This window comes from Choristoneura fumiferana, chromosome 5 (assembly GCF_025370935.1).
Source record: "Choristoneura fumiferana chromosome 5, NRCan_CFum_1, whole genome shotgun sequence".
In the NCBI taxonomy this organism is placed as follows: domain Eukaryota; kingdom Metazoa; phylum Arthropoda; class Insecta; order Lepidoptera; family Tortricidae; genus Choristoneura; species Choristoneura fumiferana.
Genome location: NC_133476.1, coordinates 6,038,547 through 6,110,635, shown reverse-complemented (window position 1 = coordinate 6,110,635; position 72,089 = coordinate 6,038,547). Strand labels below are relative to the sequence as shown.

At 39.3% G+C, this 72,089-nt stretch overlaps 2 protein-coding genes across 9 annotated transcripts in view; both read left to right on the top strand.

The window, feature by feature from the left end:
• Nucleotides 1-8,154, top strand: part of LOC141427991 (pre-piRNA 3'-exonuclease trimmer-like) — a 15,706-nt gene extending 7,552 nt beyond the window's left edge. For 2 of the 3 annotated variants that reach the window (XM_074087634.1, XM_074087636.1), the window contains exons 8-11: nt 1,894-1,980; nt 5,623-5,711; nt 7,037-7,135; nt 7,948-8,154. In XM_074087634.1, coding sequence (XP_073943735.1) covers nt 1,894-1,980; nt 5,623-5,711; nt 7,037-7,135; nt 7,948-8,008 — 336 coding nt within the window. In that variant the 3' untranslated portion in view covers nt 8,009-8,154. Of the gene's footprint in view, nt 1-1,893; nt 1,981-5,622; nt 5,712-7,036; nt 7,136-7,568; nt 7,590-7,947 lie in introns of those variants that run through there. The other variant, XM_074087635.1, reaches the window with a different exon arrangement.
• A 29,638-nt stretch (nt 8,155-37,792) lies between these two features.
• On the top strand, nt 37,793-70,512 carry SERCA (ATPase sarcoplasmic/endoplasmic reticulum Ca2+ transporting SERCA). Of its 6 annotated transcripts, none has more exons than XM_074087631.1 (12): nt 37,793-37,944; nt 49,671-49,814; nt 60,158-60,175; nt 61,131-61,213; nt 61,298-62,988; nt 63,080-63,269; nt 63,374-63,521; nt 64,328-64,586; nt 65,118-65,262; nt 65,698-65,907; nt 66,651-66,768; nt 69,860-70,512. In XM_074087631.1, the coding sequence occupies exons 2-12, from the start codon at nt 49,697-49,699 to the stop codon at nt 69,886-69,888; spliced, it is 3,009 nt and encodes a 1,002-aa protein (XP_073943732.1). In that variant the 5' UTR covers nt 37,793-37,944; nt 49,671-49,696; the 3' UTR covers nt 69,889-70,512. The 6 variants fall into 6 exon arrangements, with proteins under 6 accessions (XP_073943732.1, XP_073943734.1, XP_073943728.1 ...); XM_074087633.1 differs by having other exon boundaries at nt 69,635-70,512; XM_074087627.1 differs by lacking the exon at nt 69,860-70,512 and having other exon boundaries at nt 66,651-68,872.
• Nucleotides 70,513-72,089: the final 1,577 nt, after the last annotated feature.

Sequence of the window (72,089 nt, the reverse complement as noted above, 5' to 3'; positions counted from 1 at the left end):
GCGGCACATTGAGCGTTTCTGTACCGAGACGCTTACAGCACAGTGCAATGTTAGCATTGAGAATGAACTCGCGGAGCTCGAAACGGGTTAACTTTTTTTGTCGTGTTTGTGATAGTTGGGTTTGCTAGCTCTCTCATTCGGAGATGAGATCTACAGGATTATTGTCTAACGCGATGACGTTCACAATTACAATTCACCATTTTGTTCTACCCTCGTCTTTTACCGTGTGACAGAAAGAGAAGTGGTGAAAACAATTGCAAACGGTCCAAGTTAGGCACGGAATGCCGAGGACCTGGGTTCGATTCCCAGCGCTGGTCTTATTTTTCTGGTTTTTCTGTGCATCTATATTTCAGTTTGTATTTTTGATATAGGTTTTACGGGATGACCGTAAAAGTAACAAAAAATTTGGAATTGAAAAAATACAAAAAGATTCCAAAAAACCAATCTTAATTTGATTGCTTAATAACGATATCTCTTGTCCGGGTGAGCGGTTAGTTCCGATGGAGTGCCGAAAAGTTTCTCGATGAGGGCTACGGCATAGATGTCGCTAGTGTCGCTGCTTAAGTGGCTAAATAAGAAACAACACAAGCTGAGATATGAGGTGCATAGGAGAAATTCGTGTCTGTATCGTTGTCCAGCGGTGGTGTAGCGGTATAGCTGGGTTCGATTCCCAGCGCTGGTCTTATTTTTCTGGTTTTTCTGTGCATCTTTATTTCAGTTTGTATTTTCGATATGTTTAATATGTATTTATCTATATAATATAAGTGAGTCAATCAACTTTTTCTTGTTTGTTATTCTGTCCCGTTGTCCAAGAGACAACAGTGACAGTTTCTTAAGAAACTGCTTTGATATTATATGCGACTAATATGCTTAGGAGATAGTCTATAAAATAATGAGCTTGTAATTATTACAAAAATTTATACTCGATGAATTTTAACCACAGAAAACATATAGAAACTCGTGGTTTTAAAGGGGTCCAGGGGCGTAACCATGGCAACGAGGTACAAGAAAAAGTTGATCGACCCAAGCATGTTTATCAGTTGCCTAGTATCCATAGTACAAGCTTTGCTTAGTTTGGGACTAGGTCAATTGGGATGTCCCAATTTTTGACAACATATAATAAATCGAAAACCATTTGGAGAAATAGGCTTTGTGAAGCATTTTCAGAAATCAGATTCCAAAAATGTGTTAAACTGAATTAAATAAACAAAATTTAAATAATGACCCTCATTTGACCCCTGCAGTGTCCCGTCACAAAGGCAGTTATTAAGCAGGTCTACACTCCGAATTTACAGTTTGAAATGTTGCTGTCCTGCTTATAATAAAAAAGAGCGACAAAGATAGATCTTTAATCACATGATGCGAAATGTATACGAGTATTTCCAATGTATTGTAAATACAAAAGAATTAAAATATCAAATTTTAATAAAAATATCTGTTTACTATCACACCATTAAACAAACATAGGAATAATCGAAGCTAAAAGAAGAGAAATAAACAAAACTATTTGTCATGGTTCATTTAGGACCCTAAGCCGTGCTTGAATTATTGTCAAATTGTAATGCCACAGATTATGTTATGTACGACCTGAATTTTTCTAGGCAATGGAACGTGGCTGTCTCACTGTGACGTCATCCAGCGTATTTCGTAAAAAAAATATATAAAAAATTAAATACTCATCCAAATTCAAAATCAATGAAAATGGTATCTTAAAATATCTTATTCTTTCCAAAAATAAAATAAAAACTATAGGTTATTTTTTTCTGGTGCATCCCAATTGGTGTCAAGTGTCCCATGATATATTTATTTATTATGAGATTTATTTATATGAGATATATCTTGTTATCGTTTTGCGCTGTTTGAGTAGCGGTTTAACGCAGTGTTTTATTTCAGGATCTTGCCGACGAGGACCCTCCACGCCAACGGCCGGAGTTACTGCACGTCAGGTCACTGCAGGAACGCGTGCTTAACGTTGAAAAGGTACTGAATTCACCTACATAACTACACGTACAGTCGCGAACAGAGGCCGTATTGTCTAAAGCAGCGTTTCTACCAATAATGTGCGAGGGATGTGTTTTTATTAACCAATAGAAACGATTCATTTACCTATCCTCGCACAGCACATCTCTGGTGGAAACAGCTGAGCGGAGCGAGGCGAGGTAAATGAAGCGTTTCTATTGGTTAATGAATAGCACATTCCTCGCACATTATTAGTGGAAACGCTGCTTGACGCACGGGCTCTTGCCATCGCTTTCACCATCTCTTTCTGTCATCGTCTTACACCGTTAGATAGAAAGTGACAATACGGCCTCAGGGATCGTTGAGCCACTTCATACTGTTCGTAATTTAGCCATGTAATGCTATTCTGCTTCATTAATGATAACAGTTGGGATGTCAAATAAATAAAATTAAAAAAAATGGACGAAATACATTATGGCCATGACATATTTTTCTGTGAAACTATTAATTATACAAACTCAACCGTGGTATCTAAAACAATGTTTATGATCTCGATGATGCCAATGTGCGGTCCTCTGTCAATGTGTGCTCGAACAGACAGTAATAGTTAGTACGTCTAAGTCGCACGGTCGTCTTATATCAAAGAACAAAGAAAATATTTAGTATTGGCAATAACATCGTCATATTTGTGCAGAAATCTGGCTTTGCTTATACATTGCATAACGAGCTAAACACAATGCTATTTCGGTCCAAATCGTAAACACACGGCCCATCCGCGTTGTCTCGCTCGGGGCCAGATTTAGACGCCACATGCTATGGAACACTGTTATGGTACTAATTGTCATCTCAAAGGTTTACGAGAAATAATTGTCACTTACTTACAAAGTGACAATAATTTGTTACTGGACAGTATTTCTGGACATTGAATTGGGCAGCTTTTACTCGTTATGTTTTGTCTGAAAACTTGAAAATAATAGGGGTATCTGTTACTGGCCTTTAGTAGTAAGTAGGAATGTAAACTATTTCTCTTTTTATTACCAAAGCAAATGATCGATAAAAAATAATGGCACGAAGCTACCATTTGTTCAAGGTCTTGTTTGTAGAAGCTTTTTGCTATGTTATGTTTGGCCTGTCCATTATTTCATTAATATGCTCCCTATGAACTTGTCACACACAGCATCCTCTAACAAATCCAGTCAGCTCATAGATTTCATTTCGTTTTATGTGAGCTGACTGGATCTGCCTTTAATCCTCTCCTTTTGTGTATATTCGACAATTACGTTCTGCAAAACTCCTCGCGTGTCTGCTTCCTGAGCGTCTCCATTGCCTATGCAACGTAAAAAAATCTTTACATTATTACATTTATTACGCCCTGCACCCAGTTCGGACTTTAAGCGCAAACATAAATAGCCCTAGTCGCACCTGTTCTTTGTACATGCTAAGAACATCGAAACCCTGTGTTTGTGACACAGCAGTCAGGTAAAGTAGCTTTTGGCGGGGCGCCAGCACACACGCGCCGCCACGCACACGCGCGCACGCGTATCCTCGGTCGCCAGTTAAAACTGATTGATAATGACCAACTGTCAGAAGCGGAAAACTTTATTTTCGCCTGCGGACACTTTTTTTTAATCAGCCACTCGGTGTTTGATTTCTCAAATGTACGGGGAGTCATTTTTCATGCCACTGTCAAGGTTGATTTAAGGTTAGGATATAAATACGATTTCATCCAAGAGCGAGTGTCGCCCGGCGCTATATATCATTGCGCGATAGTTGTTTATGTCAGGGCGGGCTATAGATAGAAATTACAATAGCTTTATTATGCCAGTTGCTATTGCACCATCACGAGGCTTATGCTCTGTACTTTAGTAACACTAAACTCGTGGAGATGTTATGTTATGACTTCCCGTTCGATGATTGACGTGCAGATTTATGCCAATGCTGACAGTAATAGATAATAACGGCAATGTGTTGACAAACGTTTAATGTGGACTTACATATATGTGGAGAATATGTTCCTTACTGCACGGTGTACACAAATGACAAAAATGCGAAGACAACAAAGTAGTTACAACATACCGTCAGCCAAATATGTGGTTTACCACCCTAAGGTTGATAATCGTTTGCATTTCATAAAACAATAATGCCAATAGACGTGTCTGTCAACTTGAAAGTTCGACTTTAGCAACATATTCATTTGATAGGAACTTGTTTAAAAATAGATAGACCACTTATTTAACTGATGATACCTACAAAGGCGACCTTGTCACACAGAGATTTATTTTTTTCTTTGGGTGTTTTGAACCCTTCGTTTGACTCGAAACCCTCAAAACGTCGGGAACTGTAGAGTTACTAAACACTATCTTGTCATATCAAATTAGTTTAATTCCAATAAAATTATTGAGCCAAATGGTTTAAAACGCACTAGAGGTGGGTAAATCCGGATCTGAAGATTCAAAAGAGTCAGATCCTCAAGCGGATCCGAATCCCTTAATGACTCCTTTCAAATCTTATTGACTCCGGAGTTACTAACTCCGACTGGATCGAGCGGCTCGCCTCGCTCGTGATCGCCGTCACGCTCACTCACACTGACTCGCTCCGTCCGCCGGCTTTCGCTCTCGCTCGGCTCGGATCGGATCGGCAGGGCTAAATTTATTGTATTTTGACTTGACTATTATACTCATAATGGTCAGAAATTGCTTTAAACTCTTAAAAGATTGAAAAATTACAAAAAAAAAAACCAAAAAGTAATTATATGTATAAGGATGATTTAATTATGAATATCAGTTATTAGGCGCCTCTGTGTATAAAATTATCAATATTTGCTTGTGACGAAGACATTAATCTTTCTTTAATATCGTACAAAATAAACATAAAAAGCCTATAATATGCATATTCATATTCGCATTCGCGAATGTGAGAATGAGAATTAGGACATTCGTTACGTCACTAACAGGCGGGTTTTAAGTGCTGTGAGGGGCACGGTCGTGCCCCCTGATATTACAAACGCAAGGATTATTCGCAGTGGTTCCTTTAGCAGTACAGCAAATTTTCTTGTATGAAGAGAAATTAACTAAAGGAACTACTGTGAGTAATCCAAACGCAATGCTCCATCAAAGTTTATACATTTATTAACAAATAAAGTCCATTATATAGGTTAGCTCTCTGTGCGATGCTTTAAAGCTTCTAACCTAACCCATTGGGCTACGGACAAAGTAGTCGACAGACGCTGTGAAATCATCAGTGCTACGTTTTTACGGTCATTACTTCTTGTTTAGTGGTGTTTAAGGTGATTAACTGATTTGTCTGAGAGCAATAACCAACCTATATCTTGAACATAATTTTTATCGTATGCGTTCAGGTGTTGGCAAAATTACCTTTACATCATCTGCGTCCTGCGGAACTTTCCATTTTCCCGGGAAAAGTAGCCTATATTATTCACTGAAAATGTAGCTTTCTATCTTATCGTACAAAGAACATTTTTTCTTCCTTCGTTACCAGTTACGAAAGGTTGATTACGTACACGGCCAAAGGGTTTTTAAAATCGGTTAAGTTCGAGTAGTTTTAGTTTATCTATTAAAAACCAAACAGAGTCATATCTTCTCTTTCTAATAAATAGTTATTAGTTTATACTGAACCTTTTCTAATATCGCAATATTCTCGCAGATCGCTTCACTGCTGGCGGGGCTCGGTTCCATCGATGTCAAGCCGTACGACAGCCGGTCGGCTCTCGTGGCTGTTGGCACGCAACACACGTAAGTTTAACAAAAGAAATATGGTACTCAAGAGTCGCTTTATTGTCCATGTGTTAAATCTCTTTTTAGGGTTCCGTAGCCAAAATGGGAAAAACGGAACCCTTATAGTTTCGTCATGTCTGTCTGTCTGTCTGTCCGTCCGCGGCTTTGCTCGGGGACTATCAATGCTAGAACGCTGTAATTTTGTACGAATATATTATGCAAACTATGTCGACAAAATGGTACCTACAATAAAAAAATCAAAAAAAAATTTTTTTAGATTACCTCCCGTAGACGTAAAGTGGGGGTGATTGTTTTTTTCTCATCCAACCTTGTAGTGTGGGGTATCGTTAGATAGGTATTGTAAAACCATTAGGGGGTCGCTAAAACGATTTTTCGATTCAGTGATTTGTTTGCAAAATATTCAACTTTAAAGTCCAAATTTTCATTAAAATCGACGTACCCCCCCCCCCTCTTAAATCTAAAACAGGGGGTAAAAAAATTGAAAAAATTCAGGATGGTAGTAAGTATATCAAACTTACAAGGAAAACTATAACGGTTAAGTTTTTTGAGAATTATTAGTCGTTTAAGAGTAATTAGCATTCTAAGGGTTAAAATATACCTAAAATATTCCGTACAAAATACGAAAACCTAAGAAAAATATTACTTAATTGCTACGGAACCCTATTTTGGGCGTGTCCGACACGCTCTTGGCTGGTTTTTATTAGGGTAATCATCACAATTAGTTTGATACTTAACTCGGCACTCTGGGCAGGGCAACTTAGCAGTGCGATGCGAGGGTGAAGTCCATCCGTACCACTACCATGAGTTTACAGTGACCGTACTCGATAGCGACGGCGTAAATTATTTGTATGGAGAATTGTGCAGCGCCTCTACAAATAATTTACGCCATCGCTATGGAGTACGGTCACTGTTAACTCATGGTAGTGGTACAGACCTGTAGTATACGCCGGAACTCGGCTACCAATGAAACGCTTTTTCTCATAAACGAGTAGAAGTATCAAGTTAAAATAAACATCAAATTCATACGGTACCTTCGCTCACAAAAAGTTCGCTCACAAAACTATAGACAAAACAATATAATTAAATTAAATAAAAAAATCAGCATCCAGTATCAAATTATGCTAACTCTTTAAGTATAATAGGAAATTCCTCATTTGATATTTTTCCTTGTATGTTTTTATGGTTGCATAATTCTACAATAGTTTCGTTAAAATTCTCTGTTATTGCAGCTCACCATTGCATGATCTAAACTCTAGATTTTAGAGTAACTAAGTGTTGTTTAACATTAAATAACCTTACTTAAAAAATATTTTGTCTTCCAGGGTTGACAAGATCCTGAAGCAGTATCGAGACAGCAGAGAGTATAAGATATCAATGTACAACGTATATAGACATTCCATGCAGGCTCGGATGGCAGTGTGGTAAGTTCATCACCCAGAAACAAAGCTGATTCAAGGAAGGGCTTTTTAATTATTCATCATCATCCTATCAGCCTTAGGACGTCCGCTGTTGGACATAGGTCTCCCCATTATACCCTCAGTTGCTCCGGTTGGAAGTGGCCCTCATTCACTGTGAATTCGCGGTTTTATCTCGTAATCTCCATCCATCCATCTCTTTCGCTCGTTAATTATTCAAATTGATTTAATTTCGTTATTGTTAATTATTCAAATTGATTTAATTGTAAAGCGTGTAAAGCGCTACAAAGAGGGCGCTACCACAGATGCTCCATCAAGAGACATGAGAAAGTGGCGCATAAATTGAATTAATGAGACCGAGCGCTGTCTGAATGTAACAGTGAGAGCGTCGAATAAATTGATGCTGGAATCCTTTTCAAATTCAAATTATTTATTTCAGACGGAGTCCATAAGGTAAGTTAGGTAATAGTCTTACAGCTATTGTTAGAACACAGGATTATTAGTTACATTATACAATTTTTACTTTATGAACTTATAAATGCTGCCCCTGGAAGGCAGATGAATGGAATTCCAGTGCTTAGCCATTGAAGAGCAGGCTTTTTCTTCGCCCAAAGACAGCCTCGCAGTGCAGCAGAGCAACGCCGCCAGCATCTTGGGTACAATGCCCCGCGCTGCGCTACCTTTGGAAGAGGAAGCCCGTTTTAGTTCATTTTATTTGTTTTTATTTTTATGTACAAACTCAATGTACAATAAAAAACACCAAGTTATATCTATACATCAAATTTCGTGCTTCTGAAAAATTTCTTTTTTTTTTTCAGGGGCAGTGCGATTATTACTGGCAGTCTGCTGCTGTATGTCCTGCATAAAAGCGTCAAGTGACCAGTCTACCTCAAGTATTAAATAAGTTTCTTATATCAGTTCAAATTAAGTGTAATTCAATTTTACTTTACTATCTTTATACCTGTTTGTTATTTAGTTAATAAGACTAATGTGATCAAAGAGCATAATAAACGCATTTGTTTAAACTTAACGTTTGCTTCAACCCTTAACTTGACAAAATTTCATTATTCCTCATCAAAGCCCGGAATTTTCGCGGCATTTTTGATCTGTCATAGTGACTTCTCACTTATCGACTTCCGATATTCAATAACGATATATCGATACCAACATGATGAAAAACATTAAAGTAGAGGTAAACAACAGACGTTTTTATCGTTAAAAAGCGATCTCTTCCAATAGGGAATATTACGCAAAGCTCTGCGCAGGGAGCGACACCAGCACAAACCGCCTTGATAACGTTCTCTTTATAGTTTGTGGCCATGACATATTTATTAGTAACAAAATAAAATGATATTACATTATTACATCAATAGTAACGATAGAGCTACATATAAAAAAAAATTATGGCACCCTACGGACGTTTTTTAAGACATTCAGAAAACTGTATACGGTTTGTGCTAGTGCTGCATTCTGACGGCAGAACATTGCAGTAATATACTATTAACTTTTAAGCAATTGAAAATGTGAAATAGAAATCAATATACATTATGCAATGAAAACGGTGAATAGTAAACACTTTTCTAATTTAATATTCAAAGTCTGTTGCAGTGTTAATAAATGTTCATTGGTAGAGTCGATAAGTTAGAAGTCACTGTGACAGATCAAAAATGTCGCGAAAATTCCAGGCAATTTTTGCAGGTAGTAAGGACCTTGTGCAAGGTCCGCCCGGATTGCTACCATCATCTTGCTCGCTTATCATGCCGTGAAGCAGCAGTGCTTGCACTGTTGTGTTTCGGTCAAAGTCAAAATATCTTTATTCAGTTTAGGCTATAACAAGCACTTATGAATGTCAAAAAAAATCTACCACCGGTTCGGAAAAACCTCTGCTGAGAAGAATCCGGCAAGAAACTCAACTCAACGAGGTATATATTTTTTTTTAAAACAGATTTACAATATTATTAAATTATATGTATACATCACAAGTATTTAACACACAACTTTATTTTTAACACAGTAGGTTCGCTATTTGAAGGGATCGCTAATGCGGATCGGAATTATTTCCAAATATCCCAATAAGTCCAATGACACACTTAGCTAATCATTATACTTTATAATGTCACGATATAATCATTAACTTTATAATACGGGTGTGGAGAGTAGGACAGCCGGTGAAATTACTGGCACTTGAGGTATCCCATCTTAGGCCTCTAGGTTGCCAACGCATCTGCAATCCTCCTGGTGTAGCAGGTGTCTATGGGCGGTGGTGATCTCTTACCATCAGGAGACCCACTTGCTCGTTTTCCATCCAGTCGAATAAAAAAAGGCTCTGTTCCTCATCAACACTCTTTAGTTCTAAAAACTGTTCTAAAGACTAGTCATAAATCATAACATCAGATAAGACCATCGATTTTTCATCCCCGAAAACTCCGCATACCAAATTTCATCCAAATCGTTGGAGCCGTTTCCGAGATCTACGAAATATGTACAAGAATTGCTCGGTTAAAGGTATTAGAATAGATATGTATTTTAGTGCCTGTTGCCAATTAAAAAGGCAAACAATCAACACACAATATGTACAATATGTTTTTGAATGAAATAGGCGCCTGAAGTAAAATTCATAGCAATGATGAATTTCCATTGTGCGAAAAAATTGGCATGTTTGTATTCCACTCCCATTATACTTCAGCACTCTTGCGAATAGACTAAACATTCATTATCGAAGTTATGATGCGTTCGGGAGTGTTTCACCTAATTAATGACTTTGAAGCTGCTAATATTGTGTTCGAGCACTTCCGTAGTACGTTTATAGTAGACGTGAGTTGGCAGCGATGTAGCTATTGATACTTAGATACAGCATACCAGTAATAAGAAATCATTTATTGTAGTACCTACATATAGAATAGATAATGAAATGATGGTGCAGAAAATATCACATTGACGGCGCATCGCATTCTAGAATGTAATCTACAATTTTAAAGGAAAGGCACCTTAACTTTACATTCCTATGAAGTACCTACAAGTCTTTAAAAACCGGCCAATTGCGAGTTGAACTCGCACACCAAGGGTTCTGTGCAAATTTTGATATAGATAAGTATTAAGTATAGTAAAAAAAAACAATAAAAATTAAAGAGAGAACATACAAAAAACCTCCTCCCTTTTTGAAGTCGGTTGAAAATCAAGTCTAGTAGTCTTGAACTCTGTTAAATACCTAATAGAATACCAAATTTACAAGTCAGGACCCATTACTATAATAATAGCGATAAGTACTATGTCTTCGGAACAAAATGTTGTAAAAATTAAAAACCCGACAGCGTAAAAAACTTAAAACAGAATTATCCCTTTATTCAATATTTTTTAAACAAAAAACACGTTATTTATCTACTCTTGAATTCTACACAACGAGAATTACCCCAATCGATGGGGAGGTTGACATTTTTTTTCGCCCCCTTTTTAAATATTATGTATATGGCTTTGGGTGAAAATTTGAAGACTGTAGCTCCAACTGTGAGGCTTTAAAACGGACGGACTGACGTACACATAAACGACAGCAATAGGGTGCCATTTGCCATCCTTCAGCTACAGAACCCTAAAAAAAATTATAAACTTCCTCATATCCGTCTTATAAAATACTTATTAGATCGTAAAAGCTGTCATTTCTCTACCTACAAAAAAATAAAAATGCCGTCGGTATCGATCGAGAAATAATGACTCGCACAATACGCAGGCATGCGTAGTTATACGTATACATTCTGTTAATGTACGGGGCTATTTTAAAAAATCACGATTACGTGCGCTGTCGTTCGGTATTCCAGGAAATGAGGAAATTGTGATGTTTTGTACAAGTCCGATGTAAATCAGTATAACTCACGCATGTCAAAATGTTTGTCCGGCCAGCGCGAAAGCCCAGCACTGCTAAACGTTAGCTGTAAATGTGCGGGGTTAATTCGCGTTTGCGACGTAAATTGCATTTACAGCACGCGTACGGGTTAAATGCGGATCTGGCTTGGAAATTAATTAATATATCAAGTTTTATTTGTTTATTCCTCCTCAGTGTACGTGCTGCACGTACAGTCGAGGTCAAAGATATCTTTATTACACTTAAGTACTTGCCGCTGTCACTTCATGTTTAAACTTTTGTTTAAAATTGTCAGAAGGCTTACAGTAACAAAGTATTAAAGTATAAAGATGTCTTTGACCTCGACTGTACCTACTTACACGTATGTAGGTATAATGTAGGTACATACATTGTGCCGTTACAATGAGGGTTTTTCGACAGGCGAAATATCGCTAGATGGCGTTAGTATCGTGAGGTCCGTTTGACGTTTGTGACACGCTTGTGATTGGATAAATATCTAAATGAGCGAATCGCAAGCAAGACTGAAACGTTTGACGTTTGTGACACGCTTGTGATTGGATAAATATCTAAATGAGCGAATCGCAAGCAAGACTGAAACGTTTGACGTTTGTGACACGCTTGTGATTATAAATATCTAAATGAGCGAATCGCAAGCAAGACTGAAACGTTTGACGTTTGTGACACGCTTGTGATTGGATAAATATCTAAATGAGCGAATCGCAAGCAAGACTGAAACGTTTGACGTTTGTGACACGCTTGTGATTGGATAAATATCTAAATGAGCGAATCGCAAGCAAGACTGAAACGTTTGACGTTTGTGACACGCTTGTGATTGGATAAATATCTAAATGAGCGAATCGCAAGCAAGACTGAAAAGTCAAACGGACCTCACGATACTAACGCCATCTAGCGATATTTCGCCTGTCGAAAAACCCTCATTGTAATTTACATCACTGCTGCGGAAAAAAAGAGAATTATGTAGGGTTAGAAGCCGGATTCGTGGTGTCCTAGTGGTTTGCCCCTTGACCTCCCAAGCAGTGGATCGTGGATTCAATCCGGGCTTGCACCTATGAATTTTTCGAAATTCATGTGCAGAATTAGATTTAAAATTTACCACGAGGTTTAGAGTAAAGGAAAAGAGCGCGAGGAAACCTGCGAAGCAAATCAATGGTATTTATGAAGTTTCTAATCCATGCTGGGCCTGAGCTACGGCCAGCCGTGGGACGTAGGTATACATATATGCTGGGATGATAGGGTTAGAAAGTTAATATATTTCGTTCATTCATCGAAGTCGAGTTAAATCGTAAATACAACACAAGACATAAACACAAAGTAAAGGGAGGCGTCCACGCAACCTTTTCACCCTGGTGAACAAAACTTGCAAGCGGGTAATGCACCTACCGCTAGGGTTGCTGCGTTGATAAACGAGTTCCTCGCACGGATCCGGGAGGCCGACGTATTTGCAGATAGCTGGCCAACCCTCCTATGCATTCAGCCGATTTTTAAATAGTTGTAAGACTCTAGTGTAAGTTTTTTTTTATTTTATTTTGTAATTTATTATTTTTCATTTGTATTTTTTAGTTATAAGTTAACTCGCTTGTGGACGTTTTGATCTTCACTGTAAGTCCACAAGATAATCTTTTTTAAATAAATAAATAAGAGAAGGAAGCAATCAGCCGAAATCAATGCAGTACAAAAACATGCCTAAAATTGTGGAACTGTTTTATTATTAATGCTTAGGTTTACGTACCATGGCGTGACACGCACTTACTTACCTAATAATTACATTTGTTCGGTTCTCGAAAATGTACCTTCTTTGTAACTGCTACTTACACTGTCGGATGTGGACAATATAGCACTTGTCGACCGCGAGTGTCTGATCTGGTACAGTCAAGGGCAAAGATATCGACAGAGCCAAAGTTGAAGTTGAAGCCTTAATGTTAAGTGTAAAAAGTCGTGTATACATATTTTTGTAACTTTGGCCGTGTCGATATCTTTGCCCTTGACTGTACCTATAATCACTTCATTTCTGTGTGTAACTCTGTGTTCGAGTAACGGTCCTACGGACGGCTACACTTGAGTATGGTGCGGCTGTTTTGAAACGCTTTTGCGAACCGTACGCAATAAATTAAACAGGTCGTTAAAAACTTTGTAATTGAGTGAGACCGCGCGGAGTCCACGACAATGTGTGCTTATTTATTCCTTCATTATGCATTATTATAAAGCTCGCCCACGATACCTAAAGTTTAAAGTCTGCGATAGAGACTGCCCAGATTCCCGACCCTGACCCGAGGAAGTGGGTGAACTTCGGATAAAACAGAGCACTATGTTTACCCACTTATTAATATTAATATGTAATATATAATATGTTATTGTTGACCTATCTTAACCGGTTATGTTCTGCCGTGGTGAATGGGGATGCCGCGCTTCGATTCCATAAAAATTTGATGTTTTCTTATCTTCAACTAAATAGATGAGAGATGGTTGGAAATTTTCTGTAAATTTTTACTCGAAAATTGTTCAAAGTTTATTCCACCTTGTATTTATGCACATGGGCACCAACAGGACGGATATGGACTACTGCGAAGAACATTTGATTCAATAAATTTATTTATCTCACCTGGAACCTCTATTACACAATCTAACGCGAAACTAAACCGAAACAGTTCGTCAGATAAAAATCGGATTTAAAAAATCGAACCCCTGGGGGTTGCTTAAGCTCTTATAGACTTCTGTTAACTGTTACGTATTGTTTACTCAAGTATATTTGCCTTTGCCAGAATAGGAATTTGCACGTAAGCATTTAAAAAAATCATAACCATTGGGACATAATAAAAATAATTAGGTACTACGTCTGACACGGCTTTCAGAAAGCGACCGATGAGTGGTTACCTCAGTTGCCGCCTCGTTTCTGCATCAGAAGTTCATTTGTAGACGATTGCATTTGTAGATCGTTGAGTGTCGTGTCGGGTAATTAAAGCGCGTTGACATGTTTTACTAGGTTACTATTCATTTACAACAGGTCCATCTGGATCGCTACTTAAGCTCGGTATGAACGAAAGAACTGTTGCGCAGTGAAGTATCGCCTGACCTTGGAATAACGTCATATAAATGCAAAGAGCTCTTTGCGGGATACATACAGAATAACGACTTTTGCACGTCTGCTCTACCTCAATGGAAGAGCAGCCTAACTCCCCGGTCTCAGTCGACGGTGTATGGCGAGAATTTTCTATGTTCATTACGCTACGCGGCAAAGACACTCGCTCCACTATAATTACCTGGCAGTACATGCAATGAACAGAGAACACGACGCCGGTCGTGCCTAGTCATAGATAAGCTTGAGTCGAGAGCCCGTTCTAAACTAAAGGCCGCGCACCGCCTGCGCCTGTCCTTCCCTTGTAACCGAGACCTATTGTTCGTTACACGTCTATCCGACTGAAAAATCTACTCTATTTAATTTCTTTGGCAGCTGCCCCGTCAAGTATATTTTCATTTGGTCCCGCGTGGGCCGCACCGCTCCGATAGCAGGTGACTGACGTTGATTTTTATTGCGTGCACGATCCAATATCGTATTGTTTTATTGGCATTTGGCATGTAAAATAGAATTTCTTAACCGTTACGCGGCTTGTCAGATGCCATCGGAAGGATTTAGAATCTTTAAAAGCTTAAAACAATGGACTGTCTAGCGCGCGCGGTTTGAAGTTACTTAAGCCGGGTTGAGCTCTATGATGAGATTCTGTTCTTAGTCTAATATCGTTACTGGGTTTACGGCTATTTAGAGGAGCGATACGACAGCTTGACTGTTTAATGCATTCCACGGACCGCTCTGCATCAGGTGCATAGCAACATGCAGTCACAGAAGTGCGTAGCATAGTTAGGAACATACACATCAGAGTTGTTCTGTAACTATGTACCAAAGAGATACAGCTACGTTTCAAAAATCGACTAACTTTATAGGTGCTTTCTATGGCATTATTACAGAACTGATACCATTTTAGTTTTCTGCACCTCACAATTTGAAAGTTCAAACGAAAATTCTGAGATTATGATTTTTGAATATGGTAAAACGCGCTGCTCTACGCCTCGTGGATGCATGCGCATTCCAAATAAATAGACCGCATCGCACGGCCTCGAACTCTCGAAACAGCGTCATTGCAAGTAATTTACATAAGCCATACGTAACGATCGATCTTATGGAAAACTCGTAATATAAATGTGACGCAGGCGCAGGCGAGCGGGCGCTCGCTGGTATTTGCGGCGGGCACGCAGCCGCGCGTGTCAGCCGCGCTTCCGACCGTCGCTACGTCGCCGACGCTGATGTAAAGACATAAATCAACTACGTTACACTAACATCTAGCTAGAATCTAGAAAAGTAGAGTGAATATTTTAAGAGTTACCTACGAATTTGTTTATATGTATAACGGCTTGTTGAATGAGCTTTTGTTATTTTTCAGAGGAATTTACAAACAAAAGAATAATTGTGTAACATACACAATTACTATATTCTATAATAATCTAATTCTATAATATTTTAACGAGAATATTTGTCGCCGAAGGACGAGTAGCCGAAATAAACACTAACAAGAATACATTATTGGAATGATTTGGCGATGGTCCTACATTATCAGACGACCCCGTCTTTTCCTGTCTAAGTCTAAATCTGGCCTTAGTTTCGACGAGGGCCGATAGCGAAGGTTAGGACATTGGCAGCCAAAATCCTGTATTGAATCGAATCTCATCAATTCACGTGTAATAGCGATCTGTTGGCGATATTTTCCGCGTCGTTGCTGCCAAACAATGAGAGAACATTTCACGAAACCAGCATGCGTCCGTTGCGACAACTTCAAGAGACGCTCTGAAATATATAGCTGCCAGGTGCCGTTGTGGACTTTCAGGGACAATGCTGGCATAAAATAGCGACATGTATCATAAAATACCACCAGTCAATCTTGTCTGACTTGGGATTAAAAATACTGCTGGCTAGCCCGGTTGACAATCCGGAGTGAGCATGACGTCAGAATCCTAGGCGTAAATCCAAAAACAAAAACAAAAAATCACGCGCAAGATTGAGATATCTTCATCGTGAGACAGTCAAAATATTCAAATTATAAAACTTAAATATTCTATTAAAATGCCTGTGAGTCGAAACAAATTAGTAATATGGTCACCATTTTTTTTTTTAATTGGAGGATTACCTAGTAGGATGGAAGCTGTAGCCAATATTTTCACTTTCTTTAAAGCCGCTTAGATGTACAGTTGACCAAGAAATTCCTTTACTACACGTACCCTAAGGTTAAATGTCGGTTAAAACAAAGTTATTTATGTACCTCAGCTCATCATCAATGTCACAGTAAACGTAGTATTTTTTTATGATAAAGGAAGTATTAAAAATAGTAGGGCACTTAGGTACTTTGACTTCTACCTATTACCTACCTACTTACTATATTTAGATACCTACGTAGTTAATGTGTAGCACACTAAAACTACGAACTAGAAAGTAAGTTATTAAGTATAACTACGAAATTAAGGCAAAGTAGGTAATGATTAATTGTGTCACATTTAATAAATATAAAAAAATATATAACAAAAAAATGAAGCGATTACAAAAAACCATGAAAATATTTTTCTACCAGCCTGAAGTCGGTCGGTGCCTCAGCACGAACCAGCAGGAGTGGACCTATAGTCATCTACCTCACCTACGCACTATATGTTAAGCTTCAATCACTCCTGCTGACTCGTGCTGGCTGAGGCACCGACCGACTTCAGACTGTTAGAAAATTATTTTCATGGTTTTTTGTAATCGGTTCAATTTTTTGTTACAAATTTTTTTGCACGCTTGTAAATAATCTAAGATACAATAGTTTAATATCAACTGCTCGTCACCCTTTACGAAAGATTGGTTTTTCCGATGCAGAGACGTTCATTATTGAGGAGTCCTGGTGCTCTACCACCTATTTTACGAGCCGTAGGTTTTCGGTTTTTCTCCATACATCAAAAACCGGTTTTGAATTCCCTATTACGAGGAGCATAAATTGCGTAGCAACTGTGTCAAAGTATTTAAAATTCAACCCGTGAAATACTTTATATTGAGTAGTAACTCCGATGCTCAACTGTGGTCTTCATCATCAGTTCCACTTCACCAAATGATGATTTTCCAGAGCAAATGCACGAGTTACTACTAAATATATCCAATTTACTATAGGTGTCCCTACCAATGTGAAGAATTCCCTCGATTTCCTTAAGATCCAATCATCAGATCCTGATTTGGTGCTTATGGGACCTAATTGAAGACATTCCTAGACGAAGGCAAAAAAAACTTTCAAATCGGTTCATAAATGACGGAGTTCTGAGGTAACAAACATAAAAAAATACAACCGAATAATAACCTCTTCCTTTTTTGAAGTCGGTTAAAAATGATTCATCTCAACTTTTTTTTATACTAACTGTTGCCCAAGACTTCGTCTACAAAGAATTCGCATATATCGTACGCCCTCGGAAATAACTCATTTTTCGGGATAAAAAAGTATCCTATTATTTAGCCTAGCATAGGTACATAAGTAAGGGAAACGACAGTACATAAATTAAATTCCTATTAAGTCCCACACACATCAGTAGATATCTACCCTTAATTAATTTCTATATAGCGTCTACCAGAAGCGTGGTGAAACAGCCCCTATAAGTATTGCAAATATGATTGCATCCGAAGACATACGTAACTCACGCTTCTCTTACCTACTCCCCTGAGGCCTAGTAGTTGTCTAATACACTTGAAACTTGGAACCACAATCTTCTTCACTAAAGAGAGTAGAAAGAGATGGTGTATGCGATGCCCAATGTCAGAGCGTTAGGCTGCGGCTCCACTGTGGCGGAGACGAGCGGACGGGAGAATAGACGTGTAGGGACTAGGGATCGACCAATCCTTAGACGTCTGATGATAATGAGGCGGAAACGAGGTGTGGATTCAACTAATATGGTTGTCTCTCCGCTCCGCTCGTCTCCGCCTCAGCGGAGCCGCCAGTCTTAGACAACATATACAGCCACAGGTTGCCTAACAAAAATGTCGACTTCGCGCTACTGCAGGGCTACTACGAAACTCGAAGTTCGTGTCGTGCGGTCCCTCTCGCTCTCGTAAATAGTGTAAGTGTCAGGGACCGCACGACACGAACTTCGAGTTTCGAGTTTCGTAGTAGTCCTGCTGCTGTCTACTGTACTTGACTGGCAAAAGGGCGCGTACACATGTTCTAAGCCCGCACTTGTCGCTAATGACATATTCCCGGCGATGACGCGCCGCGTCAAGGCCACAGCAGCGCCTCTATTTCCACGCGGGCTATTCCTGAAAGCTAACATTGTTTTATTTCAGTCCCAGCACTGTCCACCGGTACCGGGAAGTGCGTGTCTATTAGCGGCCTTACATGTTTGGAGCGAGTTTATGGAGGTAAAAATAAGCAGCTCGCATTTAGAACGGCGGGACTGGATACTACGACGGAGTAAACGCTGTCACTGTTGCATTAACGCAATTTTAAATAATACCTTACATATTTAATTCATCATGCTAAGTAGGCCCGAGCCTGGAAGAACAATACGTACAGTCAACCAATTTCATTGCTGCTGGACCACCATGGAACATTATCATAGTAAATAATTTTATTTTCTATAGCAATGAGTATCGATTCTGTGATGGCCTAGGAATCAAATTCGTTGACTGTGAGCCCGTCGTATCGCCTAACGTCGTTTGTCATAATGATCGATTGTCCTAACACCTGAAACTGAAAATATTTCAGAACACACCGCAGCGTTGGTTACTTAGAATAGATTAGGTTATGTTTATTTTATAAATTTCCTGAAAAGAAGGTGGTTTCAGTGTAATTGACAATTAGGCCATTCGAGAATAGAGCAAACATTAGATACATTAGGACAAACAATCATTCGACGATACGATATAAACCCATTTTTAGGGTTCCGTAACCAAAATGGCAAAAACGGAAACCTTATATCTATAAGATGTTCGCCATGTCTGTCTGTTTGTTGTCTGTCTGTCCGTCCGTCTGCGGCTTTGTTTAGAGACTATATATTTGTAGCAATTATGCCAACAAAATGGTAAGAAAAAAAAACATTTTTTTAGGGTACTATAGGTGAAAATCTTAAGTAAATGACCTGTTTTATGTAGTAGTAACGTGTCCGTATAAACAAACTGATGTTCCAAGTTCGAAAAATGCCTTAAGCTCCATATCAATTCTGTGCACTACTACATAGTGCAGTACTACAGTATCGGACATAAGTATCTATCATAAGACGTATAACAGGGGTGATTTTTTATTCGTCTTACCCTGTTGTGTGGGGTATCGTTTCGTTGCAAAGGTTTTTTAAAATCATGGCGGGGTTGTGAGGACAAAATTTTCATTAAAACTGAGCGTCCCCCCGTTTATAAGGATAATTACATAAACGGCTAAGTTTGCTTGAGAATTATTAGGACCTAGTTGAAGAAAATAGCAGCCTAAGGTATATATTTTGTGTATATACCTAAACTTGGAATATTCCGTACAAGATGCAAAATCCTTGGAAAAATATTAAGTAACTACTTTATACCTACCTACTTATAATTTTTTCGTAATTACTACGGAACCCTAACTTCGGCTTGTCTGACACGCTCTTGGCCGGTTTTTTTTTATATGAACCTAAGATTATCTTTCACATATTCCATTTGTCTTTTTTTAGTGTACCTACTTTTTGCTATGCCGAATTTTATGCAATTAATTTACTATTCTACCCTATTTGTCTCATTTCTAGCTCTGATGCCTCGTAACACTAGTATTGTACGAATGTCTTCAAATAAATTCTATTATGAGTTTAACACGGGCAAGTGTTGATTGCTGGCCTCAAGATCGGGAGCGATTCGGTGTAGTAATGAAGGCAATAAATCCCCCATTGAGAGTGCATGCTATATTAATAGCCAGGTGGCGGTCACCTAGGACCTTGGCGGTGGGTGCCAGCCCGCCGAGACGTTTATACGACGCGGCTACGACACCTAAAGTCATTAAAACTTTTTTTTTCAATGATTAATCTTTCGCATGCGGACGGTCTAGAGAAATAAAGGAAACCCAGACCTTTCAGTCCAAAATTGAATGCTATCTTTTTGTATTATTATCCTAATCCGCGTTATTAATATTATTTGAAACAAAGCAGCAGGGCTACTACGAAACTCGAAGTTGGTGTCGTTTAAGAGAGCGAGAGGGACGGTACGATACGAACTTCGAGTTTCGAGGTTTGTAGTAACCCTGCAGGCTAGAACGCAGGTTTTTTTTTACATTCCACGTTCGAAAGTACAAAAGGATAGGCTTAAATTTTGCACTGATCAGTACTAAAGCATAATATGAAAAGCCAATGAATAATTGAGAATACTTGATTGATTCGGGCCTTACTTTTTGAAGGTTCATATCAATGTTCTATATAAGTATTTTATTTATTTTAGAAACATGGTAAAATTGAGCACAGGTCGAGTATCAAAAAATAAGCCCGTCAAAAAAGTACCTACTTACAAACAGTTCCTCTCTCTGACCTCTTCGTCTACAATGTAGACTCTACATAGTTTGTAATAAAAAGTCATTGCGAAAACAAGTCAGCATCAAAGGGTTTAACCTTAATTGATTAATCGTTGAGTGTAAATATTCCCAAGAAATAATGACTACGAATACTGGGACAACGCGAGCCGGGCAGAATGCAATCGACTCTAGCTTTACGATGAACGTCCGCTTACAATATAATGGCTGATCGCATAAATCACGGAGCACTACTTACATGAAATATTAACAATATAATTAAACCGCTGTAATTTTCAAGCTTGTTGAGTGAAACATTTTTTTTTTAGACAACAAACAGTCGCATAGATAAACATAGCCTTTAAGACGTGCTAAGGTGTAGTATAGACGAAGTGCCATTATGATGATAAAGTATGCATCGGTAAATGTGGCAAGACCAAAAAGTTGCACACCTTAACGCAGGTAGTTAGAATTACCATTAACTTTTTCAATTGTGAAGTGTGTAGTCTTTTTCGCGTCACAATGGAGAAAATTAATAGTAATTTTAACTACATGTGATAATTCATCCATTAGAACTGTTTTTTCAATGTATAGATAGTGATAATTATTGTAATTGTTTCATTAGAAACTAGAAATTGGAAAATTGTTCAGAACTGCGTGCGATTTCTCAACATTACGACAAATAACATGGTTTTTAAATGAAGATAGTTTCTATGAGCTATAATATCAATGTGAGATATATCTTTCTTGTGATCATTAAAACAACGGTTGAAATAAGAGCATAATATTAAGTGCGGGAAAACGGAACTGAAAAGGATTGTTAAACATTGTTGTTGAAGCTTCCTAAGAAATTATTCCACAGACACATTGAGCATAGTATTATATCCAAGCCTTACTGTTGTATCTTCTACTTGTTTCTGTCGCGCCTACTTATTTGGAGAGCGAAGGTCAGACTTGACATCTGGGCAAGAAGATTGAGCTAGCGATGACTATGGCAAATTGCAGATTAATGCAAGCAAGCAAGATTAGATAAAACATACCTAAATTAGATTTAGTAACGTCTCGAGTGGGTGTGCAATTGTAAAACAGGACTTCCCTACAAAGGGGGCACGCAAGATCTAAAAATTTTAATGGCAGATATTTTGAAGCAAATCTCGTTCCTATTTTAGTTCCGCTGACAAATTTACGGCGTAAGTCATCTGTTTGTCAATACTTTGTATCATTAGTACCATTCACAATAAAATATTATACCACTTCCCTGCTAAAGACGATTATTATAAGAACACATTGTAAATTTATATTTTATTAGTTGTTGTCATATCGTATGTTATTTTATAGCGGTGCGATAACAAATGAAAGCTTAATTTTTTGACACTCAAACACTAGGTAAATTAAAAACAAAGTTCTGACAAAACGGTCATCAGTTTTGGTTTTGGGAGAAGCCTAGGCAGAGATTGGGGTATTGGACAAGGATGAAAAGGAGTCTTCTAGTAAAAGGACACCTTAACAGGCTAGCCAAGAAAATAGCAAAGCTATTGCCCACATTGGGAGGGTGCGAAGTACTAGGTGGGGGTAATGGAATCTATCGCAGCGCTCATGGTGGCCAAAAGAAGAAATAGTTCTGGCTCTGTCATCTGTCATACATACTCATATGAATCTGTCATTAACAAAGCAATTTGTATAGACTTTAATTACCTAATTTTAGTAATAGATGTTTGTGTTATGATGCGAGCTTGAATTATTGAACACTGTCCCTGTTTTGTTCTTAATTCCTCTACATCTCGGACATGTCCAGCAACAATTTTCCTTATGAAACGGTTTGTGGCTGAAATTTTATATTGAGTGATACTCACAAAACCGGTCTTCAAAATGATACTCATTTTGATCTGAAAACTATTTTTAATTTATTACTAGCGATATAAGAACAATTATATAATATAACTATTATTCAAAGAAACCAATAAGATAGCTTTATCTTTTCGTTTTACAGTAAAAGTACAACTAAACATGAAGTAAACAAACCCTGACATAACGAAAATAAAACACACTTTTTGAATAAATTTTACTTACCTCATTTAATTTTAATGACCAAAAATGAATTCACAACCTTTTGTCCACCAAAATACCGGTATCACAGTAATTTTGTATTATAAATTAATACATTATAGGTTTGATTTTTGTCACAATGTCGCGATGAAATTTCAAAACGTCAGAGCATCAGAGCCAAAAAAGTTGCGGCCGCTAGGTGGCGCTGATGTCGTGCACAGAGCCATGCGGCAGAGTTAGCAAATACTGCTGCGGCTTTCTCTAGGCGAAGCTAATTCATTCATAATTAAGCTAGGGTAGATAGGGATAATTATTGTAACTAATTCACATGTACTGTACCGTATTTGGGTGAAGACCAAAAAGTTGTACACTTTAACGCAGGTAGTTAAAATTACTATTATTTTTTTCCATTGTGACATGAATATTATCCAAACAAATGTATGATTAATTTTCGTTATGTATGAGTACTACCTACAAAATCGGCCTGCACTTCCTTACCATTGCTGACAAACTGAATATAAATAAATATACGCCGCAAGCACGCATCTGATGTAAAATGTTTTAGCAATCTAATTTTATGCCCAAGGCAACCGTATATAATGTAATATCTGCATAATATTCGGTTATTTCTGCATTATATGAGCTGCAGCCAGGGATTGGCGGCGATTACTCGTACGCGGCGCTCCGAGCCAAGGTGGAGGGTACAATTCTCATAAACCTCTATTCCTTCATACCTACTCGTATATTCTGGCTGCATATATATTCTACACCTATCCACATCAATATTTATAATAAATATTAACGATGGTATTGATACGGAAGCTCTTGATAGTTGTTCTGTTTTTACGACCGTCATAATCACAAGTCATAATTAGCTGACATGTGAGTTTAACAGCGCGGTTTTCACAGACTATTTTGCATAGACAATCATTTTAAAAGCGTGCTCAGAAGTTTTTTCTTTTTGCGATTTACCAGCAGAAAAGGCTTCTTTATTACTACTATCAAAATTGAGTAAGTAGGTAATTAACTTTCTGTATTATGGAGGTGTATGTCCATGAAATATGGTGTCAATTTGATTATAATAAATGTTTTTTTTAGCAAAAGAGACATTGCGGGGCCTAGACGAGACAGTGTTGTTACTCTGTTTTCTAACATAGTAATCAATTTATTAACTGCCTACACTTCCTGTACCTACACCAAGATTTATATTTTCCGTTTAGCGATATTAATCAGCACATATAAACAAACATAAGCCAGGAAATTATTAATTAGTAAAGTTTTCAGTTTAGCAAATCAAACGAATATAAAACTGACGCACGTTAATCATTTTAAAATAAGGCCGCTGGTTGAAATGAACCCTGGATCTATATTTAACTCTTTGCCTAGCTCAATCCAAACCTATCATCATGAAACGAAACGCTCCTATTAATTTACTATTGGTTTTTAAGCAACTTTTTTTATTATGCTTAATATTTTATCAAATAAACAACGAAAATAGTAGTAACCGGCAATTTGGAAATAACCGAATATCGCAGGTTGCGCAAACCACACGTGTACATTTTTTAATTTTCTGTAACTAACCGTGTTCGTCCAATTAAGTATCATACATACCTTATTCGGCTCTAGTAGGATACAATTCGAACAGTTCTTAAAAATAATAGTGTCCAGAAGTCGGTAGTAAATGATGGTATGGGAATACGAAACGCTTCCTAAGTGCCCGCGCGGCTCGCCGCCCGCTGTGCGTCGTCACAAAGAATTTTTCGATGGACAACTGCCAGCTCTCTTCTTTTCATATTAATTATTATTTTACGCGCTTCTAAAGCATACCTACTAATATAACAACACACACGCCGCGAGTGGGAGCTATTCTCGGTCCTGAAAATTTACAACCGTTTGATTTGCCCTCTTAATCTTAGACAAGGCGAAACAAAACCGTGGTCATCTGTTTTATGGATTCTTAAATGTTTTATGTGTTTAGTTATAATAAGACGTTAAATATATTTATAGGTTTCTAATACATTGTCGGCACCTATTTCAAGTTTGACATTCTCACGATTTTCTTAACAAAGAGCACATTGTTTATGTGCAAGAAAAAGCAAGTGATATCGTTAGTTAAGTACATTAATGCCAGCAAATTAGCAGTTCCGTTGTGTTGAACTTGACATGTGTTACCATGAGCCGCGATGTTTAGAAGCGAACCGACTGTATACCCAGGCTGTCATAGCAAGGCCCCCTGTCTAAATTTGATGTAACACTGTAAACAGACCAATATAAAACATCACCAATTTAATCGAACAATCGTTTAAACTTCGTGAAACTACAAAATTAGAAATGATGTAGTCCATCCATTTGATTTATATTAAAAAATAAATTCGACTTGATTTACTTTCAATGTCGTCACCGAACCTCGTTCGTCATGGTTTCCGCATATACTTTCCCAGCGTCCCAGCGGCTCTTCTAAAACGCTGTTCGAAACTGAGTGAAACACTCCCAACACATGCCTGCAGCGCTTCTCGCTTGTGGATAATGAAAATGTATTTTATCATTTCAATCACATCACTCGTAACATCAAAGGCGGACTTATGAGTTCTAATTCCACACATGAAGCAAAATGAGCTCTGTTATGTACGTTCTGAATATTTTTTAATAACAAACGTTGCTATTTAATACCCCGTGCAATGATAAATCAGGTGGTGTCAGGTAGGTAGCCTTGATTAGTTCATTTGGTGACCAACAAAATAAGTTTCAAATTGAAACTCGTCCGTCACACGGTCGGCGGCGCGCGGCGGCGGGCAGCGTTACACAAAAGATATTCAAATTAATTTTCAAGCTGCGTATCAGCTAGATTTATCTGTACCAAGATGTCTTACTTTCCTGGTAACAAAAAATATTTTTTTTATTCACATTCTTGGGCAATTAATTAAAATTAACCGCTGTTTTATTTTGAAATTATTTTGCTAACGGCCGCCGCCGGTGAAACCTGATGTCCACGACAGTTAATCGATCAGATTAAAGAGATTTGGTACGATTATTTTACGTAAGTGCTTACTTACCTCGTCCAGCGAATTTAAATAAGGACCTGAGGCCGACTCGTCGGATACATGTCCCGTTTTTAGACAAATCTCTCATTCCGAACCAATCAATCAACAGAATGTTTTTGCTGCTGAGTGATTGGGTCCTAACGACATTCCTTAGTTGTTCTTCATTAATGGTATGCGCAGCAAAAAATAACAGGAAAATGGGAAAAGTGAAGTAAGCCGGGAAAATTACTGGCACTTGAGGTATCTCATCTTAAGCCTCTAGGTTGGTAACGCATCTGCAATATCCCCGGTGTTGCAGATGTTTATGGGCGGTGGTGATCTCTTACCATAGGGAGATCCACTTGCTCGTTTGCCATCCAGTCGAATAAAAAAAAGTAATTCCTTAGCATATGTTATTCCATAACATATTTTCATCACACCGTCGCAGTCGCAGATGTGGTGGAATACGTCCGCCGGAAGAGCGGATACACGCTGAGGGTGTTCCAGCTGCAGTCGCGCCACTACGTGCACTTCAGCTCGTTTGTGGTGCGCGTGCCGCGGCTGCTGATGGGGACCATCGCGAGTGCTGCCTTCTGGCCGAAAGACGTCTTGTTCCGGCGGTTTCGGGGCACCATGCAGCAGATGAGTGCGACGTCAGGGACGGTGACTCAACGGGGTCACGCCGTTTTTTTTTTATTCAACGGGATGGCAAACGAGCAGGTGGGTCTCCTGATGGTAAGAGATCAACTTCGCCCATAACCACTGAAACACCAGGGGTATTGTTGTTGACAACCTAGAGGCCTAAGATGGGATACCTCAAGTGCCAGTAATTTCACCGGCTGTCTTAGTCTCCACGCCGAAACACAACAGTGAAAGCACTGCTGCTTCACGGCAGGATTAGCGAGCAAGATGGTGGTAGCAATCCGGGCGGACCTTGCACAAAGTCCTACAACCTGCAAAACGCCGTTTTGTCACCTAACTAGTTTTAAATATTATGGATTATATGTACTTATGTTAGTCTGTAAGGTATTATAGTATGGTATAGTATATTAGGTATTCAAATGTGCATCAGTTTAGAAATAAAAATAAATTTTCGGTGACTAAATGTAATTTTAAATATTTTTATAAAGGCCTAACTAATACTGCAATAAGAGTGTACAATAAAATGGATAATAGCTTAAGTGGGTGCAGTGATCTGAGAACATTTGAACGAAAACTAAAAGACTATTTTATGACTAGACCCTATTACTCTATTAAAGAATACTATGCTAATGCGTTAGACTAAACTATCTACAGCATATCAAATTTTATTTGTTTATCAATTATTCCGTTTGACATTTCCGTATTTAATTTTCATTCAAATGCCCATTTTATTTATTCATTTATTCTAGATTACTTTTCAACACAAAAATGCATCTTTAATTCAATTTTATTATTTCTTTCTTCCTTTCATTTAATTTGACTTTATTGATATTTTAATTTAATAGAATTGAATTTATTAATGTTTTTCTATCTTTGACATTGTATTTGAAAGTTATTTTCTAATTTCATTCGTAATATAAAATAATGTTCTGTGCCTCATCTAAAACTGTATTTGCATGCATTTAAGTATGTTTTTATCGCAAATAAATGATTGATTGATTATTGTATGGGCCAAGTTGCCCGAAATAAATGGATTTATTATTTTTATTATTATTATTATAACTCTGACATTTCATAACGCTGACCCTGTGATAGACAACGCGACAAAATAAAAATACCTACTAGCTTGCTCACGGCATGATGGCCCCTAAAGATTTGGACAGCAATTTCAAGATTTGTTAAAAAAATAACGCAAATAAAACCTAAGTTTCAATGTTTTAAAGTTCTATTTGGTTTACGTTTGCCCGGACTAGTAGACCACTGCGCGTGGGCAGCTAAACTTGGCTTGCCTCCAGGAATCACCTGTCGACCCCTGTATAATGATAAAAGCTTCATATTATTTACAGCTACATCTTGAGCTACCACTTATTGTTATTAGAGCATTTTTAGCACTTTTTAACAGTATTATTTATGTGATTGAAATACTCAGGTCTCGACTGGGATGCTATACTACTCGTACATCGAATAGGTGTCATCTCCCATGATGACCTGTGCTATGATGCTAAGGAATACTATGAACCGGATTTTTAACATTATCATAGCAATATGCAAGAATTTCCACCTAATTACAAACCTAATCTACACCCTACACCTAACTAATACCTAATAAAAGAGAAAAGATTTGACTGTGTGTTCGTTTGTATGCAATAGCTAAACTAAAAACTTACTGAACTCATTTTTATACTTTACCTCTAGAAAGGATCGAAGTGATTTATATATAATGACTCTACTGCCAAGTTAAATAAAGTAAGAAAATCTGCAGATCATTTTGAACTCCACAACCCGTGATATTTCTGCCCCTGCTGATACACTATGCACTCCACAATCTACAATGCATCTCTGCTGGTTTTTGTGCCAAGCTTATCTATTGTCCATTCGAAGCTCCGTTTTTAGAGTTCCATGCAAGTGAAACTATACATATAGACCGTATTGCTAAGCCTGATGTTCGTCCTGCAGCTTGTAGTTTAGATTAACTTTTGACCCATAGTAAAAGTAACAGCTAGCTGCAGAAGCAACTAGTTAATATAACATTGACGTAAAACCGGTAAGCAAAATATTTAACTGCAACCGACAAACTTTTCCAACGCCGAGGGTGTGACTCTGTAAAAAAAAATATTAGCGGAAAGTACAAAACTACAATACTTAGCATGGATAGTAACTAATAACTCTGCACTTTTGTCAAAGGCATGCTTTCCTTTTTGAATCAGGTGACATGTTTTCTCACCCTACCATTTATGAGAGTAAAAACTCACATAAACAGCTTACTGAACCGATGAAAGCTTTACTGCTCAAAGTTCCCAGTTAATTGACTGAAAAATCTGTATAAAATCGTCAGATGTGTATCACAGCCACCACCCGGCCTGATGTCTTACATGTTTTGCTCATTCCTGAATTCTATAGGCTCTGAAGTTCTCAGATCACGACTATAACGCAACGCTATTAAAGATGGAGCAATAAAGAAGACTTCTAAACGACTGCAGGCGAACAGTTTAAAGTATTCGCGACAACAACTCCGTGACGAGCGCCCGGCGACATTTTGCGTTGAAAATATCACCGACATTCACATTTTTTAGTTGGGATAAGAGAACGTCTCGTTTTTTGTCGACGCCAATTTCTGCGAGCTATTTTTAGGGTGGTTGTTCACTTGTGCAATTTTTAGAAATAGTTGCTGGCTGGTTGTGACATTACAAAAAATACTGCCGATGAAAGCAACTTAATTTTTTAGGCATATTCAGAGTAGTATTTGCATTCCTGAAACTTGGGGTTTGGTGGTAGTATTTAATTAGTTAAACGAGATGGGTTAGTTTCACTGAACTACCGCGTCAATGTTTTCTAGACTTTTTTATTGTGATTAAGAAATGTTTCTATTCATTGATCGATGATCAAAGTCCATCGCGTTAAAGGCGTGACTACACTTTGAGTGAAAAATTCCACTGATAAACTTTTACAGGGACGTTCAGTCAAGCTAACCCAATAACATTAATAAATTAGTAAAATATATTAAATGGTTTAATAATAATTACAAATAATACAATAGAACAAGCATACCTAATGATAAACACAAATTAAAACTGTTTACATAAAACTATCCTAAACCAAAACTAAATAAAATAAAAACTAAAACAAATTACTAGTAGTTAAATTGTTATTTTAGATTTAAAAATTTTGTAATGATCACTTTAAATACTGGCGAATCAAAATACAATAATTATGTTCATGTGTACATAAATTACCTACCTCTTCGCACTTAAAAAAATCAATTAATCATAAACTCCGTAATACATATGGCGATAAACGTGTAGTAGGTAATAAGCAGCTTAAAATATGCATTACAAAACACAGTGCAATGTACAACTTGTAATATTGCTAGGCACCTTATAAAATCCTTTATTCCTGGTATATGGTAAAATCATGGGCAAAGTTAAGGGTATATTTAAGTGTACTTACTTCTTGTTTGGGCAAAGGCACAGCTGGCGCCGAGGTCTCGTAGCAATGTCGTAGCCCGTAGCGCTCTTTTTCTCGTAGCTCTTGAGTGGTTTTCGTAATCCTCTACTCTACGTGTATCGGGTACTGTATAATGTATAAGTACTGTGGTTATTTTTAAATGGTTTATTTATTGATACAAAATCTTTTTGATTTGATTTTATTGACCGAGCGAACGATACGCGAGTGAAGCAGTTTTAAACCGTGGACCAAAAACGCTTTTGTATGTCCAGCGGCTATCCTACTGTCTGTTCTCCTCTACTGGTCGCGTTCCTCGTCCGATTCTTGTGAAATTCATATTCACTTCAGTTTTTTATTTCTTTTTTTGTTCTTTACTCTAGGTGAAGAGTCAATTTATCTATATAAGTACAATCCTACCTTTTGCTCCAAAAATTTCGATGTGTGCATCTTCCTTGTGCTGTAAATTATTGCTTTGTTGAAATAACAACTTAAAAGCACTCAGATGCTCAATTATGCAAAGAAAACAAATGGTTGCCAAACGACATACTCTAGTATTCAGCCGCAGAAGCAAACACAGATTAGTGTGTAACGATGCGCAACTGAATTCATTTTATCGTATGTCATTTCAAGTGTCGTGGATTGATATTCTGTTATTTACGAGATACTGCATTCGACGCTTCGGGGTACCCAAGAGCTGGCACGTACTTATCCCAGTCCCAGTGAATCGCACTTGCGCTGCGGTCCAAAGGGATGATGCCAATTAGAAATTTCTATTACTTTGCACGCTTTGGTTATACTGTTAAGTCTATAAATAAATAACTGCCACATGCAGATCTTATTTTTATAATTTTATTGTTAAATATTTAGTTAAGATCTGGGTTAGTTCCTTTTTTGTCATTTCGAATATTGCATCTATAGAATTAATGTATTGCGTTCAATTAGTCAGTTCAATGCTATTTCCAATTAACACGATCACGAAATCTTTCAGATGTTTCAATGCAGACTTTTTCTACGGCCAACCCTCAATTTGTAATTTGGTTATGGTGGTTTCTTGACAGAAAAAATATCGCTAGATGGCGTTAGTATCGTTTGGTCTGTTTGACGTTACAGTCTCGCTTGTGATTGGCTCATAACCCATCAGAAACGTGACAGAAATGTCAAAGTTTTTTTTTAATGGCAATATACAAATGTCAAAGTTACTAACGCTAACTAGCTTGTCACGGAAACCCCCATTCATTTATGCTAGGTCTTGTGAATCGACCTATACCACACCTAATGATTCACTCGAGCAAAGCCGTGGATAAAAGCTAGTGATATTACTTCTACAGATATAGTGAATAATGTTTTGCCGTTGTATTTTGTCAGAAAAGTGGGTGTTTGCCTTAATTTCTCAGCTAAATAAGCTAAATACGAACTTTTCCGACAAAATACGACGGAAAAACATTACTCAATAGATCTGTATAATTATTGCCTTGTCCATGGTATATCTACTATTAAACGTGCATGTATAGGTAGCGCTGGTTGTAAAATGGATATAAAGTTATGCGGAGGAGGCGAGACGCAGCATAGTTTAGCGTCCACGCGTCCACTCTGCACTGCAGAATGTTAACTATCTGCCTGAGTGGAGCTATGCCTTCATTGATGCGAGTTTATGCCTACGACTTTATTAGTAAAGGATCCGTTATGATGCCGAACTGCGCCGATAAATTAATCGAACGCTAACTTAAAAAATACTGGCCGGTCGGACTCGCGCACCGAAGGTTCCGTACATGTTTGTAGGTATATCTTCGAATACCTAGAGTTAGCAGAACTTAGCCTAAGCAAAATATACGCAGAGTGCCCATATATTTCAATCGCAGCAAGCGTGTAGTTTGCGTGGAGTTGTGCCGACTGCGATGGAACTGCAATTAAACATTTACAGGCAGTGACGTTGCAGTTGGAATGCAGTACGTCGTACTGTGGCCCTGAGCTATCACCAACTTACCCTTACTTAACCTACTTAATGTTGTAGAATATAAAATGAGCATCCTTGCCTGATAGCCTCGCTTTAATCTCGTAGCGCTACGCCGTAGACCCCGCTACGGGGATCCAGCTAGGGTGAGTAAGGTCAGGGCAACCGCTATAACACAGTTTAATACTATAGTAAGTACAGTTTATGTGTAGCATCATTTTAAACTTACATTACTTATTATGTAAAATTGAACGGCTGGTATTATGCCAGGTTGCGATAGTTATCATAATATACTGAGCGGCAAAAAATCTGGCCCCTCAAATGTATGCAGAATCGTTAATTTTTTATGAAGGGTGGGCCAAATTTTGTGCCGCTGAGTATACTTATCTACTCTGAGCAAATACTGTAGGAGATACCTATTGATACAAGTTTAGACAAGACCAAATAGAATATTGGCTTTATTCAATAATAAAATAGGACATGGTAAAGAAACATAGTTGTTGATAGAATGACATAGCGACAGACAATGTCAGACACCATGGACAATAACATATTTACAAGTCTTCTTATAAAGACGCAAGGAGGCTATTATCACATTCGCCCCCTCTACGAAGAGACGTAGTCATGCATGAAGGCTGGAGGTCTGCGATCTCTGCCTGAACGCCGAAGTTGGCTGATTCCTGCATTCGGATCAATGTTGGCAGGCGGGTCTTGAATGGCAGAGATTTCTTCGGATTGGTTATCGTCAACTTCGTCATCTGAAAGGTCATCGTCAACAGCTCGTGGTGCTGGAGCTAACGATCTATTGGAGACTGTTGTCTCTCGCCCATCAGGCAGTCTTATAAAGGAGTATTCTGGATTACTCTGCAACAATTGGACTTCCTGTACAGCGGGGTCATACTTGGAGCTTCTTACGTGCCTTTTCATAAATACCGGTCCAGGCGAATGTAGCCAAGTCGGCAAAGATTGTCCGTTTTGCGAACGGCGTGGGTGATTGAACATGCGCTCATGCGGCGTTGTGTTAGTGCTCGTACACAGGAGAGATCTTATAGAGTGCAGCGCCGGTAGCAGTGCCTTTTCCCAGTTTACTATATCGTCATTGTTTGATTTGAGGTTTAGTTGGATCGTTCGCCACAGTGTGCCGTTGAGACGTTCAACCTGTCCATTTCCCTGGGGATTGTAAGGTGTAGTGCGGCTGCATGATATCCCGACGGAAGACAAGAATTGTCTAAGTTCGTCTGATAAGAAAGATGTACCCCTGTCGGAGTGGATGTATGCTGGAGTACCAAAAGTGGAGAACAAGTCTTCGAGACAATTGATTACCGTTCTTGAAGATACATCCTTACACGCATAAGCGAAGGGAAAGCGACTAAATTCATCAATTATTGTCAGTATGTATCGGTTCTGGGTGCTAGATGGTATTGGTCCCTTAAAATCAATGTTTAATCTTTCAAAAGCGGCTGTCGCTTTGATAAGATGTCCTTGATGTTTCATGTAACGTGGTTTTATTTCCGCACAAGTTGGGCATGCGGCCGTCATTCGTTTTACATCCTCTACGGAGTACGGTAGGTTCTTTGATCTGACCCAATGAACCATGCGCGTGACCCCTGGATGGCAGAGATTTCGGTGTAGTTCCACTAGTTTAGAGTTAGAAGCGGCAGTATTTATTTGCATGCATACTCGTGAAAGTGCGTCCGCGGCGAAGTTATGTTTCCCAGGTCGGTAGACTATATCATATTTGAAACACGAGAGCTCCAACCGCCACCTTTCGATCTTTTCGTTCTTTATTTTGTTAGAGTGTGTTTGATTGAACATGTATGCGACAGATTGCTGATCTGTAATGAGTAAGAAATGTCTTGCTATCAGGAAATGTCTCCATTTTCGCAAAGCTTCGACTATGGCGCAGGCCTCTTTCTCAATCGAAGGTTGCCTTTTCTCGGAGTCGTTGAGAGAACGAGAGAAGAATGCGACAGGACGACCCTTTTGTGATAGGGTCGCTGCGATGGCAAAATCGGAAGCGTCTGTCTCAACTGAAAATATTTCACTGTCGTCGATTCCTGCTAATGCCGATTTCGATATATCAGTTTTAAGGTTTTGAAAGGCAGTGATAGCTTCTTGAGATAATGGAAAAGTGACTTCGATTAAAGGTCTGATTTTCGTAGAAAAGTTGTCGACCCACTTTGAATAGTGGGCGAAGAGACCGAGCGCTCTCTTCAGTGTAGCAGTATCAGTGGGGATTGGAAGATTCGTTAGCGGTTCCAATCGAGACTTGTCCGGCTTTATAACGTTGTGTGCGATAGTATATCCAAGCAAGTTGATTGACTCTGATTCAAATGTGCATTTGTTCATGTTTAAGGTTAGTTTGTATTTTTCAGCGGCCTTCATGAACATTTCAAGATTTTTGTCATGGTCGGATTTGTCCTTACCGCAGACAGTTACGTCGTCAAGGTAAGCGAAGGTACCTTTAAGTTTTTCAGTGTCAATTATGTATTGTAAGGTTCTTTGAAAGGCCGCCACTCCATTCGTTACGCCAAACGGTATTCTTGTAAACTGGTAGAGATTACCACAAGCTTCGAATGCAGTGTAAACTTTTTCTTTCGGTAAGATTGGGACTTGGTGGTAAGCACTTTTGAGATCGATTTGACTGTAAACGTTGTATTTTGCCACTTTTGTTATGATAGAATCAATGCTCGGGAGAGGGTAAGCGTCTAGGTCTGTAAATCTGTTGATTGTTTGCGAGTAGTCGATGACGAGGCGCTTACGGTGATGGCCTCCGCCAGCAACGAGTACTTGTGCCCTCCATGGCGAGATACTGGGTTCGATTACTTTATCCCTAAGTAGGTTGTTTATTTCGTTTGATATGAAGTCTTGGTCTTCTTGAGAATGCCGTCTTGAGCGTATAGCAATAGGCTTTATGTCTGGCGAGAGGTTGGTGAAAACTGATGCTGGCGGGACTGACGCTTCTAAAACGTTGCAGACTTTGAGAGGTTGTTTGTCTCCTCCAAATTGAAGTACGAGTGACGAGTGCTTCCCGAGAACATCGTGCCCGATGATGATATCTGCGCATAGATCGTTGATGATGAGCAGTGGTTGGTGTTGGTACTTGTGTTCACCAATTTGAATTGTTGCATAGCATAGACCGTCGACATGAGAGACATTATTGAGTGATGCTAGAGTAATTGCTTGCTTGCAGGGCTTTTGTTTGAGGTTGATTATTCGAGCTAGGTTTTTGTCTATAAAGCTAATTGAGCTACCGGTGTCGAGAAGTGCATCAGCACGATATTCGTTGACTGTAATAGGTATAGTTGCTTTTCTTAGGCTTGCAGGAGCAGCGGCGGAGATGTTAGATAAGTTAGGGTAAGTAGATTGAGGTTGAGATTGTTCGTCATCTGTGGCAATAGCATTAGCAGATCGTAGGTTGGGCCCAGAACTACGGCATACGTTTGCGAAATGCCCCTTCTTGGAACAAAGCTGACATTCGGCGTTATACGCGGGACATCTGTTTCGCTGATGAAGATTACTGCCACCACAGAAGAAACATCGTCGTCTGGTTTGGTTAGGGTAAGAATCAGGTCGAGATCTGTTTGGAGCGTTTGTAGCTGCTAAATTGGTTATCGACGAGTGTTCTGGAGCTTCAGAGGCAGCATTAGCATGAGCAGATGTAGAAGGTGACACTGTAAGTAGTTGCGAAGTGCTTTCGGCGGATTCTAGAGACAAAGCCAGGTTCAAGGTTTTCTCCAGAGTGTCAGTGGAGTTTTCTAGAAGTCTTTGTTTGATTTTCTGCGATGATACCCCGGCAATGAAAGCTAAACGTACGACATCGTTTTGGTAATCAGCTGCAGTGACATCTGTGAATTTGCAGTCACGAGCGAGTACGTTCAGGGCTCTCGAATACTCAGCTACTGACTCGCCCGGCTGTTGTTTCCTTGAAATTAGAATATGTCGTGCTAGGGTGGTGTTTTGTCGCTTTTCATAGGCATCATTGAGCGTTTTGATGGCTTCGTCGTAGGAGGTCTTTGCTTGAATAATATTGTAAATTGGCGGAGAGATATGATTGACAAGGAGTTGGTACTTAAGTATTTTATCTGCTGAGGCGGCTTCCCGTGCGATGAAATTCTCGAATGAATATTTCCAATGCGCCCATTTGAGGTCTGAACCTATCATCGAAGGCTCCACGTCAAACCGTTCGGGGCGCAAATAGCGAGACATAGATGAGTTTTCTTTTCCTTCAGTCATTTTGGCGGCGCAAAAAATTATTATTGAATAAATTGATACAAGTTTAGACAAGACCAAATAGAATATTGGCTTTATTCAATAATAAAATAGGACATGGTAAAGAAACATAGTTGTTGATAGAATGACATAGCGACAGACAATGTCAGACACCATGGACAATAACATATTTACAAGTCTTCTTATAAAGACGCAAGGAGGCTATTATCACACCTATACGGGCGAAAAATCTTGGCGAGCCGAGTACGCCAAATTACTCGTACGTCTATTTAGCCCTTTCCATTTAGAAGGCAGAGAATTACCGTAAATGCTTTACGCTATGATAAATGGTGAAAGAAAAGATCGAAACTAGTTTGACCGTTCCTGACTTATAATATTATAATTGTGAATTGAATTGTTTAATTTTGTAGTTGTTATAAATAATGTCTCACGAGATCTTAAGTAGCTTATTAGATGTTTTATTTGATTTATGTACTGTATTCAGTACAAATGGAGAGTCGTAACTGTTGTGGATTCGGACCAAAATTAATACCGTTCAAACTGAATATCGTCAAAATGTAATTGTGCTGAAAAATATTCAGAACCACTTTTCACTGTAAATTAAACCCGGATTGAATTTTACCTATTTTAAATAAGAAGCAAAATTAAATAGTTAATAGGTGAATAAAGTCAAATGACTACCAAAATGCAACATTTATATATGCAAAACAAACGAATTATTTTAGGTGGAAGATATTTGCTTAAATTCTCACTATCGGAACCATTACATATTTTAAATTGAAATTAAGGACGTTATACAAAATTAGTGTTTCGTGCTCAGTTAATGCTGCGTAATATAATGCATTAACTCTTTTGTTGAAATTAGTCCGATGAAATTACACAATTTTTTTCACACTTATTTCAACAAAAGAGTTAATGCATTATACTTATTACCCAGCATCAACTGAACACTAAACACTAACTTTGTATCACATCCTAAATTTCATCCTGAAAATAAGGTGGTGATTTAATCACTTTAGTGTGTGAGTCAGCGGAAATGCCGGTCTCTTCCGAGTACCCCGTGGTTCCGAGATTGATGCTCAATATCGATGAGTTACATCCGTTATAGACAAATTACTGAAGATCAGTGGTTGGAAATTAAATAATGTCTTCACTAAAAGTTGCGTGCAACACTATTTTCTAGGGAACCTATTTCAACCCTATTTGCAATCTAATCTTAACGACTGCCCCAACTGCCCCATTGACTTCTTATGTTTCTTTTGGTCAGAACAAAATGTTAAAATATTTGTTGTTGAAAAAGGCCTATTCTCGCTGAATTTTGTCCTAAAAGCGCTCTACCTTAATTGATAATACGAGTACTCTTCCTTTTTTTTATTGTAGAGCCACTATCGGAGCTACATATTTATTTGTGGAACTTGCTTGTTTTGCAACGGTCGTTGACTTTAAAGTTTTTCTATGCTCTCACGGCCACTAATAATGGCCCATTAATTCACGAAAAGATATATACGTTATGAACCATTTCATACGCGTCGATACATTTAGTGCGCTCGGGAAGATTTAACTATTTTAAAAAAATAACCATAAGCTTTTTAAAGGCACTGTTTTACGTCACTAACCTTACTTTTGGTTATAGAATTGTAAGAAGCTTCATTACTTAAAATGCTTGTAAATTAACAGCCTTATACTGGATAGTTAATGATGTGCATTTTACTTGTAATTTGTAAATTAATGGTAACGTCAAGCGATGTCAGCAGGCAAAACTAGAATTGCGAATAGTATGGTGAACATTTTGAGTATTTTGGTTCTTGTTTAGCTGTGTTAGGGTTGAGAGAGAAGTTGTTGAGGTGTTTGAGTAGGCGTGTTTCGCGGCCGGCGCGCCTCAGCTGGCAGGCGGCCCGCTGCCCACCACAGAACTTATAAAAGAGGGCGGCTATCTGTTCCCGCGCCCGGCGCGCCGCATTCCCGTCGCTCCCCTCATGGCGCGCGCTAACCTAACACGATAGTACCTACACTAAAAAAGAAAGTTTCTTTCTCTATAATTGGATGTATGTACAAAAACTAGTGATTGGGACCAAGTGATAGTGAGGGTAAGTCTGTTTCAAATGTGTCAGTGCTACCAACCCCGGACTGTGCTGTGAGTGTGACTGTAAAGTGTTGCCAGCGTGGCGATTCGTGCCGGCTCGTTTCAGGATAACAACGGATTGTAGTGCCTTATACGTGAATGTTAGATGCGGAAAATGCAGAAACGTGTGATTAAACGTGTTGAATCAGTGTTGCCAGAAGTAAAAAAATGTTTTTGTAATAGTCAAAGTCGTGTGGTTATCGTTATGTAATTGTAACAAAATATAAGAGACCAACTATTTGTAACTTCTGGAAATACCGTTTCTACTGAGATAAAACTCGTAAGGGACCGTGTCAATCCTTCTATTTGTAATTCGATGTGATTACAAAATAAATAACTACAGTAACTGTCATCAATACTTGTCCATTTCTTGATAACTAATTAAGTTGTTAGAGAAAAGATTAAAAAAACATTTTGCTAATGCACGAGTATCGTGTAAATAATAAAATTACCAATGGACAAAAGTGTCCAAATGTAGAGCTTAGAGCTGAGAACGTTAAGAACCAGCTTTTAAAAAGTAGCTCATAGATAGTCAAAGACCGTTAATACCTCTTTACAGAGATTTTATAGTCAGTGTTTACATTTGAGTCCCAAAACAATATGAGGTTGACTGACTCCACCTTTTTACCAATATCCATCAAAATGACATTCTTAAAATGACGATCAGCAATGATTATGAAAACGAACCATTCTATCAAATATGTTACACTACCTATTGAAGATAAAACCTATATATTTATTAAGTATCGCGCGCAAACAAAAAAGTTTCAATCATATTAGCTAGAATAGAAGACGGTCACTATCTAAAGTTCTTGCTAACGTCCACTCTTGAGTTACCTATCCGAATTCTGCTCTATTTCCTGCGTCACGCGCTTTATATCCCAACAATTGAATAATACATAACTAGATCATACAATATAACTAATGAAAAGAAAATCATCCATCAAATAGCTTATGTTAATATAATAATGATGCCGACGTGTTGATTTCAAACCGACTCTATTATAAACAGAGCGCAGACTTTATTTGCGCTCACAATAAACAAAACCCTTTGATGAAAACAGATATTTCCTCTATCATTTTATTCAGATTTTGTAATAAAACATGATAAGACCGAGTTGTTGTAAAATTAATGTGTTTTCGGGCTAAGGCCTAACCTTTCCGCTCGTTCCAAATCCCTTTTAGCCTAGGCCAAGCTCGGACCTGCCAAAGCAGATGGTCTGTTACGACACACTCAAGTACGATATTCTATTTCGATTATTACCTTCGCCCGTTTATTTGTAGATGACGAATAGCTTTACAAATACACTGGTAGGTGCCGTGATAGCTGGGCCTGCGTACGCCGATGCTCGTTACATTATCTCGGAATTTTAAAAGCTTGTTTTATATTTATGTACTCCGCACCTGCTAGGAAAGCGGCGATCGTGACTTGTTGATTTACGGACTAACTGCTCTCCACGCTTTTCCTCGGTTTTACGTCAAATTTGAGAAGGCGGAATAACTTAACAGAATTTTTATATTCTTTGACTCAAAGTATAAAATGTGACTATACTCCAATAACTTACGACTAGATTGCGATTACCTTTAATGATATCCCGATATTTCAAAGCAACTGTGTACTAGCCGTCACGATCACAGTAGGTAGACGCAATCTACAACCGGTCCCGTAAAAATATATGTAATTTTATTAGGTAGATATTCCAATATTATCATTATTATAGAATGAAAGAATCTCGAAAAAATATATCGGGTGAGAAAAAGTAATTTCCCGGACTAAATTCAACCGAATACAGAACACGCCATCACATGAAAAACTCAGGTTAAGTATGTTATAAAATAGAAAATTTAGCGGCATTCCAAAAAATGTTTGCCTTTATAAAGGGATTAAAAGCGACGCTGTTAATTAAATACAGAATTATAATGTTCTGAGATAATTAAAAGAACGTCGTGGCGATTATGTCTGCCACAACAAAACAAAAATAAAAAGCCGTGGTGGCCTAGTAATAAAGTCGGATCAAAAAAGTACATTGCAATTTTTGACCATGAGCTTTTCGGGGAAGGAAAACATCGTCAAGATACATCTGTGAAGTAATCCAACGGTGTGTTAAGTTTCCAATACGTACTGGGCTCTCTCGGGAACTATAGCCGAAGCTAGAGGGCTTCCTCTAAGAACGGTAGCAATCTGTGATGAGGCATATGCTCAGCACTTGCGGGACTTAAGCCACAGATGATGATGAATCAAAATTAAATTCAAACAGACATGTTTAACACGTTTCATTGTTTTGCTTATTTAATCAAACGCCAACGTAAACGCGGAAGCAAAGACGTCGAGATATAATTCTAACTCGTCCATTAATGGGCCATAAACCACCATTACTACTCCCTTGTCTAACAGTAATTCAATCGACCGGAAATGTTTTATTGCCAGTCTTCATTCTGCCTGCAGGTTCAAAATGCTGTTGCATAAAGAAAACATGTTAATTCAGCGAGTTTTCATACATACTACCTACTACTGTTATAACAATTACATGCGTCAATACTCATCGTTATTCAATATTATTCTAAATCCAAGTTCACAAGGTCACCATTCCTAGGCAATCAATTCTTCTACGTACTCTACATAGTAACCTCATCTCCTCATGTGACACATTTTGGGTCTTTATTACCCTCAGCCACGGAATACCTCATTTAATGACTCAGTAAAGATATACCACAATCAAAATCTAAAAGAAAATGCACCTTGTTTTATAAACGAGCACATAAATTTTAGTTAAATCTGTTATTCCAGCGCAAAGCCAAGAACTCCGTTCACGTAACGCTTATAAAATGTCCTCTCTGTAATACATTTTATTTCGGCCGCCGAAATAAAAGTTGATAGCATTGGCATTCAGCCGTTTTCCTGTAATTTTCTATTTCGACTCTCTAAATTTATTTAAAGTGTCTAAGACAAGGTTGTCAGTGTGCTGAGGTCGTCCGGGCGACTGCGTCGTAAATTGATTTCGAAACTAATTACACGAAAGGAGGAGATCGGCATTATGACTACAGAAAAGTGTTCTAATTAAATAAAAAATAATATAATAATTTACACTATTTGTATTCACAGTAATCACTAACTTTTTGACATTAACTAGCTTTATCCCGCGGCTTCGTTGCCATGGATTAGCTATCTTTCTTTCCCATAAGAGTTTGAATATTCCCTTCTTAGTGCACCTCTATGTTTTTCTAGGATACGTCTATCAAAAATCCGAGTGTAGCTCCTGTGGTCTAAGCCGATCGCTGTCTGTAAATCACTATCAATACTCGAGGTTTACTTTTGATGCGGTACATTTTGAACATTAATCAATGTATAGAAACATTTTGTAAACTACAATTAAAAACTCCCAAAAAAAATACAGGGTGGTGTTCACTTAAACGAACCCAACCACCTGCTGAAATATTATTGAAAAATTTCAAGACACTTAATTATAATTACCTACATTCTATATTTTTGTCAATAAATACAGGTCAATCTCAAAAAAAACAATAGTTAGTAGGTACTCATAAGGAATTAACCAAAGAGGGCTACTCTACTTTATGTATAAAAAGATGACAGAATGAATAAAGATTGATTCACGTTATAAAACAGACTAAAACAGTTCCTCTAAAACTGTATCGGAAGAAGTTTGCATTGGTAGAGCGACGGGACGAGTTAAGAGTTTCGTAGTAGCCCAGCTGTTTTGTTATCAACTTGCAAAACTTTTCGAAGTTACCGTAAAAGTTATGTCAAGAATAACCATCAGTACAAAATAAACCTTACTGTAATAATATTACGCTTATTTACCTTTTTCTAATTTTAATACAATATGACTTTTTTACATGATACAAATAAAACAAAATCAGCATTTTCTAACTCTTCCGTCGTTAATTTAAATAGAGAACACCCCGCCTTAACACCCTACTTTTGTTTGGAAGTATATTATATAGAGCTGTTATACTGTCTCTCCTTCTGTTGGGTATGTCAAATATTTTTTTTGGTCTGCTTCGTTTAATATTTTTAATGTACTTTTCGAAATCCTCGTTGCTTTTATAACTGGGTCTTGAACCTCATTAAAATATTTACAATCAACACATTTCTTGAAACTTTCAGCTTCTTTAAAAAAAATATATATATATATAGTGTATATGTATAGTGTTCTCGTTGTGTTTTCTTGATTTACATAGAGCAGTTAATTTCCCGTTAGTATATATATATATATATATATATATATATATATCTGATCAAGAAAACACAACGAGAACACTCTCCGCGTGATGGATTGCTACTAAGTCAAAAAGACTATTGTCATTTTCTACAACACGAATCCTTCCGATTTCTCCCGAAACCCGAAGGTTTTTCTAAGAGCTCACGGATTGTAGAGTCCTTTCAAACCAATTTTAGCACTAACCAGAACGACACTTGCAATTTCGTTGGTAGGTAGTAAATTAGCTAACCTAACAACATCGTATAGTGACCATATCAATATTAAAAATCTTTTATGTTTTAAATAAATAGATTGACTTGGCCATCGCATGAGAACACAATGTACTCACAAGTAATACATATTATATTAAATAAGATTGCTTAAGTGCGAATGCCAAGTCAATCTATTAATTATATAATGAGAGGTCGAAAATGGCCTGAACTGCTTCGAGAAAAGGAAGATACGGCCGTGCCGTTTTTTTGCTCCACTTGGCGATAATATGAGATTAGATTAATATGATAGGGTACCTACCGAATTTCATAGGTCAATATAGGGGCGGCAAAAATGTAATAGCCTACTGGCAGAAAATTTGTAAGTCCGGCACTGGGTAGAGCAAGATTGTCCACACCGCTTTCGCGCCTTTCAAAAGGCGCGTAGGTGCCCCGTGATTTTATTTTGCACTGTAAAATGGAAAATGACGCCCCTTGTCATCTGTAGAGCGACCGCTCCTCTTTCTCTACTCCAGAGCCGCCTGGCTGGTAGAAGCCACGCAAAAGCAAAATGACGCCCGTTGTCATCTGTAGAGCGACCGCTCCTCTTTCTCTACTCCAGGGTCGGCGATGGCTGGTAGAAGCCACGCAAAATGACGCCCGTTGTCATCTGTAGAGCGACCGCTCCTCTTTCTCTACTCCAGGGTCGGCGATGGCTGGTAGAAGCCACGCAAAATGACGCCCGTTGTCATCTGTAGAGCGACCGCTCCTCTTTCTCTACTCCAGAGCCGCCTGGCTGGTAGAAGCCACGCAAAATGACGCCCGTTGTCATCTGTAGAGCGACCGCTCCTCTTTCTCTACTCCAGAGCCGCCTGGCTGGTAGAAGCCACGCAAAATGATGCCCGTTGTCATCTGTAGAGCGACCGCTCCTCTTTCTCTACTCCAGGGTCGCGATGGCTGGTAGAAGCCACGCAAAATGACGCCCCTTGTCATCTGTAGAGCGACCGCTCCTCTTTCTCTAGTCCAGAATCGCCTGGCTGGTAGGAGCCACACAAAACGATGCCCGTTGTCATCTGTAGAGCGACCGCTCCTCTTTCTCTACTCCAGAGCCGCCTGGCTGGTAGAAGCCACGCAAAATGACGCCCGTTGTCATCTGTAGAGCGACCGCTCCTCTTTCTCTACTCCAGAATCGCCTGGCTGGTAGGAGCCACACAAAACGATGCCCGTTGTCATCTGTAGAGCGACCGCTCCTCTTTCTCTACTCCAGAGCCGCCTGGCTGGTAGAAGCCACGCAAAATGGTGCCTGTTGTCATCTGTAGAGCGACCGCTCCTCTTTCTCTACTCCAGGGTCGGCGATGGCTGGTAGAAGCCACGCAAAATGACGCCCGTTGTCATCTGTAGAGCGACCGCTCCTCTTTCTCTACTCCAGAGCCGCCTGGCTGGTAGAAGCCACGCAAAATGACGCCCGTTGTCATCTGTAGAGCGACCGCTCCTCTTTCTCTACTCCAGAGCCGCCTGGCTAGTAGAAGCCACGCAAAATCAAGACCAGTGGAAACCTGCTGCGATGGCATGTCTCTAATGCATAATAACGAGAACACAACATTAACCAATAATTTCGTGACATAGCTCTAATGAAAAACTATTTAAAAACCAGTAAAACGACTACTTATAAAGTAGTAAGTGGTAATAAGTGGCTTTGAGATAAATAAGTAGTTTGTCAGTTGAATTGGCTAAATAGTTATGTCCCACCCAGGTCATTATTACCGTGCAAAATCTACGGGGAACTTCGTTTTGAAAACTCGAAAAAAATATGTCCGTAGATAGGTTGTGTCAATCAACCCTATATATTGTTCATTATCATCACCATCCCAGCCTGTGTACATACCCGCTGCTGGGCACCGGCCTCCTCTTAGAATAAGAGGGCTTGGGCCGTAGTTCCCACGCTGGCCCAGTGCAGATTGGAAACTTCACACACAACATTGAATTGTTTCGATAGTGATAAACTTTAAGCGTAATTGCGCACATGAACTTCGAAAAACTATTTAAGTACCTACAATCTACTTGTTACTTTTGGAAGGAAAATAAACAGCTTCACAGGTTCAACAGGTGATGAACTGTCCGGTGGTCTATACCACGATGCCAGAATATAACTTCCTGGTGCAAAGTTAGCATAGTGAAGTGGAATCTTAAACTGGCCGACAGCCTTGGCCGTTCCAATCTTAATAGCCGACCGTGACAGTTAAATGGAAAATTCAGTGTCCTGTGACTTTTACGATATGATATTAACTTTTTTTTTAACTGAAATTTATCTCGTGTGTTCATAAACAAATATTTACAAATGTTTTGTAAGAATTTCGATGTTCGTTGGTTAATACTTTATCATACTTAAATACTTACATATCCTATCCATCCGGTATTTCTGAAAGTCATTACGTAAACTTAACCGTTAGTCGTTAAATAAATCTGATTTCAAATGTAACTTTATTAAAGTACGACACGAAACAGTTGATAACTGATTTTACTTTCTATCTTACAATTTTTATAAGTTTACCGCTTTGATGGCAGTACAAGTAGGTACCTTCAACAACAAGATGTATGTAGTACGTTCAGATGATATTGCTTGATAGAGTAACTAACAAACATCCTCTTCACAAACTTTCTCATCTATAATATTAGCGGTATAGGATATTTAGGATATCCAATGTTACTTAAAGAAATCCGTAATATTTCTTAGTCTCTACTCATCTCCCATCTTTCTTTTTGCTGATACTGGCCAAAGGCGGCGTCCTACTTGTGGATATGGTTCTGAAGAACTATATCCACATGTAGGGCGCCGCTGAGTTCCGTTTGGATCTTTAAACAGTATGGTGACAAGAAGTTTCTTTTTAGGGTTTCGTAGACTTAATATTATCAAGGAACCCTTATATTTTTGCCATGTTTGTCTGTCTACCGGGTCTGTCTGGCCGTCCGCCCACCAGCGACTTTGCTTTTGAGACTGTTAGTGTTATAAAACTGTAATTTTGCAGATTATATCAACCAAAGAAAATGGTTAAATAAAACTTTAAAAAAATAATGTAGGTAAGTACCTACAAGACCATTTTGCTATGTATAGCAGAGCGGAGCGAGCGATCCTCGAGCAGAGCGAGTGGTTTTAAGCTAACTTCACTCCGATCTTTCACTCAGACCGAACAGCAACTCGCTAGACTCGGTAATTCAAACTGATTTTAACGTTCTTAGACTTTGGTGTTTTGATGTAGAGACTGAGATAAAAACCGAGAGCCAAATATAATGCAGTTTTTTTTTAATAAGTATCGCATTTAAGGTAAAATTAAACAAACACATTGATTCTATATATACATTATACATTTCTATTTTAGTGCAGATATTACGTAATAAAGTTATGATGCAGCCTTTAAGCTTTCATTTCCCCCGAGAGACATGCCAGGAGACTGAGAATGCGGCACTTTAAAGTACAATTTTTGAAAGATATATATTTAGGAGTTAGCTATTTTTTAGTGTCATACTAAAAACTATTTAGGTAGTTGTACGGTTTCGATCGTCTATCAATATAATTTGCCTACAAAAATTATCCAAAATAAAGTGAGCCGCTGAAAATTCCCTTACGAGTAGAACCACCCATACACAGGATTTCTTTTGTTAGAGTCAATAAGTCGCCCTGCCAGCAAAACTGTCCACCATTTTTTTCTTTATGGTGTAGGAAATGCACCATATGCATCCAGCCCTGTTCGGGGTAGTAGAGAGCGTGTGAGGCTCGCGGATACCCATTAAAAGCCAAATGACTTCCCTCGTTGTCATTGTGGCACGAAACGACAGCATGGAGTGACACAAAGTGCAAAACTCTAACTTCGTGTGTTGCCGTCCCGCTGACGCTTACGCATTTAATACGCGACTCAAAGGATCAGTGCGATACGAACTTCGATTTTCGTAGTAGCCCCTCTGGTTCGGCTCCCTGCCCTTCCGTGCTGGTACCGGGTTCCACCTGTATGAAACTCACCCTTACCTTTCCCTGGCCGGATCATACGAGCAGATACTTGGTTTAAGCTCGCCTCCGTATTATCAACCCGCTAGAACGGATCACCCGCAACCGATGTCAAGTGTTTGTCTCTCCACCCGCCCCCCTTGTCGAACGGAACATGCCTATGTTCAGGTCAAAGCTTGCAAGTAACCCACTTCTAGGTCGGATTGACTTGATAAATACGGACATGTAATTTCGATGACAAAAGCTTGTGCCTAACAAAAATATTTTTTTTTCAATGAAAAGTTATTTATTACAGCTTGGACTGCTTACTGATGTCAAATATAAAGAGATATGTTGCTGTCATATGTACATATAAATCTTGGCGCCCCAGCGTCTTACGTCAAAGTCGTAAAATGTCCAGTGTCGAAATTGCGTCCACATCGTAAGAGGTCCATGTCTTACATCGTCTAAGTCGTGCCACGTCCAAGTCTCGGCATGTCAGTCTTTTTCATCACACTTGCTCCTTAACAGTGTCGTAACATGCAGCTAGGCTACTTTGCTTGCAACCATCCAAATAAAACCCTCGACCTTAATTTGCTGCGCGCGCTGCTGCTGCAAGTGCTGCGGAGGGGGAGGGCGGCAGGGAGCTGGCACTGTCAAGAGCGCAGTCATCAGTATGGACAATTTTTGAAAAATACTAGTTTTTCTTTTACAAATATACAATTTTACTCACAAATGTGATGAAAAACATTGTATATCACAAGGGCGGTACTAGAATTACGAACATCGACTCATTAAAGCCCTCAGTCTTCGACTTCGGGCTTCTAATAGGCCCTCGTTCGTAATTCCTTATTTACCGCCCTTAAGACACAATGTTCTATAATTGTTGAGCACATTGCAGACGGAACATTGTCATATTTAGATTACTTACTTACAAGAGTGTATTTACAATCAGTATACACGTACGTACGATGCTAAAGATTGGCAATGGCAAATGGAAGACGGGCAGAGTTCGAGAAACCACTTTGTCTGCATATAAACACAAGTTATTTACACTCGAAGAAAGAAATTAAGAATCGGTTCCTAGCTCGTAGAGTTCGCGTACCTACAAACAAAGCTAGTAAGCAAAGGTAGTAAGCGGGTGAGCAAAGTTATTGTTATTCAGTTTATTGATATGGACCTCCGCAAAGTAACGTCTGGCCGGATTCAATAAACAAAGCTGTTTATTGAACGAGCGTAAGTATTGAAAATTTCAATGTGAAATGAGACGAATCAACTCTTGTACCTACCTATTGAAATTTCTGCATTTCTATGGCGCCATTTCACGATATATGCCTAGGAATTTCGTGATCTAGCGGATTTTACGTTCGGCCGCCGACATTTATACGGATTTGGTTAAAATTTTAGATGCGGATTACTGGGTTTTTGAATACTTAACATACCTAATTAGGTATATAAATACTTTTTATCCTGATATTCTCACAAGGTCGAAATAAAGGTACGCTAAAATCCCTGTCTCAACTACTATGTCTAGAGAAGAGATGATTTTTTGCACGTGTATTGTTCATACAACAATTTTTTTTTTGAGAATTTCCGTGTGAATTTTACTAAATTAGGGGTAGGTACCACACATCCCGTAATTTCTGTTTAACTTTTAGGATATCATGAATAGGCAAGAAGTTCTCTAATTTCCCCTAATTCTTAGTTATAATAGTTTACCCTGTTAGAGTAGGTACTAATTAGTTAATTGGGCTTTAATTACTGCACTTTTGTATTTATTGAGTTCCGCGTTTACCACGCCGGTATGTCTTATTATCGGTTCATCCAGGTATTTTATTTGCCTTGTAAACATTTTAACAAGCCGGAATTTTAATTAATGTCAACTATTAAGCTATTTTATTGCGTAGAGAATAGTGGTGTAAACTGAAAAGCTTTATAATAGTCGTAAACACAAGCCACATATTGGTCAGGCAAGGACCGGGAGCTCGACCCGGGTAGCGCCCGCTATAAAAAGATCATCACAGGACGGTCGCGACGCCGCGCGACAAGCAACCCTGGAAAGCGAGTCGGCTCTGCCATCGAGTACTGTTGCCAAAATAATTAAAGAAATCTCCGACGATGTCCCTCCGCTGCGCCCGCGCCGCTCTAAAACCGTCGCTCTTCGCCCGGGAGTCGCTACTCGAGGCGCGGCGGGAAAACACCTCCCGCGCCACTCTTATTTCTTCTTTCTTTCCCGACGCTGTCGAAAAGTATTTCAGTAAGTTCCAAATACCACCCTATATAACGCACACCTGGGAATGGAAAAGTCATCAAGTGATCATTAAGTGCAACGACAACGAATTACAAAAGTTTGTGACTTTATTAACAGTGATAAAAGTGTATTACATAACGCAAAGGAATTACGTTCACGTTTCTGCATTTTAAAAATACCGCATTTTGTAGGCGCCTATTGAACGAAAATAGCATTCCGTCACGTGGTACAAAACCGGCCTATAGAATCGCTCCACATTTATCCATAAAATGTATTAGTTCTTATTGATTTTGAGATGCACGGCTACTCAAATATTTAATTATTTGTTTTTTAGAGGGTTTTTCACGATGTTTCATTTTTTATTGAGGCTTAAACGCTGATACAGAATAATAGGACTATCGTTTGACTCAACTTTCATGATAGGTGGCGTCGCGGTCCTCCACTTTTACAACGTCACATTAGACGTCAGTTTAGGAAAAAATGACGGCTGCATTGGATACGTGTTCTTCTGGTTTATGATATTTACGAGAAAAGTATTAGATTAGTACAAATACAATAGTTGCTACGTTGTAAATTAAGACTCACGCACTTTCCTAAATTAAGTGAAACATTGTTTATGACAGCTATTTCTCATGAATAAGAAAAGTTCTTGGTGAGTGGTGCAAACAGAAAAACGGTGCCTGCGATGCAGGAAATCTCTAGTTATAGTTTCGGTTTCTTGTCCTATTTACTACAAATATTGTAATAATAATATGGAAAATAACTATATTAGGACTTCTACCTAATGGCATTGCTAAGTGAATTTAATGGAACTCAATTGTTGGAGTTATATATGCACGTTCCATTTACTGGATTGTTTTACTGTATTTTTTTAAATACTGCGTACTGACACTAAGAATGAATATCTATGACAAATGTATGTAAATCGTCTTTTGAACTTAGTAGTTCCTCCTGTGAATGTTAACATAACCTCAATTCTTCTAAGGGTGATGATGACTAGTCATTTCTAACCTAAATTCTTTTTCTTTCTAGAACTGACGACACGGTAGAAATTCACCATGGAGGACGCGCATTCGAAATCCGTGGACGAAGTCCTAGGATACTTTGGCACAGACCCTGACAAAGGTCTAAGCCCAGACCAAATCAAAAGAAACCAAGAAAAATATGGCCCCAATGGTAAGTACCTATATTATAACTTTGCCTTTCTTAATTCATAATAAACCAGCCAGAGCCCGGATGTAATTTAAATGAATTGTACATCTGAACTCAAATTTTATTCAATCATTCACTGAAAAAATAACAGTATTAAGATATGACTTTTAAGGTTACCAGAGTGCGACTCGTAGTAGAGTTAGTTATTGGACTTACTTGGTTACTCTACTTTGCCTCATTCTCTGCAGTTGTTTACCTTGGTTCAGGGTTGCGGTCACACTATTCAGCTTGTGCGGTTGCACAAAGGACATACACGTAAACTGTGCATAAAAATTAATACTTTCAAGAATTTCTAGACTTTCCAATATCTTCATAACTTGTCAATAATAATTGTCCATTCATGAAGTTAATGTACGACCGGTAGCAATTGAAGTTATGAATAGTGCTCCATAATATACATGTATTATGTACTATGGGAACCTTAAATAAATCCCACTTTTTATCAGAACAGTTAGATAATATTGTTCAGTGAAGCTGAACATTTATCATCTTTGATTGATGAGGATTATTTATTATTATAACTAGAAGGAAACTGAAGCTGTTGAAAAATATTATCTCTCAGTTTTCTGTATATACCTATACTAAAACAACAATGCACTTTGCAGCAAAAACTTATTTAGCATATTATTTATCATCATTATCCTATATAATGTCCCACCGCTGGACACAGGCCTCCTCTCAGAAAGAGAAGGCTTGGGCCGTAGTTTCCATGCAGGTCCAGTGTGGATTGGGAACTTATCTTAATTTTTTTACTGTACAATCAAGGGCAAAGATATTGGCACGGCCAAAGTTGCAAAAATATGTATACACAGCCTTAATATTAAGAGCATAATGACGTGTATACATAATTTTGTAACTGGCCGTGTCGATATCATCGCCCTTGACTGTAGCAGGCAATGCCCAAGTTAGCATAAGTTTTTTTTAAATGTTGTCAAGTATACTCATTGTTTAGTTATGACGCTTCTGTCCTTCCACTTTTACCTTTGATGGCAGCTACTTATAAATTATACTGTTAATATGTAAATGACTTAGTCATTTATTGTTAATGGATTAGATCTTTTCAAATTTTAATTAAGTCATTATTGTATATGCATACTTTAGTTTTTGGTGGTAATGTGTTTAAATCAAAATTGAAAGTAACTGACCATTTTCTAGCCGCATTGACTTCCAATTAGTTTTTTCTTACTTTGTTGAGGCTTTGAACACCCCAGATGATCATGTTGGCTTTGTGGATGCTATCTCAGTTCCCTTCACAGGGGACTGACTTCCACTTCAGCCTAAATGAATATCTGTGACTTATATTATATCAATTATCTTATCCATAAATATACAATTTGTTGAATAATATCTACCCCTGCTAGAGTTAAAATCTGAAACTTTGATTGGTGTTCTCAGTGTTTAAAAAGTTAGCCTGCTTTATATTTATATTTTTTGTTTTATTTAAACATATTGATTAGCATATACAATACTTTCGTTTGCCGACCATACTTTGCTATGAAAACTGCACGCTGATAACGATCTCTGTTAGCTGATGAAACCAGACTTTACATGTTCCACGCGAATGAATCCGTGGGCGGAAAACTGGAAAAATATATATTTTTTTATATAATGCAACTTCTTCAAAAATAGGCACTAATAACTCTTGGAAAAATGGATAGTTCACTCGATAAATGGTACATCTCTAAAACTGTCAAACTCGAAACGTCACAGAACATCATAGGTGAAAAATACAATAAGTCCTCCACGAATAAGAGGCCCCAACTAGAGACACTTTCAAAAGAGTCCTTTCTTTGTCTTAGGGGCCTTCACTCCTTTGTCCCAAGGCCTGTGGACCTCTAAATCCAGCCCTGATTTTAAAGAGTATGGATATTGAGACAAAACATTCAAATACTCTGAACAAATGCTATAGGGATCTCAGATGTATAATTTATGCTTCACATTAATTTTGGTTTATAAAAGTAGTATATAGGGTGATTTACAATTAAATAGTACATTGGTTGAATTGGATGAAAGTAATGTCACTGTGAGTACCCTTCTTATACAGGAGCCTCCTAATATTTCGTATACAAGTACATAATACTTTTTATAACACAATTATTGCTTATTGAATCAACCTGTATTTAATTGGTTTGTGATATATGTCATTCAATTAATTAATTCATTTGTGCCAGCTCTTGTGAATTGACTACCTACCATTATACTTGGTTTGGATAGGTATTTAACTAAATGTAAACAAACTTCAGCTGCCAGATTTGGTAAAATCAAGGATTTTATACATTTTACTTATCTATCATTGTAATGTAATACAAACTAGACTAGTGTATTTCAATACAGAAATGTAAATGTTTAGATAGTTTAATGGGGGAATTTGAATATTTAAGACACCAATTTTATTGATGTTGTTTTGTTTACATTTAGTTAAATACCTATCCAAACCAAGTATATGTTTTACTTCTATTAAGAAGTTTGATATCACAACCTTAAAGTGGGGTTTTAACGAAAGTACCTATGCTGCAAAACTGTTACTTGTACAACAGTGCTATTAAAAAATCTGTTCATTTGGCATCTAGCTGCTTTGCTCATCTATCAGTCAGGGTTACTTGATGCTCTGCCAACTCCACAAATGTAAATGTGAATCAACCAGCATTGACAACCATTTTAAAAATAAAAATGAATCCCAGAATGGCTTCGGGGAAACATTCTATACACCATGTTTTTATTGATTTCCGTTTCGAATTTCAAAGTAACCCCTCTGAGCCTGTCCACAGGTTGTTGTTGTTGTTGGTTGTACACCTTGACCCAAAGCCATACAATTTTCAAAAGATATTTTTACATGTTTTGAAAAAAGCTACAGCAAAAACCGTAACAAGGGAAGGGTGAAAGCTGAATTTTACCTTACTGCTCGTTTTTGCTCTGCTTCATCTGAATGAACCTCCATCTGCCCCCAGCCTATAAGTCTTGATTTGATATATATTGTAATAATGTTTTTTAATGTCAACTAGCTTTTCTGCCAAAAAATATTTATCGTTATCCCGTGAAAACGCAATTTTCCAGGATAAAACTATCCTATGTATTCCCAGGATTTCAAACTAACTTCATACCAAATTTCATCTAAATCGCTTTAGTGGTCTAAGCATGAAGAAGTGACACAAATAGATATTTTCGCATTTATATTGGTAAGGTTTTAGGCACATATTAATTTAGCAGTTCAGAAAGTTAATACAAACTGGTTTCAAGTAAATTGTCCAATCTAATTACCTTAACATTGATTTTAAAGCAATTGAATAATGATCATATCGATCGGCAGAAAAAGCAATAAGTGTCATTATCTAACCTTGCCTGAGAATATTTTTTTGCGTTAGTCTGAAACATTCGATTGTATGCTAGCAATGTTAAGTAAAAATTCCATTGACTCTAGCGCCTTGCTACGCTAATTGTAACATAGACCATTATGTTTGCTGACGTGATGTTAGTATACCTTCCGCCTCCTAACTTTGCCTAAAAGTTCATTGCCCCGTCTAGTACCACAAAAACTATAAAGGTATAATTCCAATAATTGAATAGGCAGACGTCGCATAAAAAATGTATCTCAAAAATGCGTCAAAACTGAGTAGTAGAATCGGGCATCAGCAGCACACGTTTCGGAAAAATATTACTATCTATTCTTACTAGGGAATACAATCCCGCAACAACATTTTAACCCAGGTATCTTGCGGAATCCCGCATGTTTCTGAAATTCATTGAGAAAATAGAGAAATCCTGTATAATAAAATAAATGCATCTAGAACTAAAAAATGAAACAAAAAATATTATTCAAAGTTATGTATTGAGACATTAAAAGAATGAAAATTATTACAAAGAGACAACAGGTAGTTAGGCATTATTTAGAAAGTAACTGCGCATAAAACATAGCATGTTAATAGTCTTGTCTGCCAAACGACTCCTAGCTTTACATGCCAGATAGCCAGCAGCAGAAAACGCTCGTTCTGCTTCAACGCTTGTGGGTACAACTGTTAATAAAGCGTTGTAGGCGAATTGAAGATCCCGTCCGTCCGTCATTGGCTGTAATCTTTCTTGAGCCGAATCAGTTCGCGCGCTTCCGCGTGCTGAACAACACATGGTGATTACCGTTGCGCAGTCCCGCTAATCCCGCGGGATCCCACTCGATTTATGTGCGGGACTGGTCCCGCAAAAATAGTGCGGGATCCTGGTATCCCGGTATTGCATTCCTTAATTCTTACTAGGTACTAGGAATTTGCTAACTTTGCCCATCTTCCACTGCAAGCGGAGCGCACTCGGTGCGGAGTAAGGTTAACTCGCAAAGGCGAACTATGGCGATGTGTTTCCATAGCTTCCATTGAATTAGAAGTCATGAGCTGTCACTCCGGTTCGTTCAGTCCGTTACCTCCGTTTCCGCTCGTTACACTTTTTAGGGTCCCGTAGAAGGCGGCCATTATATTGAGTTAGTTTTGCGCGTTATAATTTTTTTACACAACGAGATTTTGCACGTAGTGGACATTTATAGTATAGCGAGATATGGATCGACTAATGCGTTTTTTAAGGAGACAAGTTCACAGCTAGAGCTAAATACGGAACACAAATGGCGCTTAGTACATAGCACATCGAAACCTTAATGATACCTAATGTAACAGAAATTCCTAAGTACTTAAAAATTTTAATGTGTGAATGGCGAAATATAAACATATGTTTCGTTCGTGAATTTGCGAATACAAACCAGAGACTTTCATCACACGGTGGTTATTCGCACTCTCGAGTTCCATTTTACCTTCAGTTGACTCACAACGCATATAAATAGAAAATAGTTACAAGATCTCTCTGCTATCACAATTAATCCTACTGTAAAACATCAGACGAGTTCATTGCGCACGTTGCACACAAACTGTATTTATCGTACGTAATTGCAACACCGAAATATTTGCATAAATTAAAGCCGTGCCTTTGTTTTTACTCCTTCAGCTACATTCATAAGTTTATCTTCATTAAATGAGATTCAAGTTTATTCGGTTCGATTATCCTTCGCGCTGCTGGACAACCTTCGTCCTACGACGACCTACGTTGAAGTGGTAATAAATAGATCATTTATCTAAACACACGGTGAATGCGCTAGTTAGAGGTAGGGTTGCCAGGCGTCCGGATAAAGCCGGACATAGGCTTTTTCAATGCTTGTCCGACCAAATTAAACGGTGTCCGGCCTGTCCGGCTTTTATTAGGCTTTTTACAACTGACCAGCGACTATAGTATAGTTCATTAAAATGATAATAACCGTAGACATTACATACATTTTTTTTGTCATATATAGGTAAACTAAGACACAAAATCCCTACTTAATGTTATAAATGCAAAAGTAACTCAAGTCTGTCAGTCTGTCGGTCTACCTGCCTGTTACTTCTTCACGCTTTAACTACTGAACCGATTAAGATGAAATTTGGTATAGAGTTTATAACTGTGGGAAGTACATAGGCTACTATTTATAAGGAAAAAAAAATTTTTTTTGACGCGTTCGAAGCTTCGAGCATAAGGTAGTCCTTTATAATGGGGCGTCCGGCTTTTTTGCCCAAAAGTCCGGCCAAACTGGCTGGTCTGTCCGGCTATTACGTTTGAGGACCTGGCAACCCTAGTTAGAGATGATAGACGCGAAACGAGCTTGGTAGCAATAGAGTTGCAGCCTGGCACTGGCACGTCAGTTTTTATAAATAGGCTGCAGAGTGGTTGATGAGGGCACAGTCGCCAGCGGTGCGTGTGGGGCACCGAGGCACGAAGCCGGTGCTTTCAGGCGTAGCCCAACGACCCTCGCCCTCACACCTATTAATAAAGTGGGGGTCGTTTATTGTGACACACTTCCCCAATAAAATCATGTCTAAAAAATTCTTCGCTTAGGTACCGTCAAGGGCAAAGATATCGACACGGCCAAAGTGACAAAAATATGTACATGTATCTACACGACCTTAATATTAAGTGCATAAAGTCGTGTATACATATTTTTGTAACTTTAGCCGTGTTGATATCTTAGCACTTGGCTGTACTGAATAAGTTTCCAAAAAAAATGGTCTTAGTAATATTTCGGGGAATTCAAAAATATATATATTTGAAATCTTTGTAGTAATTTCAACAAACAACGCTACAACGCTAGCAAACTACCTCATTTAATTGAATAAGGATTGTATTGCAATCTAGTCTTAAAGCCACAAACAAACCCACTAAAATAGGTATATAAAGCCTAGTTCCATCCGTAGCATTACATTGCTCAATTGACCACTTCAACGACTTCTTCCCTTAACGACGTCGCAATGTAATACAATCTGCACCATTTTCTTGCAAGTCTAAACTGGGCTTGCCCCTCTTGAAACTAATTAAATTGAGACAATACTTATGTAAATTAAATTGGTAAACATCATGTTTCTGAGTCTTACTTTTGTATAAACACGTAAAATATTCACCGCGCACTTAGCCGGCACTCGGCAAATGATTCTCAAAGAGCTTGTTTATTTACTCGCGTCTGCCATCGTACAGCCAGCACGCAGATTATTTTTCTACTGACCACACAGCATAAACTACGCGTCACTCCGCTTGAAGTTCCGTCACAATACGGAAAATGTTAACCGAGAATAGAATTTGACGCAAATCTAATACTAGTTAATATATTACACTTCAAAGTGCTAAATGTAATGCACAATTTGCGTTACGCTGATTTAATAATGCTAGAGTAACTAGTGGGAGCCTTATTAATTTTGAGTGAGCATATAATGTACTATGTACCTAACGCTTTACTTGACTGAAGTTTCAAGGACTTACCAAATTACTGGAGAGCATAATAAAATAATACAGTATGAATTATGTCATGAAACTCATGAATGATTAAGATGGATAAATATATACATTTTATGTATTTCTTCCCTAATAATTTCATTTATTGCGCTAATTATCAAGTTTAACTAAATACGAAATAGTTTCGTCCTTGCTGCGTTATCTTCACGTGCGAACTTCCACTGTTCAATGGCGTTGTTAGCTGTTTTCTATTCTGACACATATCCGTGTAATCTAGATTATCATATCACTAAAGTGTATTATGTCTCGGAACTCATAGACTACACTCATGAGATACAGACAGACTTCCGATACCAACCAACGTCGAATGTGATAGAAACACCTCATTACAAAAATTAGTTCCTGCGTGTCATTGTAGTGTTTTTCTCAACATTATTATCAACTTAAAACGCGAGTGTATTGGGCACCTTTGCACCAGGTATGACGCGGGGCGGTTCATTTGACTGATTATGATTGTATATTTGTTTTAATTTTAATATCTTGACATTTACTTAAACCCAAGGAATTTGAATTACCTAGGGCTGTATATGGAAATCTATATAACTCATGCTGAGATAAGACTAACTCGACCTCGCAACACTAAACGTATTAGTGCATGCTTCTACATATGTATGCCTTTCAGCAAACAGATAAAGTCCCACTGTAATTTAAATTTTTATGTAGTGCTGCAACGCTCCATAAACATATATTAAACGTCGACAGTCCGTTTAGAAATTATCGAATGACAAAACCATCAAAATCAAACCCGCTTTAACTAACGTAGATACAAATGACTACACTGCACGACTTTGTTAACCAAAAGTAAGCGAGCATCATTTGCTTGAAAATGGAAAATTACGATATAATGCGCATGGAATTTGCATAATATGACATGGGAAAGCATCAGAATTTTATTCCTGAAAGATGCGGTAGCCTGCCTCGAGAGTGCCTAGACTGAAATATTATAAACGTTCAGCGGGCGGTTTATTTTGGACAGTCTACGTTGGCGGGTGGCGTCTACGATCTTCAGCTGACGCGCGAACCACGAGCTCGGTCCATAGTTTGGTCCATATTTATCATACAATACACATGAACTTCTTTATTTATAAAGTAAACTATCCTCGTAGTAAATTTTTTATTTCTTAATATTTTCGCTCCAAATATTCGCAAAGCAATGTTTATATGATTCACTCAACGGCTGTGCTAATTAGGTCAGTAAATCTAATTTGCTACGCTTTATTCATACTCTAACGTCAGAAGTTTTGTCGCCTATACGACACATTATCAAATCATACTTATGTAATGATTTCATTTTTCGATTACTTGTTTGGTGTCTGCGCTAAAACTTTTTTGTACCGTTGTGAAGCACTTTCACCTTTTCTTAAACAAGATAACGGCTACGTGATTGTTAAACATCGGAACTGCCTGTGAATGCTGAAGCTTTCACATTCTTACACAAGACGACGCACTGTTTGCAAGTTAATCCCAAAGGTCTTCTGATAGTAACACCTTGAATTGAAGTAAACTAATTAAAAATAATTAATAGGTACACGTTTTCCTTACCAGTAAAAAACAGTATTGTGAATAGTTTTGTTTATAGCTTGTTTACTAAAGGCTAGTCTACTACTAGAGCAACAAGGTTGGATTGTTTTGTCTTCGCCCGCTACGTCATATTAGAGCTCATTTCCATCGCGTCTCTTTACTTTGTTAATGTTTATATAATCATCATACGAATTCTGTGTCTTCCCGTAGAGATTTTAACACGTAGGTTTGCTCTGTCGTTGTCTTTATATACCGACTTAATCCTTTTTATTGTCCACGTACTCGAATTTAAAAGCAAGCCAATTAAACCCCTTTCCGCTAGATTGATCAATGGGAGTGCAGGACTGCCGCCTGTTGCACGTTCAGCTACCAACAACTTCAATTGGATCGAAGGTCGCCACGGCACGCGCCACCTGTGGCATGTCGCTAAACAGAGCGCCTTTTCCCATCACGCTATCGTATAATTTCAATGCTAATGTTAAATTTTCCGCATTACTGCATAAAATAGATTACAAAGAGAATCACGACAAAGAAGAAGACAGTGACCTAGTCTTTGTTGTAGCGTGCGTGGCACACCCAAAGACAATGAATGGTGTTCTCACCGAAACAACGCAAGCTATACTTACACATAAAGGCTAACAAACAGGGTAGTTTATTATGCGACCCGCTCGCCTGTTCCAAATTTATCATGTAGCTAAAATCTACCGCGCAACCTCAACCCGGTGATCATTAAATCCGAGAAAGATAAAGTTTAAAAAACAAGTTAACGACCTCTACGGTACTTATATTTATTAATATTTATTTCCATATGCAAGATTATGGAGCGGCCTTTATAGTGGATAGTTAAATTGCGCTATTGTATATTGGTCTCGTTGGATCGATAAATCGTTAGGCAAGGCACGTGCGCGATTCGACCATAAGCCTTTAGGAAACGTAAAGTCTCCGTTGTCTGTCTAGCTATTGTGACATCGCGCAACTTTTATCGGTCGCTCGCTAATGTCTAGATACTAGCTCTGTGTTATCGACGTGTTGACTAATTGCTTACATTAGTCTCGGCGCGGTGCTGCCATAGCGGCTCTGGCGGCCAGCGAGCTCAGCGTACGCAAATAGAGCCCACGATTGACTTAGCACACATTGCCAGATTGAGCAGCATAACATCGCTTGAGATTAACACGTATGTGTCGCAAAATTAATTTGTATTCATACGCGACCTTGCGAATACTATAAAGCGCAAATACAGCGATACTATTTTGATTAGCTACGTCTTTCATTTACGGGGCATCTGAAAAAAACGTCACACGATTCATGTTGTAATTCATTAGGTTGTGGACTAAATTAGATTCAAAACATATAGTGATGACGTTGAAGTTTACGTAACGAGGTCAGTGCACAGGTCACTAGCCTTAGATCTCACATACTGTAATAATGTCAATCCCACCAAAGAAACGACAGCTAAGTTGTAAGTAACACTACCTCGGTGCAAACGGGCTAAACCTGCATTCGAATTCCTTTCTCTAAATAAATTCAGTTGATGTCCAAGAAATGTCAGTCGGCACGACCTTTATTAGCGAATCTGGCGTTTTATTTATTCAGCGAATCAGCGATACCTGCGTAGTTTAGTATCGCATTAGTAACCTGTTTGGGTTAGCTGATACGGAGGCGAGGAGGGTGCTATCAGCGCGACCGGCTGCGAGCGCGGCGTGCAGGCATTGACGTCACGGCCACTACACTACACCATGCCCATCAGCCATCGATAGAGCCGCTTTGCCGCCGGCCGCGGTGCCGCCGCTAGCTATGCATACCTCTACCCAAATGTATTTATGTACGATCGTAACTACCGAGATAGATCGCATGCCTGCTCTGACTGGTTTATCGTCTGTTAAATTTACTCCTTTGATGTTATATTCAAAGTTCTAATTATGTTCTTTCCCTCTTTTCAGAACTTCCCACCGAGGAAGGTAAGCACGAGACAACGCAAACAAAACATGTACTTTAGTTTAGACGCTTTTAAAGGAACGTTACTCGAAGTGAATATTCAATGACACGCGACGCGACCCATTATTTGTAATACAAATATAGTAGAAACTCAAGTTATTTACTATAATACTTTACTGAACTGAGGTAGTAACATGCTTAAGTTGTAATTCATACTACTGACTTCATGCAAAAGTGTGTCAAGGGCGTGGAGAGAAATTTTGTTTACCTCATAACCTTCAAACCCTATTAGGAACGTAATATACACTGCCCCGCCGCTTAGCTAGAATACAAACGGAGATCGAGAGCGAGATGCTTCAAGTTATCGCATTTGCAAAAATACATCTAACGACTCTGCTCGTACTAGAAAAGTCGGAAATTATTAATAAGCGAGGAGCTCAACTGATTCACTCGTTTTATAGGCACTAAAAATTAGATTACAGTAGCTGATCATAGAGTCTGATGTAAAAATCAATAAATGATCTGCTAAGAACATCCCAATCTTTCATGTTGAATCGAGCTTTGTTCTAATTTCATGAGAAACAAGGACCGTTGTTATTAGGAGATTTCCGTAACCCAATAGCATATCGAAAAAAATGCTTCTCACTGAAAACACAAGAGTATTTTTCCCGTTGTATCACGAATCTCGACTCGACCTCGTTCCCTTTTGCCGATGGCACTGTATCAATGGTCCCCTAGTGTCCACTCTAAAACTCTTTTGCTGTCTCGAAGTATTAGGAAGAACACTACCTATATTGTCACTACATATTTTGAAAAAGCGCGTATCTCAACTCGTTGTGTAAACTAAAATGAACCTTGAAGCACAGTTAATACGTGTTCTTCAACATCATCGATTTTAAGATATGAGCTTTTTTATTTAAAGTTCAGTTATTCGCAAAAAGTTATGGTTCTGAATTTTTTGAATGTTTTATTTTACAGGCAAAAGTATATGGCAGTTAGTCCTGGAACAGTTCGATGATCTGTTAGTCAAGATTTTGTTGTTAGCTGCTATTATTTCCTTCGTAAGTATTAATTAATAAAAAATAATGAATCGTTATTTTCTAGATATGTCCTAACAATTTACCGATTTATGTTATTTTTTCCAGGTATTAGCTTTATTTGAGGAACACGAGGATGCTTTTACAGCCTTCGTGGAACCATTCGTTATTTTACTTATTCTTATTGCGAACGCTATAGTGGGAGTATGGCAGGAAAGAAATGCCGAATCTGCCATCGAAGCGTTAAAAGAATACGAACCCGAGATGGGTAAAGTAGTCAGAGGGGACAAATCAGGCGTACAAAAGGTACGAGCGAGAGAAATCGTTCCCGGCGACGTTGTTGAGGTGTCCGTCGGCGACAAGATCCCCGCTGACATCCGCCTGATCAAGATCTACTCGACCACAATCCGTATCGATCAGTCCATCCTGACCGGTGAGTCTGTCTCCGTCATCAAACACACAGACTCCATCCCCGACCCTCGCGCCGTCAACCAGGACAAGAAGAACATTCTCTTCTCCGGCACCAATGTCGCCGCTGGCAAAGCCCGTGGTATTGTCATCGGAACCGGCCTCAACACTGCCATCGGTAAAATCAGAACCGAAATGTCCGAGACTGAGGAGATCAAGACCCCTCTGCAGCAAAAACTCGACGAATTCGGTGAACAGCTGTCTAAGGTCATCTCCGTCATTTGCGTTGCCGTCTGGGCCATTAACATAGGTCACTTCAACGACCCCGCTCACGGTGGAAGCTGGATCAAGGGTGCCGTCTACTATTTCAAAATTGCCGTCGCTCTGGCTGTCGCTGCCATCCCCGAGGGTTTGCCCGCCGTGATCACCACCTGTCTCGCTCTGGGCACCAGGCGCATGGCTAAGAAGAACGCTATCGTCAGGTCACTGCCCTCCGTGGAGACCCTAGGTTGCACCTCCGTCATCTGCTCCGACAAGACCGGTACCCTGACCACCAACCAAATGTCGGTTTCGCGCATGTTCATCTTCGAGAAGGTCGAGGGTAGCGACAGCAACTTCCTTGAGTTCGAGATTACCGGCTCCACCTACGAACCCATCGGCGACGTCTACCTGAAGGGCCAGAAGATCAAGGCTTCCGAGTTCGACGCTCTCCACGAGATCGGAACCATCTGCGTCATGTGCAACGACTCCGCCATTGACTTCAACGAGTTCAAGCAGGCCTTCGAGAAGGTCGGCGAAGCCACCGAGACCGCCCTTATCGTACTCGCCGAGAAGATGAACCCCTTCAACGTATCCAAGACCGGCCTCGACCGCCGCTCCACCGCCATCGTCGTCCGCCAGGAGATCGAGACCAAGTGGAAGAAGGAGTTCACCCTGGAGTTCTCTCGTGACAGGAAATCTATGTCCTCGTACTGCACCCCGCTGAAGCCCTCTCGTCTCGGTAACGGTCCCAAGCTGTTCGTGAAGGGCGCGCCCGAGGGTGTGCTTGAACGTTGCACGCACGCTCGTGTCGGTACCGCCAAGGTTCCCCTGACCGCGACACTGAAGAACCGCATCCTGGAGCTGACCCGCACCTACGGTACCGGCCGCGACACGCTGCGTTGCCTGGCCCTCGCCACCTCCGACAGCCCGATGAAGCCCGAAGACATGGACCTCGGTGACTCCACCAAGTTCTACACCTACGAAGTCAATCTTACTTTCGTCGGCGTCGTGGGCATGCTTGACCCTCCCCGTAAGGAAGTGTTCGACTCCATCGTGCGTTGCCGCGCCGCCGGCATCCGCGTCATTGTCATCACTGGCGACAACAAGGCTACCGCTGAGGCTATCTGCAGGTGGGTTACATGTTCTATCGTCAATTAGAGGTACCTACTATGGAGCCCCAAAACTTTTCCAACTTACTAAAACTACATGTTAATTTTCCAGGCGTATTGGCGTGTTCACTGAGGACGAGGACACCACCGGAAAATCCTACTCCGGTCGCGAGTTCGACGACCTGCCCCTGTCTGAGCAGCGCGCCGCTGTGGCCCGCGCCCGCCTGTTCTCCCGCGTGGAGCCCGCCCACAAGTCCAAGATCGTTGAATTCCTTCAGAGCATGAACGAAATCTCCGCTATGGTGAGTTCATGAACATCTCGATTTGTTTTTTTTTTTCTTGAATGCGTCTTGTTACGTCCTTACATCTAGTCATTCGTACCAAAGTGACGTGAACATTTCCTCAGACTGGTGACGGTGTGAACGACGCCCCTGCGCTCAAGAAGGCCGAGATCGGTATCGCCATGGGCTCCGGAACCGCCGTCGCTAAGTCCGCCGCCGAGATGGTGCTCGCCGACGACAACTTCTCATCCATCGTCGCCGCTGTTGAGGAAGGTAAATATCATACCCACAAACCACTTCTTCCGCCAAAAGTTATTGCAGTATTCAAATGCAGCTACTAAAATACAGCTTTGTCTTAAATGTTGATTAAATCTTTCAAATAGTAATCAACTACTTTTAAAATCAGTTCAAATTCTTTTGCCAGTTGTATCCTGAAGATAACTGCTTTTGACACAATAAACAAACAGTTCAACCACTTTATTTATGAATTTAATATTTATGAATGATGTAAGGATGGAGGTTACTTTTTAATGGACTTTTTACTTACCAGCTTAGAAACTCTAAACCTTTAAAAATGCACTTTACAGCCTTTTGTTCAACAACTCTAAATTATCTCTTAATTACCACCTGAATTCGGTTTTTCTTTAGAAAAGTTAGAGACGTAGTTTTTATTGACACTAAACCAGAGCTCGTTGTAACCTTTGATGTGGAAACAACAAAGAAATTCCGCAAAGTGCAGTCAGCTAGATACATCAGAGAGATTCTGTAGTGGAGTGCTTGAGCACCTCGTTAAACACCAACACAACTGTCTGCAGAAGCATTTGATCAAGTTTTGATAGTACTAGAATGTTTCTTCTCCTTTCCAAACCGACGAAATCCGATGTTATGATAAAAAATATATTTATTAAGTATCCAATCCAAGTATCCAAGTCTTCGATATTTTCGAAAAATCTAGAAAACAATCCCAATGCTATGAATGACTAAATCGAGATATTATTTACGTCTCGTATAAACAACACTTCAGGATCCGTCCAAATACTCTAACCAAAAATTACATCTAAAACTATATCATCCCCCAGGTCGCGCCATCTACAACAACATGAAACAGTTCATCCGTTACCTGATCTCATCCAACGTCGGTGAAGTCGTCTCTATCTTCTTGACCGCCGCCCTGGGTCTCCCCGAGGCTCTGATCCCCGTCCAGCTTCTCTGGGTCAACCTGGTCACTGACGGTCTGCCCGCCACTGCCCTCGGCTTCAACCCCCCTGACCTTGACATTATGGACAAGCCCCCCCGCAAGGCTGATGAGGGTCTCATCTCTGGATGGCTGTTCTTCAGGTGAGCTGCCCTTAGACATTTTTTTTATCTAGCACCTAGCATTTATTTCCTTTTGGGAATATAGTTCACGATAACATTCATGACACATGTGGTTGTGAAACGTGAACACGCTTTTGCGCGCGCACATTTTCGGAATTTATGGGTCATCATATAAATCCTCATATCAGCTGTAGGACGTCCACTGTTGGACGTAGGCCTCCCCTTTATGTACCTTATGTTTACTCTCGCCCAATAATTAATTACATTACGTTACGTAGGTACATAATTTCGACGTGTAAGTTCGCAAAGGGCGTGACTCAGAAAAAAATACAACCAAGTTTAACTAACCTCAGGGCAACAGCCCTATCCCTGTTAGGAAATCCGCCCTTGTAAATGCCAATGCATTGCAATGTAATGTTGTAACCATAATACAATGTCTAGGCGATCGAGATCGCAATAATTAGAAACTGAATGTTTTAAGACCGAGGCTTAAAGGGTGCCGAAAAAGTTAGTAATATTCTTTATGTTGCTGACTCAAACATATTGTAACAGGTACATGGCTATCGGTGGCTACGTCGGTGCTGCGACCGTTGGTGCCGCGTCCTGGTGGTTCATGTACTCTCCCTTCGGACCTCAGATGACCTACTGGCAGCTTACCCACCATCTGCAGTGCCTTGGTGGCGGTGAAGACTTCAAGGTACATACATTTAAGCACTTTTGAATACAATAAGATTGTAATTTTCTTTTTATCGAATAATGTAATCATTAAACGATACTAGCCTTCCGTATACTTTGCTTTTTAGCAATAAAAATGAATGAATAACTAAACGATCATGCCAGTTATTTTTATAGAAAAATACGTTTGCAAAATAACTACTCTACTAGAAAGTAAAAATTCAATCATGTTGTGAAATTGATTCATATTGTTATGGTTTCATATATAGCAATATATATTTATAAGAAGCTTTTTTTAAAGGTATACAGGTCTCGATTGTTTAGCCATTTGTATTGCTAAAAAAACCACTCACTGAAACAACGAAGCGAACCGCTTCGAGCGGCCAGTAACTATTTATGTCATGACAACCTTACATTTTTTTAATTAAATTATCACTCGTATTCTCTTACTGTCCAGGGCATCGACTGCAAGATCTTCACGGACCCCCATCCCATGACGATGGCTCTGTCCGTGCTTGTCACCATCGAGATGTTGAACGCCATGAACTCTCTGTCTGAGAACCAGTCGCTGATCACGATGCCCCCGTGGTCCAACATGTGGCTCGTCGGCTCCATGGCTCTTTCCTTCACACTCCATTTCGTCATCCTTTACGTTGACGTTCTCTCGGTGAGTACCCAATACTTGGCCGTGCTACTACGAAAATCGAAGTTCGTATCGTACCGTCCCTCTTCACTCTCGTAATAAATAATATTAGCGTCGGCGGGACGGCAAGATACGAAGTTCGAATTTTGCACTTCGTAGTACCTACAATTCTCGTTAAACAAAATTTGTGGTTAGAATAGATAAAGTTCTACGTAAAAGGTGCGTCGAGTCGGGCCGAAACGAGTTGCAGTGGTTGCAAACCAAACATATTCTCGATATGTTCACTGCCACTTTTACAATTTACTAGACAGGTGCCCATGTGCGATTGCGGCACCTGAAGAAGTCTCGGGCCTGACAGCTGGCAGCCAACGCCCTAGCTAAATTGTTTTTACTGCGAAAGAGAAAACGCCTATGATCCCCGTTTTAAAAAGTTCTTGGAAATGTTCTTAGTTATATGAAAGTTGATATAAAATACAAACAGAATTTAAAATTGACATAGCTAATATTGTAATAATATAAAAATGACCAATCATCTTAATTTGTTTTAGTAACTCAGTCATCGAACATTACATGTAACTTTCTCAACCTTGTATCTACCCGAATTGTATAGAATAGAATTAATCAACACTATCACACTTGACATAAAGATTCTAAAGCAATTTAATGTGACCAGATACGAGGTTGAGAAAGTAAGCGGTCGATATTGAACCGGTACGGTACCCCTTGTCATGTACTAACCGTGGCGTATGTGTGGCCTTGTGTTCCAGGCCGTGTTCCAAGTGACGCCGCTGTCCCTGGACGAGTGGGTGACCGTGATGAAGTTCTCGGTGCCGGTCGTGCTGCTGGACGAAGTGCTCAAGTTCATGGCGCGCAAAGTGTCGGACGGTGAGGGCTCGTGGTTCGACGGCCTGCAGTGGATTGTGCTCATGTGGGCCGTCTTCTTCGGAATTATCATTTACGGCCCGCTATAAGGCCCCGTGTGCCGTGTGCCGTGCCCTTTAGCACCAGTAACCCTTCGGAATCCTGCGCCACCCACTGTTTTACCGATACGGAAGCGAGCGTCTCGACGCGCATCGCGTCCGCCTCGCAACCGATTATCATTGTGTTGATAATAAAATTAAATGTACCGTTTACCGGTCCTGAAGTAATTGCTAGCGATAAATTATGATTAGCGATAGTTTAGTATTAAAGTGGGTAGCGCATCGGAGTGCCTCTGCGGAACCAATGGACATTGAGCTCGGCTCACCGCAGCACCCGTTCTAACCTCGGCCTCGGTTTGACTGAATGCTAATCCGCACGAGTGAAGTGGTCCCAGTGCACGCAAGCGCGCCAGCGCCTTGCTTAGTGTAGACGTCGCAGCGGGTGCGATTACGCATTTTATACGTGCGAGACAATAACATTTGGAGCTCATATACACGTAGGTTCAACTATATTACTTTCCTCCCCTCTTAAGTAGTGAAGTGGCTGTGAACATCTTCATTGTAAATGTAAACGTTAACACCAAAAATTGGGTTACTGATTTTTTGAGTTACGATTTTTTAGCATTTTAATACTAGAGTGTATAATAACTTGATGATGATTGATACTGTTTAAGGAAGCTCCTTTTTGAAAATTACTTATGAACTCGCACACGGTTCAGTACCTTGTCCTTGTGGACTGCAGACATATTATAAACCTTACTATAATATAGTAATGTGCATTGTTAGCTTAGCGTAATTTATTGTAAGTTTAGTTTTACGGACATGGTTAAAATTTATGTGCTCCAGGGGAAAGTATATTCGTGCAAAGAAATCTCTGTCCTTTCATCTGTACTGGCTTGTTAACATTCATTAATGCATTTATTCTTATTTCCTGATTTTCCAGAAAGCATTTTGTCGCTGATGTTGTAACCCTGATAACGAGAATGTGTAATGTTCCATTTAACCTAACACAGTTGTCCTAGGAGAGATAACACGATGACAAGAACTGCTACATTTGTCTTGCTCTGTCACCAAGTACCTAATAGAGATATCTCAATATGAGTGCTGGTTCCACTCTTCCATTGCATGTCAGAGCTAAAGACAGGTGACGACTATTTTCATCCAGTTATCACCCCAAGATAAACAAGCTGACGTTATTATTTGATATCCTAATTTGTGATAACTTAGGCCGCTTGTAGACGTCCGTTATTTTCACCGGACAACGGACCGTTTTTTTTTTTTTGCCGGACTTGCGGTGTTGTATGGCTTACAATGAATGTGTGCACATGCACAGGACACTGTATGGCGACTTAGCCATACAACACCGCAAGTCCGTCAAAAAACGGTTTGTTATCCGGTGAAACAACTGACGTCCTCAAGCGGCCTTATTTGATCCATTTTTGAAAGTTTTTTTTTTAATAATAACGTTTTACGTGTCCAACCTCTATATATTTATGACGGAGTTATTACAAATTAATATTGAATAAAAAATAAAGCAGTGTAGTAAATGTATGTACGAACGTTTGATGCTAAGGTAGTTCAATTTGGTACTTTATATTTTACGTTTATACAAAAAATGTAATTTAAGTTGTTTTATATCAAATTCGATTTCTTGCAAGACATAATACTACTTTAAGTTTTTCAAAGAAGAATCAAAATTTATGTTATGGTACAAGGTCCGTACGTACATAAATATATTTATACATTCTACTAGTATAATCAAATATTGCATGTGTGTACATTGCATGGTATATATGCGAATTAAAACGAGTGCAGTTTGGTGTGAAATTATAACTACTACTGATATGATATTGTTACTGAAGTACTTCAACACTATGATTATGAGGTAAGAGACCAACAACCAACCATTGAATTTGATACACATACTGTACACTGCACCAAAGGCATGCCCCTGCCTGCCTGCAAACTGCCCCAACCACCAACAGTTCCACAAACTAAATAACTTATTAACTTAAATGTACAGTTGTTTATACATATTTTACATTGATTAAAAATTGTCGAGAATTAAACTTTGAATTATTTTCCTCTTAGATTGTCATCCCTTATAATTTTATTCCTTGTGCTATTCTCTGAGTAAACCCAACTTGAACAATAGAGAACACCAAACCTTAACATCACTAGAAATAACTTATGTTGTGTTATCGTCTAACCTGTGTTTTAGTTACTAAAAGTTTTGCAAAGCGTGTGAAAATTGCTTATTGGCTCAAAAGGTTTATTCAAAAATCAATTGGTATTTTTAGTATTCCAACAAGCACATCAAAGAGCAGTAACGGGACGTCACATCATTTCAAGTCGCAGTTTTGTTTCACAAACGTTTGATGCCACATGTTGAGCAAGCTTCGACAAAAACACAGGACGCAGGCATATTATAGAATTAGACAGGAGTCCTGTGCCTTTGCAGGCGTTGTCAAACGTGTGGGCCTCCTAATGATTGTTTACGATTGTCTAGCCAAACTGCGTATAAATGATAGCACGTCCAAGGATTGCTCTTTAGTGTTTCTCTTTTTAAAAATGTATTGAACATTATGTAACTTGTGTTACCTATTCAATCTTTCCAAAAGACTAATTCTTTCAATTTCCCTCAAGGCCGATGGAAAAATCAGAGCTCTTATTCTTTGAGTACACAATGATCGTGGTTCCTGGTGCCTATGTGTGGGTACAATTGCAAAACTTTTAGGCGCGCGAGAGAGGGTAATCCCCGCGCGCCGTGTTGTGTCGTCCCTGTCCCGTCTGCACCCCGCATGCACTAACGTCGTGTTGTCTGCCCCCAGCCCAGCCACAGTGGAAGATGTAAGCGCCCTGACGCCGCCGCAGCACCACTGCACGCACAAATTCCATGAACACTCATTGTTTGTTGTGATCCCGCAGTGAAACTACACATTTAAAGTTAAATTCAACACGGTTGTGATCTCTGCATTAAAACCTTAAGTCACGTAAGTTCGGACGCCGTCCCTCGTCCGAGCGCACACTAAACTAACGCTAACGTTGTTTTGCAGTGAACGAGCAAGTCGTTGACAAGTGGTAAACGCCACCAATTCAAAAATACCTCACCCGCTTCTCTCTGCTACTTCTACCGCTCTCGTCTCCCGATGTAATAACAGATTGGCTTTTAGATGTGTGTAAGTGGTCGTCGCTAGGCGTGACATTCGGCCACTCTGCTACCGGCGACGCTAGGCTAGGTAGAGTAGGGACGACGGCGGGCGGCGAGCGGCGAGCGGGCGTGCGGTGGACACATCACGTCACCAGTGCGATCTACTTCATCAGAGAGGACTTATGTTGTTCATAATGTGTATATACTATACAGTATGCTTAGGAGGTTTATTCAATTTGTTAAATTACGTCGTTCTATAATTAAAGACCACATGGTGCCCGTCGACAACAGCATTGTGATAGACGATGTGTACTTAAGTTGACAGCATTCTCATTATTAATTTATTGTTATATTTTTATTATCTTTTAACCTAGTTTGCTTATCTAGAGCCAAGTCTATGTTCGTCTATTAGTGCTGGGAGCTCGACGAGCAATATGCTGTCTGGGAAGGGTTATACATTTGTCCAGTGTTTGATGGACGTAATTAAGTCCAAAATTTAAACATACCTGTACATTTTAATGTATTATTGTTTTGTACAATAAATCGTTATAAAACCAATTTGTGTTTTATTAAATGTCTTTCCACAGTAGGTAGTGTCAAATGATCGTATTCACCCATTTTGCCGGTTTTTCTGTACCTATACATCTCAGTATTCTGGCTTGATAAAGTTCTTCTTACAATTATCAATTCCACACCACTACGAAGCCAACTCGAACTTACGGTTGAGCGGCCAACGTGGTGTCAGCGAGTGGCCACTCCCGTCCGTAGTCAACTGGGTCAGCTCGTCTTTTAATATATAGAGCTATGTTAACCCTTTGACCGCCACGGTCAGCAAAACACGACAGCTGAAAATCGTGCCTTAGGCAGTTGTCTCACCGCCAGCGAGGAAACGATTGGCTATCGACTATTTTCTCGCTCAAGAAACGAACAAAAGATATAAGATCTTGTGCGAGTAAAAGAGAGACATATATTAATAGTTTATCACTGGCTGTTCACACTGTCGGCGAGAACTCGCTATTACATCTTTTGTCGCAGCGACAAGAGCTATAAAACTCGCTCAGCGATGTCAGCTTGGCGGCCGCCCCGCACGAGCCAGTCGAGTGGAGCGAGTAGGTAATCGGCCGTCGCACTCGAACACTCGCTTCTCGCTGCTCACCCACTCGTTTCTAGTTACTCGCTTCTCGCTCATCGTCGGCGGTGGGACAAGTGCCGTCGCCGTCGCCATGACTGCATTTCGTAGCGCCTATGGAACGATTTTCAGAAAAAAAAATCTTGTCCTTTGTGGCCGACTGTGGCGGATTAACATGGCGAGTTGCCCACCATCACATGCGCATAGTCGGCACGGCACCTACAAAATAGTACTATATCACAATATTTAACTTTAATATTCGAGTGGCAGTTGAGTTGTTATACTGTGTGAAGACCTTAACGTAACGCAACGCTGCTCCGTAAATAGATAGTGTACAGTCAGCAGCAGTTGTGGTGCTATTATCTAAACACATTATTACCTGGGCAGAATCTCTCTGTTCTGTTCCATGCTTTCGGCGTTCTCCCTCTGTGGAGGATGGAACTAAACAGCGTCTGAAGGCCCTTATGGACTGGTTTACCACCCGTCTTCAGGAGTTCGGCTGTAATTCCGACGTCACCCGGGGCTTTGCCATTCGTAAGCTGTTTGAGGGCCATACTAATCTCGTACAGGCTGACGTCCGGGATGTCTTCGGTATAGTGTCGGGTTAATCTAGCCCTCGGGTCTTTAGCTAGATTTTCGTCGGGTGTTCGGGTTATCGTGTAGGTATAGCTGTCCATAAAACCTCTCAACTTCCCCCAACAGCTCAGGTTTGGATGAAATGATTCTGCCGTCGTCGGTCTTCAGCTTCATCAACTGGCTTTGACCAACAGACAGATCCCTGGTAAACACCTTAGAGCCCCTGTTACGCTCAATAGCCTCGTCAATACTATTAATATTAAATCGGCGTACATCGCGCTTCAGAGACTTTGAGATCTGCTTGTTTAGCTGCCGATAGCGACAAGCGTCACCAGAGGGCTGCAGAATCATCTCACGCCTCACCTCTATGAGCCTAATGGTGGAGTCCGAAAGCCTTTTGGTTCTAATACGGCGGGTCTTGAAAAACTTA

Bases quoted from the DNA above. Each gene is read 5' to 3' on its own strand.
- SERCA (XM_074087627.1), top strand. From the start codon at position 49,697: ATGGAGGACGCGCATTCGAAATCCGTGGACGAAGTCCTAGGATACTTT. The intron at 61,214-61,297 runs GTAAGTATTAAT...TATTTTTTCCAG, and splicing joins TAGCTGCTATTATTTCCTTC to GTATTAGCTTTATTTGAGGA. The intron at 64,587-65,117 runs GTGAGCTGCCCT...ATATTGTAACAG, and splicing joins TCTGGATGGCTGTTCTTCAG to GTACATGGCTATCGGTGGCT.